The 72,089-nt window shown below is 34.2% G+C and overlaps 2 protein-coding genes and 2 long non-coding RNA genes across 24 annotated transcripts in view; 3 read left to right on the plus strand and 1 right to left on the minus strand.

Annotated features, from left to right (window-relative positions):
* LOC146929367 (uncharacterized) overlaps window positions 1-1,302 on the plus strand; it is a 2,327-nt gene extending 1,025 nt beyond the window's left edge. Inside the window, exon 2 of the long non-coding RNA XR_015008261.1 lies at window positions 1,000-1,302. This is a non-coding gene — a long non-coding RNA (uncharacterized LOC146929367). The remainder of the gene's footprint in view (window positions 1-999) is intronic.
* Window positions 1,303-15,202: 13,900 nt separating this feature from the next.
* LOC146929368 (uncharacterized) lies at window positions 15,203-19,984 on the minus strand. Its single transcript, XM_085707297.1, has 2 exons — window positions 15,893-19,984; window positions 15,203-15,292 (listed from the first exon to the last, which is right to left on the minus strand). Exons 1-2 carry the CDS (start codon window positions 18,899-18,901, stop codon window positions 15,203-15,205), a joined length of 3,099 nt encoding a protein of 1,032 aa, XP_085563423.1. The 5' UTR covers window positions 18,902-19,984.
* A 3,484-nt stretch (window positions 19,985-23,468) lies between these two features.
* Window positions 23,469-25,803, plus strand: LOC146929369 (uncharacterized). Its single transcript, XR_015008262.1, has 2 exons — window positions 23,469-23,622; window positions 25,523-25,803. It is a non-coding gene; the product is annotated as an uncharacterized LOC146929369 (long non-coding RNA).
* Window positions 25,804-31,065: 5,262 nt separating this feature from the next.
* LOC146929370 (uncharacterized) lies at window positions 31,066-55,697 on the plus strand. Of its 21 annotated transcripts, none has more exons than XR_015006019.1 (21): window positions 31,066-31,443; window positions 32,568-32,813; window positions 35,703-35,785; window positions 36,307-36,437; window positions 36,940-37,024; window positions 37,105-37,182; window positions 37,815-37,901; window positions 41,312-42,460; window positions 45,660-45,736; window positions 45,853-45,942; window positions 46,023-46,139; window positions 46,769-46,847; window positions 48,458-48,534; window positions 48,651-48,740; window positions 48,821-48,937; window positions 49,567-49,645; window positions 54,286-54,362; window positions 54,479-54,568; window positions 54,649-54,796; window positions 55,395-55,473; window positions 55,592-55,697. XR_015006019.1 is itself a non-coding variant. In XM_085701341.1 (20 exons), exons 3-7 carry the CDS (start codon window positions 36,435-36,437, stop codon window positions 41,366-41,368), a joined length of 306 nt encoding a protein of 101 aa, XP_085557467.1. In that variant the 5' UTR covers window positions 35,065-35,537; window positions 35,703-35,785; window positions 36,307-36,434; the 3' UTR covers window positions 41,369-42,460; window positions 45,660-45,736; window positions 45,853-45,946; window positions 46,023-46,139; window positions 46,769-46,847; window positions 48,458-48,534; window positions 48,651-48,740; window positions 48,821-48,937; window positions 49,567-49,645; window positions 54,286-54,362; window positions 54,479-54,568; window positions 54,649-54,765; window positions 55,395-55,473; window positions 55,592-55,697. The 21 variants fall into 21 exon arrangements, 8 of the variants coding, with proteins under 8 accessions (XP_085557467.1, XP_085557469.1, XP_085557472.1 ...); XR_015006027.1 differs by adding an exon at window positions 32,104-32,160 and having other exon boundaries at window positions 45,853-45,946; window positions 46,023-46,170; window positions 54,649-54,765; window positions 55,395-55,613; XR_015006022.1 differs by adding an exon at window positions 32,104-32,160 and having other exon boundaries at window positions 45,853-45,946; window positions 54,649-54,765; window positions 55,395-55,613.
* Window positions 55,698-72,089: the final 16,392 nt, after the last annotated feature.

Genomic DNA, 72,089 nt, shown 5'->3' on the forward strand with positions numbered 1-72,089 from the left:
CCTAGGCTCTTGCTTGTATGATTTTTAAAAAAAGTAGTTGTGATTGGTTCTACCAAGTCTTAACTTGTTTTGCTTGAAAATGAGAGTTTTTGTGAAAAATGATGAAGTGAGACGAACTTTGAGTTTTTATTGAATTTGTCATGTTTGGCCGATGAATTGCTTATGTAATCTCTATTACACGCATATGTGACTTGTGAGAATACATGGCATAGGCAATTGAGCTTGTTTACTTGGTTTTGACTCAAATGTTCAATTAACTTAATGTTGTGATTTTGAGAGACGGACTTAACTAGAAATGACTTTTGAGAATCGATTGATGGTGAATCCTCTATGGAGAGTTATTATATGTTATGTAAAGATGATTGGTGGTGTATTTATGTGACAACTACATGTTGTGAAATTTTTGAATATTATTGGTGATTGTATATATGAAATGTGGTGGTGAATTGTTAATGATTGCATATATACAAGTGTTGGTGATGGTGAGGTGATTATTGTTTGTGTGAACATATGCATTTGTAGTTGAGTCATATGTTCATGCATACATGACTGATGGTGGTGGATTTTATATCCAATAGAGGTGATTACGATGTTTTTGTTGCATCGAAGGTGACGACCTTGAGGTGTTTTGGTACCACATGCATCTAGATGAGTCTAGAGACATTGCATAAACTGTTGGTGGATTGAATTGCATTAAGATGTGTTTGATGGTTGATTATTGCTAATTGTACTTGCAGATTGAATTGTTAATTGTTGATTGATAAGGTGAGGTTGTAATATGTGTATGATACACTTGTGGATACAAACTTGATATAATGATATTGATTGATCTTGGATTGCTTATATGATGTGAATATTGAGGAACCATGTATGAATTGTCATTCTTTATCCTTGATTATATCTTTCATTGTCAAAGTTCTTATTAATCTTATATGGATTATGATGATGTAATGCTAACCCTCAGTGGTTTACCACCTACCTTTCCGTATGGACGGGTAGATGGAGTGCATGATGCTTAGTCTGTTTTGCTTGATGATGCCGAGGAGTGGAGTTCCTCTTTATTTGCAAGTGTCTAGATTAGGGCTCTGATCTAGGATAGTTCTTGCATGTTGCTTTATTGACTATGTATTTTGGAGTTGGGATATTGTTGTATTTGAGATATGGAGGATATATTTTTATTATATTGAGATTGGGAGTTGTTTATGGATTGTATGTATATATTCCGCTGCTATGTGATGTGACATGATCTTTATGCATGTATGTATTGTGGTTTATTCGAAGACGTAGCATCTATTTCTAGAATATGTTTGTATATTCGCGCGTTTTACCGCTTATTAGAAATAGGGTGTTACAAGTTGGTATCAGAGCTGTGGTCAGTCTTGTCCAGACTAGTAGACTAGTGTTTGTTGATTTACCCTGTTAGTATGCGAATGGTAATGAGTTGCCTTCGATACTTGTTCCTGTGTTATTGTGCTGTTGTTCTTATCTGTTGGTTGGTTTTGTGTAGAAGTGAGATGGCTGGTGGTAGAGATGATGCGGCGATTGCTCAGGCTTTGGCTTCGTTGGCTCAGGTGTTGGCTCAGGCTAATGATCAAGCGGCAGTGGGTCATCGTGATCCTGGTGAGGCTGAGGAGAGAAGGTTGGATCGTTTCTTGCGAAATAGTCCGCCGACGTTCAAGGGTAGATATGACCCAGATGGAGCTCAGAGTTGGGTGCAAGCCATGGAGAGGATCTTCCGTGCTATGGTGACTAGTGAGGACCAGAAGGTCAGGTTAGCTACTCATATGCTTGCAGAGGAGGCTGAGTATTGGTGGACCAATGCTAATGGAAGGCTTGAGGCTGGTGGAGCTGTGACTTGGGCTAGGTTCAAGACTGAGTTTTTGAGGAAGTACTTTCCTGAGGATTTGAGGACTAAGAAAGAAGTGGAGTTCTTGAACTTGAAGCAAGAGAACCGTTCAGTGGCTGAGTATGCGGCAAAGTTTGAAGAGCTTTCGAGGTTTTGTTCGTACATCAATGCGGAGGATGCTATGGTCTCTAAGTATGTAAAGTTTGAGAGTGGCTTGAGGCCCGACATCTACCAGTATATGTGTATTCAGGAGATCCAAGATTTTGATACTTTGGTGCATAAGTGTCGTATGTTTGATGATGCTGGAAGGGCTAAGGTTAATCACTACAAGGCTCAGAATGAGAAGAAAGGAAAGGGGCATGGATTTGGGTAGCCGTACAACAAAGACAAAGGCAAGAAGAGAGAATCTGGTGGAGGCTCTAAGGTGAATGTTGCTGAGGTGAGGTGCTACAAGTGTGGCACATTGGGTCATTTTGCTAATGATTGCAAGAGTGGTGAGAAGTGCTACAAGTGTGGAGAAGCAGGTCACAAGGCTGCTGAGTGCAAGAAGGAGATCACTTGCTACAATTGTGGTGAGAAGGGGCATATTAGTACTAAGTGTACCAAGCCGAAGAAGGCGGCGGGGAAGGTGTTTGCATTGAATGCGGAAGAGGTGGAGCATCCTGATAATCTCATCTGAGGTATGTGTTTTATCAATAGTACTCCTTTGATTGCAATTATTGATACTGGTGCTACTCATTCTTTTATCGCGGCGAGTTGTGTTGAGCGTTTGGGTTTGGTTGTGACTTCGTTGTCTCGAGGGATGGTTATCGATACCCCGGCTAGTGGTTCAGTGACTACTTCTTTAGTGTGTGCTAAGTGTCTTGTTAGTTTTGGTAATGTTGACTTTGAGTTGGATCTTGTGTGTCTTCCGTTGAAGCATATGGACGTAATTTTTGGTATGGATTGGATGTTGACTTTTGGTGTTAACATTAATTGTTTAACCAAGAGTATAACGTTTTCTAAACCGGTAGCTGAAGAAGGCGGAAGGTTCTTAACCGCGAAGCAAGTGAAGAAGTCTTTGGATGGCGAAGCTTGTGTGTTCATGATGTTTGCTTCCTTGAAGGAGAGTAGTGAGAAAGGAGTTGGTGATTTGCCGGTAGTGCAAGAATTTCCAGAAGTTTTTCCGAACGACATTACCGAGTTACCACCGGAGAGAGAGGTTGAGTTTGCAATTGATTTGGTGCGTGGAACGAGTCCTATTTCGATTGCGCTTTATCGGATGTCTGCATCAGAATTGGGTGAGTTGAAGAAACAGTTGGAAGAGTTGCTCCAGAAACAGTTTATCAGGCCGAGTGTTTCTCCGTGGGGAGCTCCTGTGTTGTTGGTAAAGAAGAAAGATGGAAGCATGAGGTTGTGTGGATTATCGGCAGTTGAACAAGGTGACAATCAAGAATCGGTATCCGCTTCTGAGGATTGATGATTTGATGGATCAGTTGGTTGGTGCGGAAGTGTTTAGCAAGATTGATTTGAGATCAGGATATCATCAGATTAGAGTGAAGGCGGAAGATATATCCAAAACTGCGTTCAGAACGAGGTATGGACACTATGAGTATTCTGTGATGCCATTTGGAGTGTCTAATGCGCCAGGTGTCTTCATGGAATACATGAATAGGATATTTCATCCTTTTCTGGACCGTTTTGTGGTGGTGTTTATAGATGATATTTTGGTGTATTCGAAGTCTGAAGAAGAGCATGCCGAGCATTTGAGGATTGTGTTGGGAGTCTTGAAGGAGAATAAGTTGTTTGCTAAGTTGTCGAAGTGTGAGTTTTGGTTGCGGAAAGTGAGTTTCCTTGGTCATGTGATTTCTAAAGGTGGTATTGTCGTGGATCCGTCGAAGGTTGATGCAGTGTTGCAGTGGGAATCACCTAAGTCTGTTTTTGAGGTTAGAAGCTTTCTTGGATTGGCAGGTTATTATCAGAGGTTCATTGAAGGATTCTCTAAGTTGGCGTTGCCATTGACGCAGTTGACTCGGAAAGGGCAAGCCTATGTTTGGGATGCTAAGTGTGAGAAGAGTTTCCAAGAGTTGAAGAAGAGGTTGACTTCAGCTCCAGTGTTGATTTTGCCGAATCCGAAGGAATCTTTTGTTGTGTATTGTGATGCTTCCAAGATGGGTCTTGGTGGTGTGCTTATGCAGAATCGTCAGGTTGTGGCTTATGCTTCGAGGTAGTTGAAAGTGCATGAGAAGAATTATCCGACTCATGACTTGGAATTAGCGGCTGTTGTGTATGTGTTGAAGATTTGGAGGCATTATCTGTATGGTTCTAAGTTTGAAGTGTTTAGTGACCATAAGAGTTTGAAGTACTTGTTTGACCAGAAAGAGTTGAATATGAGGCAGAGGAGATGGTTGGAGTATCTTAAGGATTTTGATTTCCAGTTGAGCTATCATCCTAGAAAGGCCAATGTTGTTGCTGATGCTTTGAGTAGGAAGATGTTGCATATGTCTGCTTTAATGGTGAAAGAGTTGGAGTTGATTGAGCAATTTTGAGACTTGAGTTTGGTTAGTGAGTTAACGCCGGATGGTATGAGGTTGGGAATGTTGAAGCTGACAAGTAATATTCTGGAGGAGATCAAGAATGGTCAGAAGGAAGATTTGGAACTTGTAGATCGAGTGGTGTTGGTTAATCAAGGCAAAGGTGGAGACTTTAGATTGGATGAGAACGGTGTTTTGATGTTTCGTGATCGTGTTTGTGTGCCAAGTGTTCTTGAGCTTAAGAGACAAATTTTGGAAGAAGGTCATAGAAGTAGTTTGAGTATTCATCCAGGAGCGACTAAGATGTATCAAGATTTGAAGAGGTTGTTTTGGTGGCCTGGAATGAAGAAAGAGATTGCAGAGTTTGTGTATGCTTGTCTGGTTTGTCAGAAGTCTAAGATTGAACATCAGAAGCCGTCAGGTTTGATGCAACCGTTGTTTGTGCCAGAGTGGAAGTGGGATAGTATCTCTATGGACTTTGTTGGAGCGTTACCGAAGACTGTTAAGGGTTTTGATTCTATTTGGGTGATTGTTGATCGGTTGTCGAAGTCGGCACATTTTGTTCCTATCAAGACCGGTATGTCTGTGGCGAAGTTGGCCGAGATCTACATTGAGCAGATTGTTAGATTGCATGGTATTCCTTCTAGTATTGTGTCGGATCGGGATCCGAGGTTTACTTCTAAGTTTTGGGAGAGTTTGCAAGTTGCTTTGGGAACTAAGTTGAGGTTGAGTTCTGCTTATCATCCCCAGACTGATGGTCAGACGAAGAGGACTATTCAGAGTTTGGAAGATTTGTTGAGGGCTTGTGTTTTGGAACAAGGTGTCAGTTGGGTTGAATGTTTACCGTTGATTGAGTTTACTTACAACAACAGTTTTCATTCTAGTATTGGAATGGCACCGTTTGAAGCTTTGTATGGTCGGAGGTGTAGGACGCCGTTGTGTTGGTATGAGTCAGGAGAGAGTGCTTTGTTAGGACCGGAAGTTGTGCAAGATACGACCGAGAAGGTTAAGATGATTCAAGAGAAGATGAAAGCGTCTCAGAGTAGACAGAAGAGTTATCATGATAAGAGGAGGAAGGATATTGAGTTTCAGGTTGGTGATCATGTATTTTTGAGAGTGAATCCTGTAACCGGTGTGTTTACGTTGGATTTTCGTAAACAACCGCTGGTTTACAAATGGTAACTTGCAAGATCAACCAGTAAATCTTAGGACATATTGTGTTTGTTCTTGTTGTTAGAAATTCTGCGTTTTTGATGCCAAAAATATAAGAAATATGATAAAAACAATCGAATTCAATCCACTTGAACTCAATCGAACTTAATAAAGTAAAGTGCAAGAACACTTAAAGAACAAAGGGTAAATTGCATTGATTAAACAAAGGTTGGTACACAGATTCATACATTGCAACTTGTGACTCGTTTCTCGCTTCCATACGGATACTTTGAGTATAAGTTTGTATGACGGAATTGTGACCTGTTTTTCCTATGAAAAACTACTATTTATACTAAGTCTAAAAATAACTACACTTCTTTGAAATTCAAACTACAACTGCCACAAGTCGACAGTTTTACTTATTTGAAAACAAACTTAAAATAAAAACTGACTTAAAGAATAACTGTTGATAACCACCTTCGAAAACTGCTTTATCGAAGTCTTCTAGCATCTTCGAACCCATATTTGCTTTCAACACAACACTCTGTTCGAATCTTCTTTAAATCTAGGTCAACTATACTTTGACCACATTTATTACAGCTAGTAAAATATATTGGCTAACAAATTGCCCCCCAGAAACGCCATTTTCGATTTCACCGAAGGAGAAAAAGACGTTTTTGAAAAAAAAACTAACATTCTCCATCGAAATGAATGATGTCAGTATTTAATTCAAAAACTAATTCAAATTTCCTTTAAATACTGACCCCACAATCTTAGTTAGTGGGCCACGTTCTCTATCATTGGAAAAGACAACACTTTAATGGTAAAACTGTTAAAATAAGATCTTGACATGTGTCATGATCAAAGGTCCATATAAAAGCAAACTCACCTTTACTCTTTTCACTTTTCACCATTTCATTTTCACTTTCACTGTTCCTCTTCTCCGCCAAAAGTTCTCTCGAAGAAAAAACTTTAAATTTTCTGCAACTCCTATCTTTACACACGAACTATTCATCAAATTCTCACAAAAATACTTAAACAATGACGAACGCAGCAGGAACTTCTCATGTGAATCGCGAAGAACCCATTGATTTTACTAAAGAAATCGCCAGTGCTGCTCCTGCTTTTATGAACGAACCAGAGATCAATGAAGCTGAAAAAGCTATCTGGAAAACCCAGGTAATCATCCCTTGTACTGATACTCCACATGCATTTTTAGGCCCCATTTCTCTAGAACCTGAAACTCCAGAGATTAATTCTCTTTTCCCATGCATTGAAACTCAACCTCCTTTAATTTTCACAAAAGGTCCTTTTGACCTAAGTTTTGTAAAATCCAAAATTAGGACTGAACCAAAAACTTATCCAGAATATATTGCTTGGTTAGACAAAGTTCAAAAACAAAAGGGACAGTTCTGGAAGGAGAAAGGGATTTTTGATCTCATCCAAATATCTCGATATGGTCCAAAATACCATAATGAATTGATATTTGCTGCTTTACATTTTTGGAACCCATCGAACAACAGCCTTCACTTGAAATGTGGAATGCTCACTCCTACCCTTTTAGATGTGGCTGGTCTTACTAGCTTAAAACCAACTGGATACACCTTTAATCCAGATGTTACCACTTCTCAATACTCAGTAAATTTCGATAGCCCTGCCTATGGTTTATTTATAGCTAACAACCATGATACCGAATGTGCTGAAGTATCTGCAGATGAACATGTAGCTTTTTTGACCTACTGGTTATCTATGCATGTTTTTTGCTCGAGGTCAGTACAAGTCCCTAAGAAATTCATGTGTCTAGCTAGTCAGTTGCATGAAGGAACAGATATCTGTTTAAGCAAACTGATTCTAGGTTCTTTATATGAAACCCTTAACCAAACAACTAATAATCTTAGAGATTATCCCCAAACTGGTGGAAATTTAGTTGTATCAGGACCCATATGGTTGTTTCAACTATGGCTTTTAGCCATTTTTGGATCAAAACTTGCTTCGATCCTACCTTCCTCTTACACATCAGCATACTCAGACAAGACCACTGAAGGTATAGGCTTAGCTATGTTTCACCCCGATGGGAACAAGTCTTCACAACAACTTTTTGAAAATGCTTATACAACCCTGCTTGATTGTCCCATTTTCACCCCTATGATGGCACCATTTACCACTAGGAAATATGGACCTAACTGGTTCAAAGAGGACTTTCCCACTACTTCGAAAAAAGCCAATAAAACAGAAATCAATGCTATATGGGAAGCTTATTTGACCCCTACCTATCTATCTAGCAGACTTACACCTGGTAGCCCTTATGGAGTATATGGTTATCAACCTAACCATGTAGCTAGACAGTTTGGTATGGTTCAATCAAAACCCAGCTCCTTGTTCAAAAGTATAAGTGAATGGAGAATTCCTCTGATCGAACCTGTGTGGAAATCCATAATTCAAGCCAAGAGAACAACTGTGTTCGAGCCTACATATTTCTCAACATCATTTGCATGCTCTGAAGCATTCTTTCGATGGTGGCAAAATTATTACATGCGCCAATCCAATCGAGGGAATCCCGATGAATTGCTGCCTCAACTGACCAGTACTTTTCACACTTTGCAGAACAAAGACAAGAAGACTAGAGGTACGCACATTAAAGAAATTCAGCAATTTCAAAGATATTATCAAACAACATATGACCCTTTACATCCAAAGAGGACAGTATATTATGCTGCTCAAACTCTGAGAGATAAAGTTCGAGAGAAAATTTCAGAAACAATTTTTCCCCCTGGAACACCCAATAAATATCTTTATGTTTTAGAAAAGAAAATGAGACTAGCAAGACTTCCATCTTGTAATCTTGCTTTGGCCTTCAGGCCACCATACCCAAAATGGTTACTTTATAATTTCAAATTCCCACAAAATAATTTAGTAACCTATGCTAAATGCAATTTATACCAATATAATGGTGAACTTGGCTATGAATTATCCCAAGTTCGAATCGAAACTCCCAGTATCATGGGTATGATTTTTTTCTTTCGCTAAAACACATTAATACTATTGTTAAAAGAAATAGTACTTATCTGTATAATCACATATTTCAGCTTTGCCTTTAACTCCAGGAGAAGCAAAGCTCGATGATGCCAGCGCCCAGAACACTTCGAAAAGCAAGTCTGACAAGAAGAAAAAGAAAGCTTCCCAAACTAAAGAAGTTGAATCGAAGAAATCTGAGGCTGCATCGAAGGAACCTCCTAAATCAAAGGAATCCAAAGTGAAAACAACTTCATCAAAAGGACATTCTAGATCGAAGAGCAAGAAAGAACAAGCAACTGTCGATCTCTCTGATGATGATAGTGAGGTGGAGATAACTAAAGAACAGATCGAAGCTTCCAAAGTAACACTTCCCAAAGTCCATACTGAAGGAAGAAGGAAAAGAAAACAAGAACAAATATCACTTGTCCAAGAAAAGGAAGTCGAAGTGGAAGCTTCTGAAAGTTCTCCCCCCATCTCACCATCTAAACCATTCAAACGTCGTCGAAAGACTTCTCATTCTAGTGCTCATTCACATGTTGGTGATAATGGTTCGAAGGTATTTTATCGAAACCATATTTTATACGAAATATCTCTAAATGTCTTGTTTTTTAAGCATCTATCTTATTCTTTTTAGGGTATCGAACAAGAACAAACTAATCCATCACAACATGGGCAAGTTCTTCCTTCTTCGAAGACCACTTCACCAATTGCTGAAGACAAAGAGGATGAGCATGATGATGCTAGCAGTCCAGAAGGTCTTAAAGTGGATCATCCTCAACAACAACAGGCAGAAACACCCACTGATGACTTGGTAAATGATGAATCACTTAACAATGACCAATCTCATTCTGCACCCACCCTTGGAGATAATGTATCGAACTTTGCTACTGAAGATACAAACATAACTACTCAACAAGATGCTCCTGGTGATGCAGAGATGATTGCTCAACAAGATGCCCCTATGATCGATCTGGAAGAAATCGATCGATTGGCCAAAGATGATCCTTTCAATGCCTTTGCCTTGATAGCTAAGAGTAATACTCTTTTCTCAACTAGCACTGGCCAAACTTCTGATTCATCCAAGGGAAATCCCTCTGAGACTTCAAAGAACAACCTGCTAGCAGAATTTCAAAAGAAGATCATCGAAGCCAACTTGCTAGAGTTGATTGAAAAAGATGCTGGAGCTCTTGCTGAAATCAAGAGTTTATTTGAAAAACTTGGTGCTCTCCCAACTGGTTGGAAGTTTCGAAACCTGTTTAATTATCTTGAACCAATGTTGGAGAGTGCTAATCAAAATTTCCAGAAGAGGAAAACTGGTCAAGCTCAAATGGCAGAGAAGAAAGCGCATCATGATCAAATTGTGATCGAACTGTCATCCTTCCAAGAGAAATTTAGAATTCTTCAACAAGAGAGAAACAATGCGAAGCAGCAAGTGGTTGACATCGATGCCAAGATTAAAGAACTGGAAGCTCAGAAAGCTGAAATTTTGGCTAAGGATGAAGCCAGAAATCGAGAAGCCAATGAAGCTGTTAACAAATTCAAGCTCTCCAAGGAACTAGAGTCTACCATTGCTCAACTTGCAAATGACAACCATGCTCTCGATACCCAATTGGCTGAATACAAAAGCCAAATTGAGAAACTCATCTCATCATTTGAGATTTAGTTCTGTTTCCATTTTATTCTCTAAGACTTTTATTTTATTTCAGCCTTATCGAATATCTTGGTCTATAATGTTTTTATAACAATTTGTGGACCATTTTCTATTTCGAACGACAATTTCTTTTCAATCATCGAAATTCCTTTCTTATTTTCTTGTATCGAATTTAAATTTTATTTAAATCCAAATAAGATTGGAACAATTTCCAAGACATTTTAATGATGAGGAAACAAAAAAGTAACTTTTTGTTTAACCCAACAAGTTAAACTTGCCTAGGAAGTTGAAAAGAAATAAAACAAATAAATGGCCTTTTAACACAAATTAATCCTTTTTAAAATAAAACCTTTAAAACTTCCCTCAGATTACGAAGTTAAGTAACCATTGGCCATCGGAATAACTGTTCCCACGTGTCATCATCTTCAAAGCAAGAAGAACCGTTTGATTGAGCCACTTCTTTCAACTTCCCTCCATTATAAATATGATTTTCCCTTTTATAAAAATCACTCTTTTTCTTTGTTTCGTCTTCGTCTGAAAAAATCCTTCTTACTCAAAGCTTTTCTTTCTTAAATCATCATGACCACCATTGATAATCTGAGTGATGATCTTTTAGTCAAGATTGCTGCAAAGATTGCTGCTCAAAGCAGGAAAGATCTTTTCGCTTTTCGCCATACCAATAGCAGGCATTGGCGCATCAGTGAGGATTCTGAAGTTTCTAGGGCTTTTGGAAATGATGTCCTCTACTTCCTCTACGACCCCAATGAATGGTACAACAATGCTATGGTGGCTCATTCTAAGTTTGCTTTTAAACTTAGACTCTGGAATCATGGCAACGCCATGTTCTGTATTCTTCGAAGCACTCAACACATGTTGGATGCTAATCCAAACGTTGAAGAAATGAAACGCCTCCTTACTACTGCTATCAATGCCACTGGCTCTCTGAGTGCAAGGTACTACCTTCTTCTCATCAATGCGCTCTCCATGCCTATGCCAGAAAACATCCTCGAAGACTTCAAAGATCTTGCATGGACACATCGATTGGCAGAATTTCGAAGCGACATTTTGGGAGGAACTTCGAGTTATCGATTTCGCTGTCCTTGGTGGAATAGGCCCATGCCTATTTGGCTTACTAGGCGTCGTTTTTGCAACAACTACCACAACTGTGCAGGAGATGGGAGAATTGGAGGCTGGTATTCACTTCTACCTGGGCCAGATCATGACTACTACCTGGTCAATGCTTGCTTCAGGTGTCGTCTCGATACAGAAATTCGCTGGTTTCTCGATCGCTTTGGGATTGTAACTGAATGGTGAAAACCATTTCTAAATGCTTTTTGTCTTTAAGTACTTTGTGTTTTCTTTTGTAATGGTTTTTCCGTTTTAAGCATTTCGATGTAACCTGCCCATCAGTTGGCATTTTTAAATTAATGCCAAGTTTTATTTCGAATCAAATTACTCTTGTGTAATTTTAATTTCTTGTAACATCGGTTTATATTTTTTCAAATATTTACCGTTTATGCGTAGAATTCTCTGATCTTCTTGTAGTTCCTCGATCTCATACGCATTATTCGAAAAAACTCTTAGAATTTTCCATGGTCCTTCCCAACTAGGAGACCATTTTCCTAAACATCGATCCTTTTTATCCATAGGCAAAATGACTTTCCAAACTAAGTCTCCTTGCAGGAATAATTTCGATTTAACTCTTTTGTTATAGGCTTTTGCTATTCTTTCTTTTTGCTTTGTAAGCACTTCTAAAGCCATCAATCTTTCTTCATCAATATCTACTAATTCATCCAACATCATATCCAAATATTGATTTGTTGGAATTTCGATTTGTCTTTGAATTCGAGTAGATTGAAGTAAGATTTCTGTTGGCAATACAGCATCATGGCCATATGTTAATCGAAAAGGAGTAGTATTTATAGATTCTTTAGGAGAAATTCGAACTGCCCATAAAGCTTCATAAAGAAACTCATGCCATTCTTTGGGTTTTTTCTTTTGGCTAGCTTTTCTTTTGATTATAGTAATCAAATTCTTATTTGCTGCTTCTACCTGACCATTTGCCTGAGCATAATATGGTGTTGAAGTCAACAATTTATATCCCATTTCTTCAGCAAATTTTACCATCTTTCGACCAGTGAATACAGATCCTTGATCTGTAGTAATAGTTTCTGGTATGCCAAATCTATAAACAATAAATTTTTGAATGAAGTTTATAACTTCATCTTGAGTAACATCTTTTAGTGGAACAGCTTCTATCCATTTAGTGAAATAATCTATTCCAACCAAAATATATTTGTAGCCTTTGGATGACTTAGGTTTAATTTCCCCAATTACATCTAAAGCCCATCCTCTGAATGGCCAAGGTTTTACTATTGAATGTAATTCACTAGCTGGTACTTTTTGAATTCCAGCATGTTCTTGACATTCTTTACAACCTTTAGCAAAGTTTATGCAATCTTTTAACATGGTTGGCCAATAAACACCTTGTCGAAACAAAAGCCATTTTATTTTATGGCCTGCTTGATGTGTACCACAAGCACCACTATGAGTATTCGATACAGCCAAATATGCTTCTGCTTCACTAAGGCATTTAAGTAAAACTCCTTCTGGAGTCTTTTTAAATAATTCATTGCCTATTATCACATAACTCAAGGCTCTATATTTGACTTTTCTACAAGTTGTGCCATCTGGATTTTCCAAAAAATTGACTATGGGTTTTCGCCAATCATCATCATCCAAATTGTTAATGACCAAAATTTCAGAAAATTTTGCACTCTGAAGGTATCCTTGAGATGTTTCCATGCCCCCAAGTTTTGGTCTTAACAATTTGTTAGGCACAATGTCCATCGAATTACGCTTTGTTTTAATTTCAATAACCTCTTGCTCTTGTTCCTTCGAAAGTTTGTACCCAGAAGCCAATTGAGCTAAATCATTAGCTTCTTGATTTTCTGCTCTAGGAACATGTTGAACTTCAATTTGAACAAAATGTTTAAGTAATGCATTAACTATAGTGTAATACATTATCAAAGTTTCTTTGAGGCATTTATACTCTTTTGTTATTTGCTTTATTACTAATTCAGAATCACCTCTAATAATTAAACATTTTGCCCCCAGTCCGAGCAAAATCTCTAAACCATTTATTAAGGCTTCATATTCTGCCTCATTATTCGAACAATATTGACTAATTCGAAATTTATATTTGGTTACTTCATTTGTTGGTGAAACAATAACTATACCTATTCCAGAACCATTTTTATGACTAGACCCATCGAAATACAATGTCCATGGAAATGTTTCGATGCCCCCAGTCACAGGTTCTTCAATGGAATGATTAGCAATAAAATCAGCCACTATTTGGCCTTTCACAGTTTTCAAAGATTGATAAGTTAAAGAATATTCTGTGAGTGCCAAAGCCCATTTACCAACTCTACTATGCAGAATAGGTTTAGATAACATGTGCTTAATAATATCGAAATGGGAATAAACATAAACATCAAAAGGCTTTATATAATGTTTAAGTTTCATACATGAGAAATATAAACAAAGACATAGTTTCTCACTAGGATGATATCTTGTTTCAACATCACTTAAAACTCTACTAAGATAATAAATGGCTCTTTCTATACCATTTTCATCCTCCTGTGCTAACATACTCCCTATAGTTCTTTCAGATGATGCTATATATAACTTCATCTTTTTGTTTTTCAACAAAGGTGAAAGAATAGGAGGATTAGATAAATATGACTTTATGTCTTCAAATGCCTTTTGATGTTCAGGCTCCCATCTAAAAGTTTCCTCTTTCTTTAATCGAAGTAATGACGAGAATGCTTGCGCTCTGCCACTGAGATTAGAGATAAATCTTCTGAGGAAATTTATTTTGCCTAATAAAGACTGCAACTCTTTTTTGGTAGAGGGTGCTTTAGCCTCCATTATAGCTTTAGTCTTATTTTGATTGATTTCGATGCCCTTTTTATGGACAACAAATCCTAAAAAATCACCTGCACAAACACCAAACGCACATTTTAATGGATTCATTTTTAATCCATATTGTCTCATCCTTTCGAATGATAACCGTAAATGTTCTAAGTGTTTGTTTTCAGAAGATGATTTCACAACAATATCATCAATGTAAATTTGCATAAAATCTTCAATAAAATCATGAAACATTGAATTCATTGCTCTTTGATATATAGCACCAGCATTTTTAAGACCAAATGGCATTACTATCCACTCATAACATCCTAATGCCCCTGGGCATCGAAATGCTGTTTTAGAAACATCTTCTTCAGCAATAAATATTTGATTATAACCTGAATAACCATCAAGCATACTCAAATATTCGAAACCTGCTGCAGAATCTACCAACATTTCTGCTACTGGCATAGGATATTCATCTTTGGGAGTAGCGAGATTTAAATCTCTAAAATCAATACAAACTCTTATACTACCATTTTTCTTTTTAACAGGAACTACATTAGCTAACCAATCAACATACCTTGCAGGCCTGATGAAGCCACATTTGAGGAGTCTTTCGATTTCTTCTTTTATTTTTGGTAGAATCTCTGGTGCAAACCTTCTTGGAATTTGCTTCACTGGTTTCTTGTCTGTCCTGATTGGCAATTGCAACTCTACTACCTTTCTACTCAAACCAGGCATCTCATGATAATCCCAAGCAAAGCAATCCTTGTAATTTTTCAAAAGCGCCACAATTCGATCTTTGAAGCTCTTAGGAATCTTTGAACTTATGTATGTTGGTCTTTTTACAGAACCATCTCCTATATCCACTTCTTCAAGAGGATCTTGGGCCTTCATTTTTATTGTAGATCCCATTGGATCTTCTTCAAAACCCAAAGGTTCATCATCATAAATACAATCTAATTTTTTATCATCAATGAGGTCATCAGAATTATTTTCCACTGAAGCATCGAAGACCTCTTCTTCTTTGGCTGTTTCAGCCAAATCGAAGTTTTTCTCGGCTACATAAGCCGTAATCTTTTCCCATATGCTGGGCTCAACCATTGATCACTTATTGATATCCCACCTAGTTGGTGAGATTCCATTTGCTGAACATCCTTGGTCATCAGTGACCCTCTTGTACGAAGTACTTCTTGTCTTCAGCAAATCTTTTTCCTTTACAGGTATCTTCTCATGGCAATCTTCGTTGTTCACCACTACGAAGTCATCGTCGAATGCAGTTTTCCAACGAAAACCCCATTCTGGTGCAAGTTTTACAAAGAATTTTTCTTCTTTAGTCATAGAACTTGATGCATCATTTTCCATGAATGGTGCAATAAATTGAAGCTGTTTGTCAAAGTTCTTTTTGTTGATATCTTGATTATCAACTTCAGCTTTAAAATAATAACTCTGATCAGCCTCAATATTCTCTACCAAACCATCTTTCCTCCAAATCACAATCCTTTGATGCATTGTAGAAGGAACTGCACCTACAGCATGGATCCATTCCCTTCCTAATAATGCATTGAAATTGGCTTTAGAAGGAACTACCAAAAACACAGTTGCTCTGGTTATGCTTCCTACTACCAATTCTAGTTCGATAGCACCAAGAGATTGTCCAGTAGATCCCTCATAATTAGTGAGCACTACATTATGTGGTTTCAAATCACATTCAGAAATACCAAGTTTCCTTAGAAAAGATTGTGGTAAGAGATTAACAGTAGCACCACCATCTACCAACACTTTGTTAATTCCAACACCATTTAATTTAGCTTGAATAAACAAAGGCTTTAAATGAAGTTTCATGCTATCATCAGGTTTCTCGAACACTGCATGTTGATCTTCGATGCAGCCATTATTCATAACATAATAACATAGAGGTCTATGACGAGCCATTTCCTCAGTGAAATCACATTCATCATCATGATTGGCCTTCGAAGATACATCATGTGCATATTCAATTGGTAGTACAGAAACCACACATATAATGTCAAGACTTGGTTCAGAATCTGAAAAAGTAGAAGTTAGAATATCATCATCCCCTTTAGGGATGTTTAAAGCAGAAGATAATGGAGGGAAAATTCTTTCAGTAGCTGGTTTTTTAACCATTTCGAAAACTATTGGTTGTTTTCCCTTACTTTTGTCACCATTAGTGACATCTTTTAAAACTCCTTCCTTTTTCTGGCGTTGAAAACGGCGCCATTGAGTTCTAGTCATAGGATTCTTACCTTTATAGTTATTTTTGTAAGCATACTTGTTAGGATTAGAACTCTCTGGTTGGTCTGGAACTTTGACAGCTCTTTTTACCCATTTTGTTGGTGGTGCTGGAGGCGCAGAATGACCAGTTTTCTTGCCTCCAGAGAAAACCCAAGTATCAACAGGAGACTTCGATGAAGGAACGAACGTCTTCTTATGGTTCTTCATTTGATACTTCTCTGAAGTTTTCATCTTGTAAGGAACACCTCTTTTGTTAAAGCCAAACTTAGAACGGTTCTCGAACCACCCTCCTTTACGTTTTGTTTGAGGTTGATATCCTTCAACTGATTTCGCAGCTTCTTTATCGAACACTGCACTACATCGAGGACAAAGCATAGCATGGGTGTTAGATATTTTACATCGGTTTAAAAAATCAACCAAATCTTCTTCAGCCTTTGGATATGCTTTCTCCATTTCCTTGGCCAATTGATCTTCAGTAACCACTGGCTCTTCAATTCGATGGTCCTCAGTAACCATTTCTACATCAATATTATCTGAAATTTCCACCATATTGATAGAAATACCAGCAAACATGGATTCTACCACATTGGTAGACACATCAGCAAACATGGACTCTGCCTTTTTCATAGGATCTCCATCCACTTGTTGTTTTGGTTTTTCTCCGAATTTTAGCCTCCCTTCATCAAGAGCTTTTTGTACAGAATCCCTGAAACGAGTACATCGAGATAGGTTATGACCTAAAAAACCATGGAATTTACAAAATCCTCTTTTCTTCCTTTGTTCCAAAGGAGGTAACTTCATATTAGGTGGCACCAATATTATGCCATCATTAACTAATAGATCAAAAATTTCTTCACTTTTAGTAATATCAAAGGTATAAGTTTTAGAAGGATATTTGTCACTCTTGGGATCTTCGGGATTTTTTCCATTGGATGGCCTCAACATTTTACAAGCATATGGAGGTCCATCTTTTAATTCTGCCAGGTTTATATCATTGTCTTCAACGATATCTAAACCCCAATCGAATTCGGGTTCACTATCTCCTATTTCTATATAGGCAATTTTTTCTTTTTTAGAAAATTTGTTATGAGTTCTAGTTTTTTCAGCTTTAAGTCTTTCAACTTGTCGAACTCTGTCTGCCAATTGGGCCATGTCTCTTAAGTACTGGGTATCTAATTTCTTTCGAACAGAATAATCGAGGCCACCAGCAGCCATTTCGACTAATTCATATTCTGGAACAGAAGTAAAACATCTAGCCTTAAGGAGACGAAACCTATTGAGATAATCATCGATTGACTCATGACTTTTACGTCGAACACTGGCCAATTCTTTCAAACTAATCTTAGATTGACCCATGTAAAATTGTTCATGAAAAGCTTTTTCTAATTGGTTCCAACTATAAATTGAATGAGGAGGTAAAGTTGTAAACCAAGTAAAAGCATTTTTTGTCAAAGAACTTGGGAAATATTTCATTCTCAAATTTTCATTTTCTGCAATATTTCCTGCTTCCATGAGAAACCTAGCAATGTGTTCGACAGTAGACTCATCAGTTTCTCCAGCAAATTTGGTAAACTTTGGAATTTTCCAATTTCTAGGCAATTCAGCATCTAAAACATACTCAGACAAAGGAGACACAAAATTTGGTCGACGTAAACCCATATTAAAACCACTTTGGGCTAACAAGGCCTCGACAATACCCGCTATATTATTCTGACCATCGAAATTGTTCCGACGGGCTTGTAAAACCACTTGATCGGCATCCTGGTTTCTATTAACCAAAATGGGTTGCCTTTCAGGTTCTGCCTGAATTTGTGGTTGTACTACTTGTGGTTGGACAATATTTTCATGATTTCGAACCACTGGTTCATCAGCAATTATTTCAATTGCCCTCACATTTCGATTTTGAGGCAATGGGTTATTTTGGATTGGTGGAGCGCCAAAGAAATTGGCAATTCTTTCCATTTGATCAGACAACCGTTGATAACTAGTGTTGGTGTCTCGAATTAAAGGATTTATGACAGTACCAATTTGTTGGGTCATCATATTAACCATATCATGATTAGTTTCTTCCATAGTTTGCCTAATGGCAGCCATAGAAGCGTTGGTTAAATTTTGTTGGGGACTTCTATATGTTGTAGATACCCCAGGACCAAAAAGTGGTGGTAATGAAACATTTAAATTCTCTGAAAACATATTACCACTAGTTTGTAAGCCTTGCATCAATGATGATGGCATACCATATGGCATTGATCTATGATCCCAAACTCCTTGAATAGAAGTATTATTTGGATAATCATGTGAAGTTTGGGTAACCATCGAAGGCATGGCTTGAGAAATTACTGTGGCCATCGAAGGCATGGCCTGAGACGATGTTTGAATGACTGTATTACTAGTTGGAATAGCCTGGGATGTTCTAACATTCCCTGGGGATGAAACATCATCTTCAACCGTCACTTGATCCACATCTTCATTTGAAGATGTTGGATTTGTTTTTTTTTGGTTGTTAGCGCGTGTCATATTAAGAAGCAATTTCTTGTTTCTTAATTGCATACACAACAAAACAAACCAGAATTAAAAGAAACTCTAACAAAAACTATAAACAAAAACACAAACGGTCCCACTGGGCGTGCCAATTTGTTTACGTCGATTTTTGGTAACGTAAACTTCATTTGCCATCGATGGCAACAAATGTATTTTTAAAGGGGGATCGTTCAAGCCTCGCAGTTTAAGACAATCAACACTTCATACATTCTTTTAAGAACATTAATGTCAGAATTGCTTCCAACATATTGTAATAACAAGTTGTCTCATGACAACATTATAGAAAATTGCTCAAGTGAGCATGTTAAAAAGAAAAGGAAATAGAATAAAGATGAAAAGAAATGCAAAAGAAAAAGGAAAGTAAAACAAGAACAATTACATTAAATTGCAGGAATGTAGAGGGTGGTTGGAATCTATCAATCCATACACTCCTGAACCCGTTTGCTCCCATGGCGTGGGTGTTGCAGAGTTTTAGAAATCAAGAAACCAACCCATTGTTATTATTACAAACTGATATATATAGACCTTGTAGAGAAAACTACCACTAAATCCTACGGTCTATATTAAAAGTAGAAATAACTTCCTATAACTTCCTAAGACACTAGGAAATAATTTCCATGCACTAAGACACTAGGAAATAATCTTCAAAGCACTTCAGTCTTATTTGTCACCGCATGTTCGACTTTGCCTTATTATTATTACTACACAGTGTCTATGTCCAAGCATTCCAAGTCCATAGTAATAAAATTGAGACATTGGATCTTGTATAAGAAAGTATCACGCTCCACATAGTACTATGCCAAAGATTTCTTTCTTTCACCAAATCTTTTCCCACAAAAATCAATCATTAACCACATGCATGAAATATACATTAAATCACTTTGTCGAAAACACGGCGTGTCGAAGTCTGTATGCTCTTGGTCGAAATCTCTTTGCACATTGCAGCATGTCGAAATAACCCATCTGCCTTGTCGAAAACATAATCATGAGTTCGACCAAATATTTCATTTTTGGTGTTAACACAGGCCCCCTAGAATGTTGTTTCTCGAAAGACATGAGAGGAATAACATTCTGAAACATAGTACCAAAAATGAACATTTTATGTGCATGGTCTTCTTCGACCATTTAATCACTTTTCTTTTATAGAAAAAATAAAATAAAATTGAGCATCCGGTTGTCAAAGGCTCAGGAGGAGGCACAATCATAAGTATATTGTCATTTCTATGAGCAATTCCCATTATGCCAACCGTGCTACCTTCTTTTATGTACCTTTCTATTAAATACATGATACGATCATCACAAGAAAAGTTTCTCTTCCCCAACCATCGAAGGAAATCAGGGGTGTGTTTAGGACATTGCTATTCATCCCAAAACAAAATGTCCTGATGTCATCCCGAATAAATTTAAGCCATTGAATTTATCATTTGCCTAAATACATGAGAAGTTGAAAGTGAGAGTAGTCCCCACTAACCATACATGTTTGGTGGTCATGATTCTCTCAAGATAAATTTCTTCAGGAGATATATCATTATCCATGTGTTTATTCTCCGGATTAACATCAATTACAATGGAATAATCAACATAAGGAGTCACCCTTGCCGAACAAATTGAACTCTGTTCATTATATATATATATATATATATATATATATATTTTTTTTTTACATGGTTCATATCTTCAAACCCAAACTCTTGGTTTTTTAAAACTTCCAAACCATTTAATATGATCATGGTTTCAAAACAAAACCATTTTAATTTACGGTTTCAAAAACCGTTTTTTATGGTTATAACCTGACATATTTATCCAGAAATTTTTCAGAACACTGTTAACCATAAAGATTGAATCACCATTTAAAAACGGTTGACCAATTTAGAGAAAACACTTGATGACCTCTTTTGAAAACTTAGCCAAATTTTTAGAGAAGATGGTTTAGGCTTCATCATCTTTGGTCAAAAATGCAGTTTACATCTTGATAAAATGCTTGGTCGAAAACAACATCATTCTTTTTTTTTTTTTTTTCAAAAACAACATCATTCTTAAAAATGAGGTAAACATATGAAAATTCGACCAGTTTTACAGCATCTCTTGAACCATGTTTGACCAATATTTTGATTGTCTTTATGTACTTGATAAGATCAACAAGATTCTGATCACTTTACCAATGTTCGCAACAACTTCAATCCTAACATCATGCATGGAAAAGTGTTTCAACACAATTTGATTTGAATCTTCTAGATATTGGCCTAACGTAACTAGCCAATTTTGATTCATGAAATCAAGTACATATACATTAATTTCAGTCTTAGCATCACTGGCACTATTAGAAAACAATTTTGATCGTTGTTTTCTTGCTTTTTGTCTTACGAAAAACTTCTCCATTTTCAAAAATACAATGAAAATTTCTTTCCAAGGTTTTGAAAAAGTTTTGTTTTTTTGAAATATGGCTAAAAAAATAACCATTTTTAAAACACATAAAGCATTAGAACTACAATGGTTTAAAAACAAAACCATTTTGATTTATGGTTTCAAAAACCATTTTTATGCATATAAAGTGTTGGGTCGCGCAAAACTTGAAATAGTCCCACCGGGTGTGCCAATTTGTTTACGTCGATTTTTGGTAACGTAAACTTCATTTGCCATCGATGGCAACAAATGTATTTTTAAAGGGGGATCGTTCAAGCCTCGCAGTTTAAGACAATCAACACTTCATACATTCTTTTAAGAACATTAATGTCAGAATTGCTTCCAACATATTGTAATAACAAGTTGTCTCATGACAACATTATAGAAAATTGCTCAAGTGAGCATGTTAAAAAGAAAAGGAAATAGAATAAAGATGAAAAGAAATGCAAAAGAAAAAGGAAAGTAAAACAAGAACAATTACATTAAATTGCAGGAATGTAGAGGGTGGTTGGAATCTATCAATCCATACACTCCTGAACCCGTTTGCTCCCATGGCGTGGGTGTTGCAGAGTTTTAGAAATCAAGAAACCAACCCTTTGTTATTATTACAAAATGAATGAATGACTTCTAATCAAGCGATTGTGGGTTCGAGTCCCACTGGGCGTGCCAATTTGTTTACGTTGGATTTTCGTAAACAACCGCTGGTTTACAAATGGTAACTTGCAAGATCAACCAGTAAATCTTAGGACATATTGTGTTTGTTCTTGTTGTTAGAAATTCTGCGTTTTTGATGCCAAAAATATAAGAAATATGATAAAAACAATCGAATTCAATCCACTTGAACTCAATCGAACTTAATAAAGTAAAGTGCAAGAACACTTAAAGAACAAAGGGTAAATTGCATTGATTAAACAAAGGTTGGTACACAGATTCATACATTGCAACTTGTGACTCGTTTCTCGCTTCCATACGGATACTTTGAGTATAAGTTTGTATGACGGAATTGTGACCTGTTTTTCCTATGAAAAACTACTATTTATACTAAGTCTAAAAATAACTACACTTCTTTGAAATTCAAACTACAACTGCCACAAGTCGACAGTTTTACTTATTTGAAAACAAACTTAAAATAAAAACTGACTTAAAGAATAACTGTTGATAACCACCTTCGAAAACTGCTTTATCGAAGTCTTCTAGCATCTTCGAACCCATATTTGCTTTCAACACAACACTCTGTTCGAATCTTCTTTAAATCTAGGTCAACTATACTTTGACCACATTTATTACAGCTAGTAAAATATATTGGCTAACACGGTGTTGGACGTGTTTTGAAGTGCCGGAAGTTAACTCCTCGTTTTGTTGGACCGTTCGAGATTGTTGAGAAGGTGGGGGTTGTAGCGTATCGGATTGCGTTACCGCCATCTTTGTCGAATCTTCATGATGTGTTTCATGTGTCTCAGTTGCGGAAGTATGTGTATGATGCCTCTCATGTGATTCGAGTGGATGATTTGGAAGTTAGAGATAATTTGACCGTTGAGACTTGGCCAGTTAGGATTGAGGATCGTGAAGTGAAGCGTTTGCGTGGCAAGGAGGTCGTTTTGGTTAAAGTGATTTGGGTTGGACCGACGGGTGAGAGTGCCACTTGGGAATCGGATAGTAGGATGAGGGTTGCGTATCCAGAGTTGTTTCCTTCAGGTAATTTTCGAGGGCGAAAATTCTTTTTAGTGGGGGAGAGTTGTAACAACCCGATTTTCACTAGTTTTATTTTATTTTTTATTTATGTGTGTTCTATGTGCTCTTATGTGATTGATTGCCTCTGTGTGTATTTTTGGTTGGGATTCGTAGAATTCGGTGTTAGAAGGGTATTTTAGTCATTTTGGACTTAGGGGTATTTTGGTCATTTTGAGGGCAGGGGTAATTTTGTAATTTTTGCTGAAAGTTATTTTTAGTGCTTAGTGAGGGTTTTATCTTACTAAGTGTTGGAGAGTGGGGTAATTATTTAGTTTACCGTTAAGTGACCGTTAGTGTTGTATTTTACCGTTAAGTGAGTAGTAACATTTTGGGTTAGAATAGAAATGGGTTAGGCCCATTAAAACATTGTGAGTTGAGCCCAATTGAGTAGAGATTATATAAACACTAGTTGGTAGTGAAATTGGGGTCTTACAAACATTTCATTTCATTTCATTTCAATTAGAGAGAGTTAGAGAGAAAACTCAAGAGGAGAAAAAGGGTTTTGAAGAGAAGGAACTAGAGAGAGCTAGAAGAGGCTAGAGAATCAAGGGTTGGAGCTAAAGTGAGGCACTAGCTAGTGATTGTGGAGAATTAAGGTAAGAGGGTTAGGCTTCACTCATAATTTCATAACTTTTCTCTTTTACCCATTTTCATGAAATTGATGAATTGGTTTTAATTGATGTAAATTCGTGCATAATTGTTGTTGTTATGTTTGAGAACATGATTAGTATGATAATTGTGTTGTTGTTGAATTTGTATGTCGAAATGAGTAGAAATGAGCATAGTATGTTTTTGGATGAAATCGATGAATTGTGAAGTTGTGGTTGATGAATTATGAATGGATTCATGTTCAATTGTTGTTGTTGATGATTTGAATCATGTTGTTGTTGGTTTGATACATTGGGTATCATTAATTGTGAATTGGTGATGGGAATTGTTATGTTGTTGTTGAAAATGGTTGTTGTGAAAATTGGTTTTGATTAGAGAAGAAAACTTGTTGTTTTGAGAAAATGAATTTTCTAAGGTTTGTATAACTTATTCAAATGCCACGAAACGTGTGAGTTTGATGTGTTGGAGCCTCGGGTTTTGCCTCGGATCACTTTTGACATTGAAAGGTTTTAAACATCCGATTTTGGGACGAAAACGGCATAAACCCGCGGCCAAAACGCGCGAAAACGCACGTTGCGGAGCGCTGCGCCTGAGCTAGGGCGCTAGGCGCCCACACTCAGAGAGCTAGCGCCCAGCGCTGCACTCCTGGCGCCAGGCGCCCTGCACAGGGCAACGTACCCGTTGTTCCGTGTTCGGGGGGTCGGGGGCAGTCGTGTAGGGGTCCGTAGCGACCGTTTGAAGGTGTTCTTGTACTGTTTTCACTTACTTTTCAACTGGAACATACTTGGCTTTGTTGAATGTTCGAATTTTCAAATGGTTTGAAACTTGTGATTTTTCTCAAACGACTTAGGCTAATTTTTGGAATTAAGGCTTGTTTGCTTATAATTGGCCTAGGCTCTTGCTTGTATGATTTTTAAAAAAGTAGTTGTGATTGGTTCCACCAAGTCTTAACTTGTTTTGCTTGAAAATGAGAGTTTTTGTGAAAAATGATGAAGTGAGACGAACTTTGAGTTTTTATTGAATTTGTCATGTTTGGCCGATGAATTGCTTATGTAATCTCTATTACACGCATATGTGACTTGTGAGAATACATGGCATAGGCAATTGAGCTTGTTTACTTGGTTTTGACTCAAATGTTCAATTAACTTAATGTTGTGATTTTGAGAGACGAACTTAACTAAAACTGACTTTTGAGAATCAATTGATTGTGAATCCTCTATGGAGAGTTATTATATGTTATGTAAAGATGATTGGTGGTGTATTTATGTGACAACTACATGTTGTGAAATTTTTGAATATTGTTGGTGATTGTATATATGAAATGTGGTGGTGAATTGTTAATGATTGCATATATACAAGTGTTGGTGATGGTGAGGTGATTATTGTTTGTGTGAACATATGCATTTGTAGTTGAGTCATATGTTCATGCATACATGACTGATGGTGGTGGATTTTATATCCAATAGAGGTGATTACGATGTTTTTGTTGCATCGAAGGTGACGACCTTGAGGTGTTTTGGTACCACATGCATCTAGATGAGTCTAGAGACATTGCATAAACTGTTGGTGGATTGAATTGCATTAAGATGTGTTTGATGGTTGATTATTGCTAATTGTACTTGCGGATTGAATTGTTAATTGTTAATTGATAAGGTGAGGTTGTAATATGTGTATGATACACTTGTGGATACGAACTTGATATAATGATATTGATTGATCTTGGATTGCTTATATGATGTGAATATTGAGGAACCATGTATGAATTGTCATTCTTTATCCTTGATTATATCTTTCATTGTCAAAGTTCTTATTAATCTTATATGGATTATGATGATGTAATGCTAACCCTCAGTGGTTTACGACCTACCTTTCCGTATGGACGGGTAGATGGAGTGCAGGATGCTTAGTCTATTTTGCTTGATGATGCCGAGGAGTGGAGTTCCTCTTTATTTGCAAGTGTCTAGATTAGGGCTCTGATCTAGGATAGTTCTTGCATGTTGCTTTATTGACTATGTATTTTGGAGTTGGGATATTGTTGTATTTGAGATATGGAGAATATATTTTTATTATATTGAGATTGGGAGTTGTTTATGGATTGTATGTATATGTTCCGCTGCTATGTGATGTGACATGATCTTTATGCATGTATGTATTGTGGTTTATTCGAAGACGTGGCATCTATTTCTAGAATATGTTTGTATATTCGCGCGTTTTACCGCTTATTAGAAATAGGGTGTTACAGAAGACGAAAGGTCACACCTTATGACCTTTCCTCTTCCATGATAAAAACTCTATTTCAGCAATATTTTAGTCAAGTTACTTGTTCATTGGTTATATATTCAAGTAACCTGACTAAAATAATGTTCAAATCGAATTATCATCCTGGAAGACGAAAGGTCACACCTTGTGACATTTCGTCTTCCAGGATAAAAACTCTATTTAAGCAATATTTTAGTCAAGTTACTTGTTCATTGGTTATATATTCAAGTAAACTGACTAAAATAATGTTTAAATCGAGTTATCATCCTAGAAGACGAAAGGTCACACCTTGTGACCTTTCCTCTTCCAGGATCAAAACTCTATTTAAAAAATATTTTAGTCTCGTTACTTGTTCATTGGTTATATATTCAAGTAACCTGACTAAAATAATGTTCAAATCGAGTTATCATCTTGGAAGATGAAAGGTCACACCTTGTGACATTTCGTCTTCCAGGATAAAAACTCTATTTAAGCAAAATTTTAGTCAAGTTACTTGTTCATTGGTTATATATTCAAGTAACCTGAGTAAAATAATGTTCAAAAAGAGTTATCATCCTGGAAGACGAAAGGTCACACCTTGTGACCTTTTGTCTTCCAGGATAAAAACTCTATTTCAACAATTTTTTAGTCATGTTACTTGTTCATTGGTTATATATTCAAGTAAACTGACTAAAATATGTTTAAATCGAGTTATCATCCTGGAAGACGAAAGGTCACACCTTATGACCTTTCATCTTCCAGAATCAAAATTCTATTTAAACAATATTTTAGTCTCGTTACTTGTTCATTGGTTATATATTCAAGTAACCTGACTAAAATAATGTTTAAATCGAGTTATCATCCTGGAAGACGAAAGGTCACACCTTGTGACCTTTCGTCTTCCAAGATAAAAACTTTATTTCAGCAATATTTTAGTCAACTTACTTGTTCATTGGTTATATATTCAAGTAATCTGACTAAAATAATGTTCAAATCGAGTTATCATCCTGGAAGACGAAAGGTCACACCTTGTGACCTTTCGTCTTCCAAGATAAAAACTTTATTTCAGCAATATTTTAGTCAACTTACTTGTTCATTGGTTATATATTCAAGTAACTTGACTAAAATAATGTTCAAATCGAGTTATCATCCTGGAAGACGAAAGGTCACACCTTGTGACCTTTTCTCTTCCATGATCAAAACTCTATTTCAGCAATATTTTAGTCAAGTTACTTGTTCTTTGGTTATATATTCAAGTAACCTGACTAAAATAATGTTCAAATCTAGTTATCATCCTGGAAGACGAAAGGTCACACCTTGTGACCTTTCGTGTTCCAAGATAAAAACTTTATTTCAGCAATATTTTAGTCAACTTACATGTTCATTGGTTATATATTCAAGTAACCTGACTAAAATAATGTTCAAATCGAGTTATCATCCTGGAAGACGAAAGGTCACACCTTGTGACCTTTCCTCTTCCATGATAAAAACTCTATTTCAGCAATATTTTAGTCAAGTTACTTGTTCATTGGTTATATATTCAAGTAACCTGACTAAAATAATGTTCAAATCGAATTATCATCCTGGAAGACGAGTGGTCACACCTTGTGACGTTTCGTCTTCCAGGATAAAAACTCTATTTAAGCAATATTTTAGTCAAGTTACTTGTTCATTGGTTATATATTCAAGTAACCTGACTAAAATAATGTTCAAATCGAGTTATCATCTTGGAAGATGAAAGGTCACACCTTGTGACATTTCGTCTTCCAGGATAAAAACTCTATTTAAGCAAAATTTTAGTCAAGTTACTTGTTCATTGGTTATATATTCAAGTAACCTGAGTAAAATAATGTTCAAAAAGAGTTATCATCCTGGAAGACGAAAGGTCACACCTTGTGACCTTTTGTCTTCCAGGATAAAAACTCTATTTCAACAATTTTTTAGTCATGTTACTTGTTCATTGGTTATATATTCAAGTAAACTGACTAAAATATGTTTAAATCGAGTTATCATCCTGGAAGACGAAAGGTCACACCTTATGACCTTTCATCTTCCAGAATCAAAATTCTATTTAAACAATATTTTAGTATCGTTACTTGTTCATTGGTTATATATTCAAGTAACCTGACTAAAATAATGTTTAAATCGAGTTATCATCCTGGAAGACGAAAGGTCACACCTTGTGACCTTTCGTCTTCCAAGATAAAAACTTTATTTCAGCAATATTTTAGTCAACTTACTTGTTCATTGGTTATATATTCAAGTAACCTGACTAAAATAATGTTCAAATCGAGTTATCATCCTGGAAGACGAAAGGTCACACCTTGTGACCTTTCGTCTTCCAAGATAAAAACTTTATTTCAGCAATATTTTAGTCAACTTACTTGTTCATTGGTTATATATTCAAGTAACTTGACTAAAATAATGTTCAAATCGAGTTATCATCCTGGAAGACGAAAGGTCACACCTTGTGACCTTTCCTCTTCCATGATCAAAACTCTATTTCAGCAATATTTTAGTCAAGTTACTTGTTCTTTGGTTATATATTCAAGTAACCTGACTAAAATAATGTTCAAATCTAGTTATCATCCTGGAAGACGAAAGGTCACACCTTGTGACCTTTCGTGTTCCAAGATAAAAACTTTATTTCAGCAATATTTTAGTCAACTTACATGTTCATTGGTTATATATTCAAGTAACCTGACTAAAATAATGTTCAAATCGAGTTATCATCCTGGAAGACGAAAGGTCACACCTTGTGACCTTTCCTCTTCCATGATAAAAACTCTATTTCAGCAATATTTTAGTCAAGTTACTTGTTCATTGGTTATATATTCAAGTAACCTGACTAAAATAATGTTCAAATCGAATTATCATCCTGGAAGACGAAAGGTCACACCTTGTGACGTTTCGTCTTCCAGGATAAAAACTCTATTTAAGCAATATTTTAGTCAAGTTACTTGTTCATTGGTTATATATTCAAGTAACCTGACTAAAATAATGTTCAAATAGAGTTATCATCCTGGAAGACGCACTACAAGAAATTTGTTATTTTGCGACACTAGATTTGCGACAGTTCAAATGGAACAGTCGCAATCTAACTTCTGCGATAGTTCTTGCAACCTTTTTTTACAACCGCCGCATCATTTTTCACTTATGACATTGCTTTTACATTAGATCAACTATGTGATGTTTGTTAGTTTATTTATGTACCGAAATTGCTAAATTATAAGCACAACTGTGGTGCAATATTTTGTTTAATATTTTGCTGAATTATTATGTAATGACTTGCTGAATTATATGCCTAAATATGATGCAATCTTTTGATTAATAGTTAAGTTTATGGAAACATCTGTTATTAAACTATGGAATCATTTTTATAAGTGTTATAATAATATTTTGGTATTTAGCACAGATACCTTAGTGTTGTCCGTAAGTAGCATGTTAAACTAACAACTTGTTAAGGATCTTAGTGAAATTTCGTGTTTACTGTCAGGGACCTAACTGACAGTAAGTATACATGATAGAAAATTAGCAAGTGTACTAACTTATACCGAAGTAATAAAATTTATAAGATTCGTATCCACAGGGACTGTTTCAACTTCTACTTGGTAGTAACGTTATTATTAAGGATGTTTGTAAAATGGGGGGTGCACTGAGGCAATTGGTTTGATTTGCAAGTTAAAATAAAATGGTTAAGGAAAAATTGGTTCGAGAAATAATAAGGAGAGATGACTAGGTCATTCGATTCATCTATACATCACTCATTAGTAACTGTTTCTTAACCCTACGAATGTCACAAAGTCAACGACGAATTAACAAATTAACTTAGGTCAATCCCTTGATCCTAAGTCCTCTCATCTAATCATAATTCCCTAATTTCTTAGGTGAACCTATAATCATCAAAGGCTATTGAGTCCGTTAATTCAATTATCACTATCTAACAACGCTCCATCCCTAGATTGTCCGTTAGATAGAACAACATAAATATTTCCGAGATACACGCTAGTGTCAATAGTCATATATTCTCTTAGAACAATTATATTGGGTCAGAATCATAAAAGCATTAAGAACAAAATATACTGAATAAACTAGATTGACATTCATAAACGTAAGAGTTTCAGGTTACATTGAGCTACTACAGAATCATCTCTTGACCTAATCAATAGAAAATTAGCTAGACATGATTAAATACATAAACAACATAGTAAAGAAAATAAACCGATAGAGTTCCGTCGTTGCCGGCTTTGCTCCGCAATTTCTTTTCAATAGGTGCTGATGTTGTTTTCCAATTCCATGCTCATGTCCGCCGTTTTCTTTCTCCCCAAAATTGTGATCCAACAAGCTCTCGGCGTGATGGCTCTTCTCCTCTGCCAAAACGTAATGCTCAAAACGTGAATTGGCCTTTTATAACAAAGCTGAAGTTCCAACCCTCGGGTCAACCAACAAGATGGGTCAAAGCCCACTTTATATTTCCACGTTTCCTTCAATGTATTATGTGTGGCTTGTTTTAATCTTTTGATGCCAATGTATATACCTCAAAAATATATGTCAGCATGATATATGCTTCCTTGGTCCACTCTTTCATCCAATATGTTCTTGTTATTTCCAATCCAGCCCTCCGTTGTATGTCACGCAATCTTTCACTCTTGTTTGATCAGTAGCTACTTAGCAACAATAATAGATAAAAATACACTACTTGACTCAATAAATAAAAAATTATAATATATTTAAAAACTATAAATTAAATAATAAACTAATAAAAATAGACTAAAAACTTAACCAAAAATACTCTAGAAATAGTGTATGAGTGACTGTCATCAATACACAGTCAGGGACCTAACAGTAAGTTGAGGATATTGATTTTCGAATCAGGGACCTAACTGACAGTCAGGGATCAAACAGTAAATTGAGGATATTGATTTTCGATTCAGGGACCAAAGTGACCATTTTTTACTTTCACTTTAGTCCATGTGACACGTCATACTCCTTGTCAGCGTGCCACATCATCACTTAACAGTTTTTTTAACGGCAGGGACTAAAGTGATAACGGAAGTGTAGAGTCAGTGACTTGTTTGTATTTAATCCTAAGTCAGAGACCTATGCGACAACGAGGTGCAAAGTAGGGACTAAAGTGACGGTTTAATCTTTACATTATCATATAGCTTTATCTCTCTCTTTTTTTTGTCTGCACACGCGCAAGCACAGATCTAAAATTTTCCTTCCCTCTCATTATCAAAAAACCCCCAAATCTCTAAAATAACAAAAAAGAGAGAGAAAACCCCAAAATTTCACTCATTTACGATACCCCAAATCGCCAATCTCACAAACCCTCTCACTTCTGTTTCCAGAAAATCTCCACACCCTCGATTCAACAAAATCCAAGCGCGAGTCCAGCACTTCACGACTGAATGTGAGATTGAGATTCAACCAACGATTCAGATCCGAACGAGTCTAGCGCTTCAAACATTTCACCGTACAAACAATTCAAGGTCAAATGTATCTTCTCTTGAAATCTCAGCGCGCAAGGTCCTAGGGTTTGCAAGAACTCGGCTACGGCGGGATTTTCAGTAAGATTTCGATATTATTTTTGATTTTATTCATTGATACAACGAATTTCAGAATTCGAATCTGATACCCATTCTATGATTTTGAATCTTCATTTTCAATTTTATGAATTTCTGAATCTGAATTTGAATCTCATATGGTAATTTTCAATCTCAAATGATTTTTTCGTTCCTTTTTATCAATTCTGATTTTGTTGGGTGTGTTTTTCTTAGGTTATCTGTAATTGTGTTTTTGGACTGTTGGCTAAATATATGTTTCTGCTGCAAGAAGTGTTAAATTTAGATCAGTGGTAGTCTGAACATCCTTTTGCTGTCAAATTAGCCTTTGATCCTGTTGCTTAAACATTATGATAAGTATTTATGCTATTAGCAATTAGTTAAGTTGTTTATCAAAAAAGAGCTTGAATGTCTTCTCATAATGTCAATGGTGCTGATTTACTTTCAGTGTAATTTTCAACACACTATTTGGCCTTTGCACAAGCTTTTGGGTGGCTGTGATTTGTTTTTGCAGGTTTAAATGGTTTGCTTGGACTAATGAATGTATCACTAAAAACACTCTATACTAAATGTTTGGCTTAGTATTCTTGAATATCTTAATTTATTTTTATAGTTTGTTTATCATAACCTTCTTCATTAATAGGCTTATTCTTCTGAAATCTGTAGAGAAGAATACCTGTGATATGTCTGATGCAGTATGCTTCAATTGAGTATCATTGAAAGGTGCATAGTTTATACGACGTATACACAGATGCATGGTTTCATGTATATGCCTTAAACTTTTGCTCGTTGTTTTGTTCTTCGTAAACACACTCATTTGATTATATTATTCAATTCAATTTACTCTAACATGTTACTCTCCTTGTGTTTTGGTTTCTAGTAACTCAAAAATTCATTCTTTTTATGATTAGTTGAATCATTATATAAGGCCTTTTTCAGACTTGAAATATGATCATTGCCTTTGGATTAGAAAGTTGTAATCAGTGTATACTATGATCTGATGCATTGTCTTGCATGGTCAATTCTTTGTCTGTGCTTCAATTTTATTTTTATTTGCTTTGTGTCTCTGAATGCATACAACTATTTTATGAGAAAAATGAAACTTGTTTCTTTTGTAATTGGCTTTTTAGGTAAATGCGTTATCTCATATTGCTGAAGTGAAATTGAACTCTGATGGCCTTGCTGCCATTAAGAAATTGATACAAAAGCACCTTGAGCAAGACAAGAGGGTGCTACATGGTGATAATCAGGATGGAGAGACCACTGTTGACATGCTTGATAATTCATCTTCCATAAATTCTTCAGACGAGAAAAATTAGTTATAAAGAAGCATTTCAGAAGAGTTCAGGCATGTCCACTGCTCTCCTTTAAAGCAGGTAAAATTTGTTTAGATAATTTTCTATTATCCGCTGAAATGCCCATTTTTAACTTGAGCCATTAATTTTTTTGTTTGGTTCTGCATTGACAAGAACTGATTGAGTGAATTGATTTTGACTAATGGTATGTGTTAGCTTCACAAACCTTTGTCTATCATTTATTTGAATCATAGGACTTGGGTCAGTTGTAGAATTACCTCACATCTGAAAAAAATATCACCTGCATATTAGAGGTTAGGAGGATGTCTTAACTTTGAAAGTAATGATAGAAACACTCAATTTAACACGCTTTTTTAAACTCACACTCAACATGAATCATTATAGGTCCAATAACCAATGAGAAGTTTGACATGCTTTCTCCGTTGTCTTCAGTCTTGAAGGGATCAAATTGGGAACCTTTATTGTTTATGCAAACTACTTATAAAGACTAAGGAATTGAACATTATACACAATTTACCAGACAGGGAAGTCCATATGTGTAGCTTGCATGTGACTAGGTGACTTGATAATTCCAAAAGACTAGGTGATAAGATAAGCTTAAATTTATAGTAAAAAAGAAAAAATAACAAAAAATAAGTTCAAAGAAGCTCTTCCAGGTGTAGCTTAAATGCAACACTTGATTCAAGACCATGCTTGGTTAAGATTTCAGGGAATGCAGATTACTACTTTGTCACATTCCTATGCACTTTCAATGAAAGGAGATCTATTGCTCCTTCAATACAAAATAGGCATGCATTTAATGAAATCTTATTCAAACAGCATAATTAATAAGAAAAATGAACCAGAACCTAACCTAGCTCTCACACTCTCTCTAAGATTCAGATTCTTCTCACTCCCAAAACCTAACCTAGCTTTGAATCGGTTCAATCGGTGCTACAATCGGTCCAATCGGAACTCAATACACTCAAACGGTGCTCAATGGAACTCAACTCACCCAATCAGAACTCAATATCAGAATCTCGGAATGGAACTCACTGACTCAATCTGAAACTCAAACGGTGCTCACCCAATCTGTTCTGGATAACTTTTTTTTTTTTTTTTTAAGAATGTTTAGGTTTTTTTGTTGATTTCAGTGATTATTTTTGTTAATATGTTTATTATTATTGTTTTTGAGTGATTTTTCATGCTATTGTTTATGAGATGTATTTCATTACGAGATGTATTTCAGCTTCATTACGAGATGTATTCTCATTGCTGAGATGTATTTCATGCTATTTTTATGAATTTGTCAATCTGAAAAGATGTGTTAACCACCTTAGAAGTAATGAAGTTATCAAACTCAGCCTCTTTTGGTAAGACTAGATTATTATAGTCTTTCTAAAACGCCCATATAAAAACTCCAAAATACGTAGGCTAATAAGTGTTAGTTACTCCAATGTTATTTTATCATTCAAGCCAAGCATGTAAGATGAGGTTAAAGAATTTAGCTTAATTGTCTTCAGTGATGAATTTGTTCAAGTAATGTTGAACATACTTACAATCTCGAAGCATATATATAATGTTAGATTTAGAAGATTGTGATAGTGTTGTCATTTTTGTGAAAGATAAATTATTAGCTTTTCCGTCTAGATAATATCTTACACATTCTATCAAGATTGAGTGTTTTTTTGGCGTTTTATGGTGTTTTTGGGGCTGTTACTGGCAGCTGAGTGCTGCTGCTGTTATGCAGCTGTTCTGTGCCCAGTTTTGGTGTTTTTAGGCAGTTTTTTTTTTTGTCTGTAATAGCCCCTGCTGGGCGCTGTTTTAGCTGGCCAGGGCAGTAGGTGTTTTTGGTGGTGTTGCCTACTATTCATGTATTTTTGGTATGCATTTTAATTACAATAAATATGGTTATGTTCTCGCTTGTGTAGCTCCTGCAACCAAGTCTTGGCTAGAAGATCACAAACATTCTATCACCTAGCAGTATGTCAACATAAAAATCTTAAATTAATTCCAACTATTTTATTTAATCTTTCTTTTTCACTTATTATACTCATTACCGGTCTATATAACTAGAATCATTATCAGAAAAGTATATTAATTTTTGGGAGGTTTTTTGTACATTTAAATTAACTCTTGGAGTGAAATACTACTTATGACAAAATACTACTTATGATTACCGTATTAAGATGAATGAATAGTAGCATTTAATTGTATGTTTAATTTAATTTTTCTTTCATAAAAAAGTTGCATATCTAATTTTATCTCCTTAAAAAAATGGTCTTGTCAACAAAATATATTCAATTTTAATAGAAAACTGCCATTTTTTCTCGTTTAATTTTATGAACTCAATTTTTTCTCATTTCTAATTTTTTTTCTCTCTCTTCACAAAGAAGCTTTGAGAAGCACTCTCCCCCTGTAACAAACCCTAGCCGCCGTACACTGTTCACGGCTACCTCATATGTTTCCGACCGCCTTTGGTTGTGCCATCATCACCGTCGTCATCCTCTCCTTTCCATCTGCTTTTATATCACGTTATTTTTTAGTTTAGAGAGATTTTTAAATATCACAACCATCATCTTCTCCCTTGGATCTCGGCCATCGTAGATCTCATTTTGAAAAATCATCACCTGAAAAAGACTCCCCTTCATCTCCTCTATAAAACCCTCAGAGAAAAATCACAATCGGAATTTTTTCCGGTGACCACCGTTCCGGAAATCACCATCGCCGTACCGGAAATGACACTTCCACCGTGACAGAATAACGTTATAAAACTGGGAAATGAACGATGTAGACTAATTTTTGGTATGTTCATTTTTTTGTAATTTTTAAATTCATGTATTTTTATAGATATATTTTTCATTTTTGTTTTAATTAAGGTGATCTATTCTGCTATTGTTCTTCATTTTACCATTCTTTAGATCCATTGTTTTTTTACAGCCTATTCTCTCTTCCTCTATTTTCTTTCAGATTCGCCTCCGCAAAAAGCTTCGCTTTCGGTCACTTTCAAGCTCAACCATGGAGTTTAGCGGCAGATCTACAACCTTCATCATGTAAGCTCACTTTTGACGTACTTCTAACACAATCTTTGTATCAAACTGTGCAACTTATTCACATCCACAAGGGTCCCACACATGCAACAACAACAACAACAAAATATCAAATAATAGATTTTGGATCTCAGCTTAATGGAACATTTGTCTTGTTTTTTTCTTCAAAATCTATTCATTGAAACTCTCCAATATTTGTTTATGATATGTATATCTTGAAGAATTTGTTTTGGATCTCATTGTATGTTTCTTTATGAAGAATTTTTTTTGATCTTTTTTTATCTTTCTGTATCTTTTTTCGCGGAAGAGTTTTTTAAATGTTTGTATTTGTTTTTATGTTTTATATTTCTTCTAATAAAAAAAATGAAAAAAAATAAAGCCTGATATGGTATAAAAAAAAATGAAAAGATTTCTCGTAGTATAGTAGAAGAAATTTAATTTTGAGAGTCTATTATTGAATATGTTGAGGAAGCAATAACAATCTATGACACCACACTAACATAATGTATTATGAACATTTTTAGGTGAGAGATGACTGTGACATCCTTATGACTTTCAAAGGCATCAACAGTGCCTGAAACTACAATGGTCTATGAAACTTGTTGTTGAATGGCTGTTCGCAGAGTAGATGCTCTATTTCTAACTGATTCGAATGGTAATTTATGGACTTCTGGAATATGGTTTACTTAATTATGATTTGGTGATTTAGTGATTATTGGAATGAAATAAAGAAAAACCAACTTTGCATGCTAATATCTTGGGTTTGAGTTAAAGTTTAAATTGTATGATTCAATGAAAAAAAATTCATCTTTACATGATATTTATAATTTATGAACAATTTCTGATATACAACTTACATTTTCAGCATCCAATAGATTCGTGTAGGTTTCTTGTGTTGTGCAACATTTGCATCAGATTTGCCTTCTTACTTCATTTCTTCATCTTTTTTTTTTTTTTTTGTATTCATAAAGAATATTGTCCATTCTTCACTAACCTTTAGAATAAACTTAAGAAAGACCAAATATTTATGCCAAGAGTTATTGATATTGGATTATAAAATCAAAGGTTATCTGTTTATAGTAATTTATTTACTCACATGGTCAATTGCAACCTATAACTTAAAATTCACTTTTAATAAACTGAATTATTGTGTGCAGGAATCTCAAAAGGGTGTAATAGGCACAACCTTAGTAGCTAATTAGCATCTTCCACTCTGCAGCTTGAATCAGATAACAAACCTTCGTAAGGAATATTGCAAAATAGAGAATAAAATTTGGTTGTTTTTGTCTTGTTTTCTCACTTTAATTGGTTTTACTTTCCAGGACAAACAGCACGAAGACAGAAAGAAAAATCACCTCCAGAATTTACTTATTTTGGAGATTACCACTTACAAAATCAAGGTAATCATACTTATCCAACATACCATATGTTTACCCTTTGTCCACTTCTACTGACTACTATTGCACTGTTTTCAATGCATAAGATAATGCGACAAAGAGGCTTCCAACTCTATCAATTTTGTTGAACTATATAACACGTTGGACACATTGCATTAAAATTGAAATATTCAACTTTTTCTCGTACTCTAATCGTATTCCATTAAGATGAAAACGGAAGTGTTTTTCATCTTAGCTCATGATTTGTATGTAAAATCTAATCATTGCAAGTAAACTTGAATTTGTTTTGATTTGAATAATTCTAATCGAAATAATGGTAAGGTGATACTCTAATTTTGGTCTGAATGAAGGTCCTAAACATGTATTTCAATTTTTTCTTGTAGTATTTAAAATAAGAGAGAATAAACATAAACACAAGTTCATGTTTTTTTCCTCTCTAAAATAGTTGGAAAGATTTTTCCATTATTGGCTATTCATTAAAAAAATAAGAACTACCTTCAATAAGTATTCAATGGTATATCTAATAAGCAACAAAGTACTACCTTCAATAAAATAAAATAAGGACACTTAATTTTTTTGATAATTGGATACAAGAGTAATCCAGAGTTTTAAAACAGTGAATTGTGCATTTTCAGAAACAATGGAAGGAACAAAGAAGAGTGTTTGCTTCAACAGTTTCACCAACAATGATGTTTTTGGTTCTTGGTTCTAAACTACTTGGGGTAAGGGCAAGAATTTCTATACCGGTGATTTAATTTTTAAGCTCTCTCTCTCTCTCTCTCTCTCTCTCTCTCTCTCTAAAGTTTGATTCTTTGCTTTCATAAATAGTTTCTTTTGTGCACTATCTTTAGACTGGATCTAAACTTTTGAGTATAGGTAATTTAAAAATGCTAACCTTTTTATAGTTTTGAGATGCAAATAATCATCTTGAATCATAGATTTGATTGCTAATCATTTTTTCATATTCAAACAAAGCAAGGCTATGAATCATATTCTTGCTTGTTAGCATCCTAAATTTACTACCAATATCAATTAAACAAATTAGATAAAAAAAAAAACAAATTTCTCTTTGTTGACTCTAAAATTAACGAACGCCTTTACATTTTGAAAATAATTAATGATGATTAATTAGATCAGTTTGCTAATATCTATTAAATGTTCTCTTCTTTGAAATTGCTACTCCAATATAAAGGAGTACTTATCGCTTTACTTTGATTTTGTGTTAGAAACTCCAAACTTGGAGACTGGTAATATTATTTGTCTCTAATTTCTGTTGGGAATTTTTCAAGCAAAGGTTCTATTATTTTCTTTTTTAAGCTTTGAAAATTATTTCCTTCTATTATTTGTTTTCAGAAATTCTATTATTTTCTTATATTGCAATGTTGCATAACCCAATCATACTCATAGACTAATTTGGTAGTTTAGCCTCTTAAAAGGAATGCTTACAGCATATGAATTGCAACTTAAATTTAAAACTTATGAATCAATTTAAATTTAAAACTAATAAATTTCTTATGAATTGAAAAAGTTAGGAAAGCCTACACTCGCCTCTTCATTAAGATGTTATAAATTAAACTTCTCAATTTAGAAAAAATATATCATTTGCTTTCTTAATGAGGGTTTCCAACTGCGAAAATGAAGAGGATGATAGACATTTAGTCTATACCATAAAATGATATGTTAAAAAGTGAATAGCAATTGTTGTTTTCAGCTATAGTTATGATTCAGTGAAAAAAAACCCCCAGTCCATAAAATGATATGTTAAAAAGTGAATAGCAATTGTTGTTTTCAGCTATAGTTATGATTCAGTGAAAAAAAACCCCCAGTTTTGCATGATAATTTCTTGAGTTTGAGTTCATGTATACTTATGTATGAGTTGTAGTTGTTGCGATGTTTGATCTCAATCCATATATGAAAGCACCAGTGTTGTGATGTTGTTGTAGCTGTAATATATTGTAGTTCTGTTTCTTATTCACTTTTTTTTTCCTGGCGTAAGATAAAGATTACAAACACTTTCTAAAAGCATAGAGAACCATTGACCCTATTGATAATAGAATTTAAACGCAGCTTTGCAATGGGAATGTTACATTATCAGAAAAAGTGTTGGTTTTATTTTCAAATTTCCTTGAACTCTTAATATCCATGGCTTTCTAATACAGAGACACAAATCTAAATTGATATAGGTCTGAAGTTGTGTACAAACACGTACAGTACATACCAGCCTGAAATAAATCAATTGCCTCTTGGACTCATTTTCCTTTCATTTAATATCAAAGTTCGCTTTTCATTTACTTAGACGCTTTTCATTTACTTAGACGGGACAGTCATTGAAAGTAGGGACTGAATAAAGAATAATTTGGTAATGAGTTATGTAAAATGCGAGGTTATCATCCACAATGAGCAAATATGGATCGTTACATAGTATTTGTTTTGGGGATATGTGGGGGATAGGATGGGGGAGAGAGTGGATGAAAGGAATTATTTTAAATTTTGTTCTTTGGTTTATTGTTTTGGAAGGATAGGAAGATGAAGGGATTGGAGGGGAGTTAACTTCATTCTCACTTAAGTGAGACTCTCCTCCAATATTGGGAAGATTTGTAGGGTTCAGAAGATTAAGTAATTCAATATAAAGTTTAACTAGATCAACCTAAATATCCTTATAATGCCAAGGAGAAATGTGTGTTGTGTCTGATCTTCCTTTCATCGAGGTTCTCTCCCTATCTATATTTCAATATCCATGGTGTAGTTAGTGAAGTTGCATGGCTGTCAATCAATGCTTGATTTGTGCAGGGTAAATGGGAAAATGGTGCGTGTAAATTGAACAGAAAGAAAATAGAGATTAATGAGTTGGCCTGCTTTGTGTATGTTTGGGTGAGTGTTTGGCAAATGTGTTTCAGAATAAACTTGATTTTGTAAAATTGCTTTGGTCTGTATTGAATTTGAACTGGTGTTATTTTTGTTATGTAGTCTAAATTTTGCAGCTTAATACAAAAGCTTTTAATCACTTCTGGCTAATATGTGATTTAGATGTTAGATTTGATCACTTTTTGCTAACAACAATTAAACGTCTATGCTTTACTAAAAGTTAAATCAGTGTTGTTACTTTTTTCCGTGACAGAAAATACACACTTTGTTGGTAGTTGAGTGTCATGTCTAAAGTTTTCTAATAAGTAATTCTCTCAGAGAGACTCAGGCCTTGTTTCCATAATTAGCTTATTTGCTGCTTATACCATATAATCAGTTATGTATAATGCAGCGAACAGGTCAAGACCCATGAAGTACAAACACCGGACATGACACTAATATGGAAACAAACAGTTAATAATTTAAGTGATTGAATATATCTGTTGGTGTCATGTCGGTGTTGAACACTGAGATGTGTCAGACATGAGCCACACCTTTAATATCGACATAGAGATGCATGGTCCCTTGAAGATCTATCCTTCGTTCGTTTATTCATAATCTTACAGACCTAATTGAAAGCGCCCTATATATTTGGGTGCTGTCATAAAAATGCTAATCATTTTGACAAAATGTGGTCAGTTGATAGTAAATGGTTAAATATAGTTACAAACTTGACAATTTAATAGAGTCAGTGACCTTTTTGAAATATTCATAGGGACCTGATTGATATTAAAGGTTAAATATAGGGACCAACTTCATTGTTTTAGAGGTAGGGACCGTTTTGAAATATTCATAATTTCAACGACTAATTTGGTGGTTTACTCGTTTTTAACCAGTGAAAGTTACTAATTTTATTGTTATTTTGGGGACCAACCTGTGGAATTTTTCTCATATGAGGAATTTGAAGAATCTTTCTCTTTTTGTCTATTTTATTTGTAACTTCTTGTTTTGAATGAATTTTGTTTAAAAAATGCTTCTGAATGATATTAAGTTTAATGTTTTTTGAGTGATATAGTCGGTTTCTGAATGGTATATATAATTATTCTAATGGTTTAGAGTTTGAACCTTATTGCAAGAGAGTAGAGGTAGTTGTTTCTGAATAATGCCGCAATATCTATCCATGCACTATGTCATAAATTAATTGTTTCAAACGCTGAAGTTGTTAAGTGAAAGACATGATTGGTTTTATATCTAACATACTACTTCATATTTGAATGCTTATTTGCAGAAAGGAGATTTTCAAAACAATTATAGAGGTGGTTGGAATGATAATGCCGTTGAATGATGATAGGCCATTCGATGATTTTAGTCGGGAACCATTGAACTACAAGGAAAATGTGTGTCGTGAAGCTCCCCGATTCAGCAACAAGGAAGTTCCAGCTGTAGGTTCTAAATTTGAAATTTGGAGATTATGCTGGTGCTAAGGATCGCGGTTTCAAGGTGGAAAATGTGTGTCCTAGTTTCAAGCAGAAGAATGTTCTGGCTGAAAGTTCTACAAGGCAACTTGGGGATAACACTGGTCAAAAGGAAACTTATGTATAACAATCGTGCACAGGATGATGGTTCCAAGCGTGACATTAGGGGAGCCACATGAGATAAATACATGACGATGGATAATGGGGTAAGAAGACCCTTGAAATCATGAAAACATGAGGCCAATGCAAAGTCAAGTTCAATTAAATCTAGTCCAAAGACCTGGATTAAAACAACCATCAAGGTGTGTGGCTTCACCTAAAATGGCATCAATCCCTGTTGAAGGATCTAGTTTTGAAATACAGTCTCGACAAGTTTTAAAATATTGTGGAAAAGAATAATCAGCCACAATTGGTGAATGCTTCAACAGGCTCTAATATGACAGACCCTGCTGGTTCTAATATGACTAACAACCAAACAAAAGTTGTGAATTCTGATTATGTAGCAATTGAAGTTGTTACAGAACCACTTGCATCCGCACCGCCAGATGCATCAGTGTCAAGTTTTGAACTCCTAACTGAACATGATCTACATATTGAAGTTGAACCTCAAGTATCGGAAGCTCCAATGGAGATTGATGCTCTTGCAGAGGTTAGTACTGAAACTGACGCTGCAGAGATAAGTTGTCAATCGGAAGTGGAGATGGATGTTCTCGTCACCGAGTCAGAGACAGCTAAGTTGCCTCAGATTTTTCTCATTTTCTGACTTCCCTGGGAAGTTTCAAATAATACTGTTTTTTTTTCTTCTTGAAATATGTGTTTTTTGAGCTATATACCTTTTATGAATCACTGAATTAAAACTATGTCTACTTGTTGCAGATACCTGTCTATCTTACATGTGGCGATGTAGGCTTTGAAGAGACGTTGGTGTATTGTAACAAATGTAAAGCTTGTGCACTGCATAGGTACTTGCGACTTACTCTTTCCATCTAATATTTTGCATTCATCTACTTGCAGCTTATTTTAATCATTGTACTTTGCAACCACTTCTGTTTATATCCGGAAATGTGACTCCAAAGAATATTAAAATGATACACATTGCTTCGCATCATTACCCTGAAACTTTTTTGGACTAGCCCCATCTTAATTTGTTCTAAAAAGCTGAAATAAGATCTTATATATTAGTTAAGATGGATGCTAAGTTATGGTTTTAGCAGGTTTTCATCATCACTAAAGTAGCAAATGCATCTATTTTCTTCGCCATATGTACATGCTTTTAAATTTCTATTGGTTTTGAAGTAGAATTCTGAAGACATATAAGGGTAATATGGATCTAAAACATGATGTAGATGCATGTGACTATTGTTTGATATTGTTAGATATTGTTCTCCTGTGTTTCCGATGCATCTACTCTATAAGATAATATCATAGTGTGAATACCATTGTTCTCTTCTTTTGATTTAGTGAACAACACATTTGTATTAATATACCATGAAATATGATATGTGAACCTGTTTGATTTTGTATTCGGTAAAATGAAAGTATTGGAATGACCCTTGTCTCGAAAATGAGATTTTGGCCTAGGCTACAAGTTTGATAATTAGGAAATTTGAACTTGTCCCTTGATGTCCCTTAATGCGAAACATGATATGTGACCCTATTTGGTTTTGTATTCGGTAAAATGAAAGTATTAGAATGAACCTTGTCGCGAAAATGAGATTTTAGTCAATATGCCTATAAGTTTGATGAATGGGAAGTTTGAACTTGTCCCTTGATGAGAAACATGATATGTGAACCTATTTGGTTTTATATTCGGGAAAATGAAAGTATTGGAATGACTTTGTCGCGAAAATGAGATTTTAGCCTATATGGTTAGAAGTTTGATAAACAGTGAACTTGTCCCTCGATGTCCCTTGATGCGAAACATGATTTGTGAACCTATTTGGTTTTATATTCGGAAAAATGAAAGTATTGGAATGACTTTGTCGCAAAATTGAGATTTTAGCCTATATGGTTAGAAGTTTGATAAAGGTTGAACTTGTCCCTCGATCTCCCTTGATACGAAACATGATATGTGAACCTATTTGGTTTTGTATTCGGCAAAATGAAATTATTTGAATGACCATTGTCCCAAAAATGAGATTTTAGTGTTGAATTTGTCCCTCGATGTCCTTTATTGCGTAACATAATATTTGAACCAATTTCGTTTTAAATTTGGTAAATAGAAAGTAATGAGATGACCCTTATCGCGAAAACGAGATTTTAGCTTATATTGTTACATGTTTGTTAAATATGAAGGCTGAACATGTCCCTCGATGTCCCTTGATGCGAAAAATGATATGTGAACCTATTTGGTTTGAAATTCGGTAAAATGAAAGTATTGAAATTACCCTTGTCGCGAAAATGAAATTTTAGCCTATGTGGTTAGAAGTTTGATAAACAGTGAACTTGTCCCTCGATGTCCCTTGATGCGAAACATGATATGTGAACTTATTTGGTTTTATATTCGGAAAAATGAAAGTATTGGAATGACTTTGTCGCGAAAATGAGATTTTAGCCTATATGGTTAGAAGTTTGATAAAGGTTTGAAATTAGGTAAAATGAAAGTATTGAAATGACCCTTGTCGCGAAAATGAAAAGTTAGCCTATGTGGTTAGAAGTTTGATAAACAGTGAACTTGTCCCTCGATGTCCCTTGATGCGAAACATGATATGTGAACCTATTTGGTTTTATATTCGGAAAAATGAAAGTATTGGAGTGACTGTCGCGAAAATGAGATTTTAGCCTATATGGTTAGAAGTTTGAAAAACAGTGAACTTGTCCCTCGATGTCCCTTGATGCGAAACATGATTTGTGAATCTATTTGGTTTTATATTCGGAAAAATGAAAGTATTGGAATGACTTTGTCGCAAAAATGAGATTTTAGCCTATATGGTTAGAAGTTTGATAAAGGTTGAACTTGTCCCTCGATCTCCCTTGATACGATACATGATATGTGAACCTATTTGGTTTTGTATTCGGCAAAATGAAATTATTTTAATGACCATTGTCCCAAAAATGAGATTTTAGCCTATGTGGTTAAAAGTTTGATAAATATTAATGTTGAATTTGTCCCTCGATGTCCTTTATTGCGTAACATAATATTTGAACCAATTTCTTTTAAATTTGGTAAATAGAAAGTAATGAGATGACCCTTATCGCGAAAACGAGATTTTAGCTTATATTGTTACATGTTTGTTAAATATGAAGGTTGAACATGTCCCTTGATGCAAAACTTGATATGTGAACCTATTTGGTTTGAAATTCAGTAAAATGAAAGTATTGAAATGACTCTTGTCGCTAAACTGAAATTTTAGCCTATGTGGTTGCAAGTTTGATAAATGGGAAGTTTGAACTTGTCCCTCAGGTCCCTTTATGTGAAACATGATATTTGAACTTATTTTGTTTTAAATTTGGTAAATTGAACACATGCGTTTTCTCTACTATCATATTGTGTCTTGATGACTCTTGTCCCGAAAATGAAATTTTAGCATTTATGGTTACAAAAATGATAAATGAGAAGGATGAACTTGTACCTCGATATCCCTTGATGCGAAACATGATTTTTAAGCCAAGTTTGTTTGGATTTCGGTAAACTGGAGTCAAGAGATTGTGGCTCAATGATCCTCAACCCAAAAATGATTTGAACCTAGTTTATTATAAAATTGATAAATAGGAAAGTTAATATTTTGTTCCGATCACAGTTGTCGCGAAAATGTGATATTTGAGCATAGACGTTTTAAACTATTAATTGGAAGTATGAGTTTTGTCTTCTATTATGTTTTTTTATGACCCTTGACGCGAAAATTGGATTTTAGTGTTGATAGTTAGAAATTTGATAAATGGGAAAGTTGAACTTGTCCCCCGATGTCACTTGATGTGAGACATGATTTTTAAGCATAGTTAATTCTAAATTCGGTAAATTGGAAGTATGACAATGTGCCTTTATGACCCTCGTTTAGAAGTTTGAGAACGAAGGTTGAGCTTGTCAATTGATACGAAACTTGATATTTAAGACTAGTTGGTTTTAAATTCGGTAAATTGAAAGTATAAGAATGTGCGCCTTAATGACCCTTATTTGGAAAATGGATCGATAGTGGTTAAATATTTCACGCTTGCCTGTAGGCTGTTGTATTTGATAGCCAAGAGTTAGAGTTGGATCTTTCAAGTTTGGATGCTACAATGATTGCTGAAGTTTTTAGGTAAGAATGCTTCTCTTCCCATTTGCATCTTTACCCTTTTTTCTTTTTGACTGCGTAGTATAGAATTTCTGATCTTTTTCTTCACATACGACAACAAACATGGTGTACCGATTAAGAAAACTTTATCTGCGACTGTTTTGGAAGAGACACTCAATGGTTCAGTTACAATTCGCCAACTTTCATTGGGACACCTTGTATCTAAAAGGGTAGGTACTTTTTTCCAATTTATTGATCTCTTTACGGTCATAAATATGTTAATTTATGCTTTGCTGCTTTCATGTCACAGGTTGAGAATAAATGTGCACATTCCTATTTAGTTACACTCACGGTTATAGTTACATAAGAGGAAGCAAGAGCTGGATTTTTTTGCCGAGTGCAATCATCATACAAAAGCAAATTCAAGGTTCAATTTTAATTTTCTGCCATTGATTAAGGTTTGATGCAAGTTGTGCTCAACTTACCGATCTCAAGATTTTTGTTTTTGCTATATGTAGAGTGACTTTTTTGCAATTATTTTTGAAATATATGATCTAACTGAATCCCAAATTTAAAAGTACTTTGAATTTACTAGAGTTTCAGTCATGTTATTTATCTACTTTGGGATATCATTATTTCATTACAATAACTCCCCAACTTTGAGCAATTTCATATGTCCTGAATACGTTTAAAATTTTGAATAAGTAGGAAGACCATGTCCTGCTAATATAAGTATGTTAGATTTATGAATGATATTTTTTAATGGTGTTGAATAATCATCTTTCCAGGTATACATCATTTTGTCCTCTATGTGAACATAATGTGTTTTTCTTTCAACTAAGGAAATATGTCTAATGTAACTTGTAGTCCTTGAATTTTAGTGACTCTCTTGTTACTATTTAATACATACATTAATTTTGCCTTTTTTGAAATTTGAACATCATCTGTAGTTAATAATTACTAATGTAGTAAGGTTGTGTAAAAAATGGGAAGGATGCCTCTGCAACAAAGTATTTTCTTTGCTTTCCTATTTATCATCTGAATCCAACAATGTAGGAAGACAATGCATCAAATGGGAAGAAATACAAAGCTTCTTTATTGACGGATCAATCATTCAATATGCAGTCTTATCAAGGTTAGTTGTGTAACTCTTGTAAATTAAATTTCTTTTTATTTTATTGAGTTATGTCTTCTATTTGCCGAGAAAATGAGATTTTAGCTTATCTCGGGTTACATGTTTGATAAATTGGAAGTTTGAACTGGTCCGTCGATGTCCCTTGATGCATAACATAATATTTGAACCTATTTGGTTTTAAATTCGGTAATTATAAAGTATTAGGATGACCATTGTCGCGAAAATGCAATTTTAGCTTATATGGTTACAAGTTTTATAAATGGAAAGGTTGAACGTGTCCCTTGATTTAAAACATGATGTGAACCTATTTAGTTTTGTATTCGGTTAAATAAAAGTATTGAAGTATTCAAATGACCTTTGTTGCGAAAATGAGATTTTGGCATATATGGTTACAAGCTTGATAAATTTGAAAGTTGAACTTGTCCTTCGATGTCCTTTGATGCGAAGCATGATATTTGTGCCTATCTGATTTCTTATTCGGTAAAATGAAAGTATTGGATTGACCCATGTCGCGAAGTTTGATAAATGGGAAAACTTGTCCGTTGATGTCCCTTGATGCAAACATGATATGTAAACCTATTTGGTTTTGTATTCGGTAAAATGAAAGTATTGGAATGACCCTTGTCGCGAAAATGAGATTTTGGTCTATATGCCTACAAGTTTGATAAATGGGATATCTGAACTTGTTCCTTGATGCGAAACATGATATGTGAAGCTATTTGGTTTTGTATTCGGTAAAATGGAAGTATTGGAATGACTTTGTCGCGAAAGTATTTGGTTTTGTATTCGGTATAATGAAAGTATTGGAATGACTTTGTCGCGAAAATTAGATTTTGGTCTATATGCCTACAAGATTGATAAATGGGTAGTTTGAACTTGTTTCTTGATGCGAGACATGATATGTAAACCTATTTGGTTTTAACTTTGGTAAATAGAAAGTAATGAGATGACCCTTGTTGCGAAAATGAGGTTTTAGCTGACATGGTTACAAGTTTGATAAATATGAAGGTTTAACATGTCCCTCGATATCCCTTGATGCGAAACATGATTTTTAAGCCAAGTTTGTTTGGATTTCGGTAAACTGGAGTCAAGAGATTGTGGCTCAATGATCCTCAACCCAAAAATGATTTGAACCTAGTTTATTATAAAATTGATAAATAGGAAAGTTAATATTTTGTTCCGATCACAGTTGTCGCGAAAATGTGATATTTGAGCATAGACGTTTTAAACTATTAATTGGAAGTATGAGTTTTGTCTTCTATTATGTTTTTTTATGACCCTTGACGCGAAAATTGGATTTTAGTGTTGATAGTTAGAAATTTGATAAATGGGAAAGTTGAACTTGTCCCCCGATGTCACTTGATGTGAGACATGATTTTTAAGCATAGTTAATTCTAAATTCGGTAAATTGGAAGTATGACAATGTGCCTTTATGACCCTCGTTTAGAAGTTTGAGAACGAAGGTTGAGCTTGTCAATTGATACGAAACTTGATATTTAAGACTAGTTGGTTTTAAATTCGGTAAATTGAAAGTATAAGAATGTGCGCCTTAATGACCCTTATTTGGAAAATGGATCGATAGTGGTTAAATATTTCACGCTTGCCTGTAGGCTGTTGTATTTGATAGCCAAGAGTTAGAGTTGGATCTTTCAAGTTTGGATGCTACAATGATTGCTGAAGTTTTTAGGTAAGAATGCTTCTCTTCCCATTTGCATCTTTACCCTTTTTTCTTTTTGACTGCGTAGTATAGAATTTCTGATCTTTTTCTTCACATACGACAACAAACATGGTGTACCGATTAAGAAAACTTTATCTGCGACTGTTTTGGAAGAGACACTCAATGGTTCAGTTACAATTCGCCAACTTTCATTGGGACACCTTGTATCTAAAAGGGTAGGTACTTTTTTCCAATTTATTGATCTCTTTACGGTCATAAATATGTTAATTTATGCTTTGCTGCTTTCATGTCACAGGTTGAGAATAAATGTGCACATTCCTATTTAGTTACACTCACGGTTATAGTTACATAAGAGGAAGCAAGAGCTGGATTTTTTTGCCGAGTGCAATCATCATACAAAAGCAAATTCAAGGTTCAATTTTAATTTTCTGCCATTGATTAAGGTTTGATGCAAGTTGTGCTCAACTTACCGATCTCAAGATTTTTGTTTTTGCTATATGTAGAGTGACTTTTTTGCAATTATTTTTGAAATATATGATCTAACTGAATCCCAAATTTAAAAGTACTTTGAATTTACTAGAGTTTCAGTCATGTTATTTATCTACTTTGGGATATCATTATTTCATTACAATAACTCCCCAACTTTGAGCAATTTCATATGTCCTGAATACGTTTAAAATTTTGAATAAGTAGGAAGACCATGTCCTGCTAATATAAGTATGTTAGATTTATGAATGATATTTTTTAATGGTGTTGAATAATCATCTTTCCAGGTATACATCATTTTGTCCTCTATGTGAACATAATGTGTTTTTCTTTCAACTAAGGAAATATGTCTAATGTAACTTGTAGTCCTTGAATTTTAGTGACTCTCTTGTTACTATTTAATACATACATTAATTTTGCCTTTTTTGAAATTTGAACATCATCTGTAGTTAATAATTACTAATGTAGTAAGGTTGTGTAAAAAATGGGAAGGATGCCTCTGCAACAAAGTATTTTCTTTGCTTTCCTATTTATCATCTGAATCCAACAATGTAGGAAGACAATGCATCAAATGGGAAGAAATACAAAGCTTCTTTATTGACGGATCAATCATTCAATATGCAGTCTTATCAAGGTTAGTTGTGTAACTCTTGTAAATTAAATTTCTTTTTATTTTATTGAGTTATGTCTTCTATTTGCCGAGAAAATGAGATTTTAGCTTATCTCGGGTTACATGTTTGATAAATTGGAAGTTTGAACTGGTCCGTCGATGTCCCTTGATGCATAACATAATATTTGAACCTATTTGGTTTTAAATTCGGTAATTATAAAGTATTAGGATGACCATTGTCGCGAAAATGCAATTTTAGCTTATATGGTTACAAGTTTTATAAATGGAAAGGTTGAACGTGTCCCTTGATTTAAAACATGATGTGAACCTATTTAGTTTTGTATTCGGTTAAATAAAAGTATTGAAGTATTCAAATGACCTTTGTTGCGAAAATGAGATTTTGGCATATATGGTTACAAGCTTGATAAATTTGAAAGTTGAACTTGTCCTTCGATGTCCTTTGATGCGAAGCATGATATTTGTGCCTATCTGATTTCTTATTCGGTAAAATGAAAGTATTGGATTGACCCATGTCGCGAAGTTTGATAAATGGGAAAACTTGTCCGTTGATGTCCCTTGATGCAAACATGATATGTAAACCTATTTGGTTTTGTATTCGGTAAAATGAAAGTATTGGAATGACCCTTGTCGCGAAAATGAGATTTTGGTCTATATGCCTACAAGTTTGATAAATGGGATATCTGAACTTGTTCCTTGATGCGAAACATGATATGTGAAGCTATTTGGTTTTGTATTCGGTAAAATGGAAGTATTGGAATGACTTTGTCGCGAAAGTATTTGGTTTTGTATTCGGTATAATGAAAGTATTGGAATGACTTTGTCGCGAAAATTAGATTTTGGTCTATATGCCTACAAGATTGATAAATGGGTAGTTTGAACTTGTTTCTTGATGCGAGACATGATATGTAAACCTATTTGGTTTTAACTTTGGTAAATAGAAAGTAATGAGATGACCCTTGTTGCGAAAATGAGGTTTTAGCTGACATGGTTACAAGTTTGATAAATATGAAGGTTTAACATGTCCCTCGATGTCCCTTGATGCGAAACATGATATATGAACCTATTTGGTTTAAAATTCGGTAAAATGAAAGTATTGAAATGACCCTTGTCGCGAAAATGAAATGTTAGCCTATGTGGTTAGAAGTTTGATAAACAGTGAACTTGTCCCTCAATGTCCCTTGATGCGAAACATGTATTGTGAACCTATTTGGTTTTATATTCGGAAAAATGAAAGTATTGGAATGACTTTGTCGCAAAAATGAGATTTTAGCCGGTTAGAAGTTTGATAAAGGTTATTTTAAAGTTTCATAAATATTAATGTTGAATTTGTCGCTCGATGTCTTTTATTGCGTAACATAATATTTGAACCAATTTCGTTTTAAATTTGGTAAATATAAAGTAATGAGATGACCCTTATCGCGAAAACGAGAATAGCTTATATTATTACATGTTTGTTAAATATGAAGGTTAAACATGTCCCTCGATGTCCTTTGATGCGAAATATGATATGTGAACCTATTTTGTTTGAAATTCGGTAAAATGAAAGTATTGAAATGACACTTGTCGCGAAAATGAAATGTTAGCCTATGTGGTTAGAAGTTTGATAAAAGTGAACTTGTCCCTCGATGCCCCTTGATGCGAAACATGTATTGTGAACCTATTTGGTTTTATATTCGGAAAAATGAAAGTATTGGCATGACTTTGTCGCGAAAATGAGATTTTAGCCTATATGGTTAGAAGTTTGATAAAGGTTGAACTTGTCCCTCGATCTCGCTTGATACGAAACATGATATGCAAACCTATTTGGTTTTGTATTCGGCAAAATGAAATTATTTGAATGTCCATTGTCCCAAAAATGAGATTTTAGTCTATATGGTTAAAAGTTTGATAAATATTAATGTTGAATTTGTCTCTCGATGTCCTTTATTGCGTAACATAATATTTGAACCAATTTCGTTTTAAATTTGGTAAATAGAAAGTAATGAGATGACCCTTATCGCGAAAACGAGATTTTAGCTTATATTGTTACATGTTTGTTAAATATGAAGGTTGAACATGTCCCTCGATGTCCCTTGATGCGAAACATGATATGTGAACCTATTTGGTTTTATATTTGAAAAAATGAAAATATTGGAATGACTTTGTCGCGAAAATGAGATTTTAGCCTATATGGTTAGAAGTTTGATAAAGGTTGAACTTGTCCCTCGATCTCCCTTTATACGAAACATGATATGTGAACCTATTTGGTTTTGTATTCGGCAAAATGAAATTATTTGAATGATTATTGTCCCAAAAATGAGATTTTAGCCTATATGGTCAAAAGTTTGATAAATATTAATGTTGAATTTGTCCATCGATGTCCTTTATTGCGTAACATAATATTTGAACCAATTTTGTTTTAAATTTGGTTAATAGAAAGTAATGAGATGACCCTTATCGCGAATACGAGATTTTAGCTTATATTGTTACATGTTTGTTAAATATGAAGGTTGAACATGTCCCTCGATGTCCCTTGATGCGAAACATGATATGTGAACCTATTTGGTTTGAAATTCGGTAAAATGAAATATTGAAATGACCCTTGTTGCGAAAATGAAATGTTAGCCTATGTGGTTAGAAGTTTGATAAACAGTGAACTTGTCCCTCGATGTCACTTGATGTGAAACATGATATGTGAACCTATTTGGTTTTATATTCGGAAAAATGAAAGTATTGGAATGACTTTGTCGCGAAAATGAGATTTTAGCTTATATGGTTAGAAGTTTGATAAAGGTTTGAAATTAGGTAAAATGAAAGTATTGAAATGACCCTTGTCGCGAAAATGAAAAGTTAGCCTATGTGGTTAGAAGTTTGATAAACAGTGAACTTGTCCCTCGATGTCCCTTGATGCGAAACATGATATGTGAACCTATTTGGTTTTATATTCGGAAAAATGAAAGTATTGGAATGACTGTCGCGAAAATGAGATTTTAGCCTATATGGTTAGAAGTTTGGTAAACAGTGAACTTGTCCCTCAATGTCCCTTGATGCGAAACATGATATGTGAACCTATTTGGTTTTATATTCGGAAAAATGAAAGTATTGGAATGACTGTCGCGAAAATGAGATTTTAGCCTATATGGTTAGAAGTTTGATAAACAGTGAACTTGTCCCTCGATGTCCCAAGATGCGAAACATGATATGTGAACCTATTTGGTTTTATATTCGGAAAAATGAAAGTATTGGAATGACTGTCGCGAAAATGAGATTTTAGCCTATATGGTTAGCAGTTTGATAAACAGTGAACTTGTCCCTCGATGTCCCTTGATGCGAAACATGATTTGTGAATCTATTTGGTTTCATATTCGGAAAAATGAAAGTATTGGAATGACTTTGTCGCAAAAATGAGATTTTAGCCTATATGGTTAGAAGTTTGATAAAGGTTGAACTTGTCCCTCGATCTCCCTTGATACGAAACATGATATGTGAACCTATTTGGTTTTGTATTCGGCAAAATGAAATTATTTTAATGACCATTGTCCCAAAAATGAGATTGTAGCCTATATGGTTAAAAGTTTGATAAATATTAATGTTGAATTTGTCCCTCGATGTCCTTTATTGCGTAACATAATATTTGAACCAATTTCTTTTAAATTTGGTAAATAGAAAGTAATGAGATGACCCTTATCGCGAAAACGAGATTTTCGCTTATATTGTTACATGTTTGTTAAATATGAAGGTTGAACATGTCCCTCGATATCCCTTGATGCGAAACATGATATGTGAACCTATTTGGTTTGAAATTCAGTGAAATGAAAGTATTGAAATGACTCTTGTCGCTAAACTGAAATTTTAGCCTATGTGGTTGCAAGTTTGATAAATGGGAAGTTTGAACTTGTCCCTCAGGTCCCTTTATGTGAAACATGATATTTGAACCTATTTTGTTTTAAATTTGGTAAATTGAACACATGCGTTTTCTCTACTATCATATTGTGTCTTGATGACTCTTGTCCCGAAAATGAAATTTTAGCATTTATGGTTACAAAAATGATAAATGAGAAGGATGAACTTGTACCTCGATATCCCTTGATGCGAAACATGATTTTTAAGCCAAGTTTGTTTGGATTTCGGTAAACTGGAGTCAAGAGATTGTGGCTCAATGATCCTTAACCCAAAAATGATTTGAACCTAGTTTATTATAAAATTGATAAATAGGAAAGTTAATATTTTGTTCCGATCACAGTTGTCGCGAAAATGTGATATTTGAGCATAGACGTTTTAAACTATTAATTGGAAGTATGAGTTTTGTCTTCTATTATGTTTTTTTATGACCCTTGACGCGAAAATTGGATTTTAGTGTTGATAGTTAGAAATTTGATAAATGGGAAAGTTGAACTTGTCCCCCGATGTCACTTGATGTGAGACATGATTTTTAAGCATAGTTAATTCTAAATTCGGTAAATTGGAAGTATGACAATGTGCCTTTATGACCCTCGTTTAGAAGTTTGAGAACGAAGGTTGAGCTTGTCAATTGATACGAAACTTGATATTTAAGACTAGTTGGTTTTAAATTCGGTAAATTGAAAGTATAAGAATGTGCGCCTTAATGACCCTTATTTGGAAAATGGATCGATAGTGGTTAAATATTTCACGCTTGCCTGTAGGCTGTTGTATTTGATAGCCAAGAGTTAGAGTTGGATCTTTCAAGTTTGGATGCTACAATGATTGCTGAAGTTTTTAGGTAAGAATGCTTCTCTTCCCATTTGCATCTTTACCCTATTTTCTTTTTGACTGCGTAGTATAGAATTTCTGATCTTTTTCTTCACATACGACAACAAACATGGTGTACCGATTAAGAAAACTTTATCTGCGACTGTTTTGGAAGAGACACTCAATGGTTCAGTTACAATTCGCCAACTTTCATTGGGACACCTTGTATCTAAAAGGGTAGGTACTTTTTTCCAATTTATTGATCTCTTTACGGTCATAAATATGTTAATTTATGCTTTGCTGCTTTCATGTCACAGGTTGAGAATAAATGTGCACATTCCTATTTAGTTACACTCACGGTTATAGTTACATAAGAGGAAGCAAGAGCTGGATTTTTTTGCCGAGTGCAATCATCATACAAAAGCAAATTCAAGGTTCAATTTTAATTTTCTGCCATTGATTAAGGTTTGATGCAAGTTGTGCTCAACTTACCGATCTCAAGATTTTTGTTTTTGCTATATGTAGAGTGACTTTTTTGCAATTATTTTTGAAATATATGATCTAACTGAATCCCAAATTTAAAAGTACTTTGAATTTACTAGAGTTTCAGTCATGTTATTTATCTACTTTGGGATATCATTATTTCATTACAATAACTCCCCAACTTTGAGCAATTTCATATGTCCTGAATACGTTTAAAATTTTGAATAAGTAGGAAGACCATGTCCTGCTAATATAAGTATGTTAGATTTATGAATGATATTTTTTAATGGTGTTGAATAATCATCTTTCCAGGTATACATCATTTTGTCCTCTATGTGAACATAATGTGTTTTTCTTTCAACTAAGGAAATATGTCTAATGTAACTTGTAGTCCTTGAATTTTAGTGACTCTCTTGTTACTATTTAATACATACATTAATTTTGCCTTTTTTGAAATTTGAACATCATCTGTAGTTAATAATTACTAATGTAGTAAGGTTGTGTAAAAAATGGGAAGGATGCCTCTGCAACAAAGTATTTTCTTTGCTTTCCTATTTATCATCTGAATCCAACAATGTAGGAAGACAATGCATCAAATGGGAAGAAATACAAAGCTTCTTTATTGACGGATCAATCATTCAATATGCAGTCTTATCAAGGTTAGTTGTGTAACTCTTGTAAATTAAATTTCTTTTTATTTTATTAAGTTATGTCTTCTATTTGCCGAGAAAATGAGATTTTAGCTTATCTCGGGTTACATGTTTGATAAATTGGAAGTTTGAACTGGTCCGTCGATGTCCCTTGATGCATAACATAATATTTGAACCTATTTGGTTTTAAATTCGGTAATTATAAAGTATTAGGATGACCATTGTCGCGAAAATGCAATTTTAGCCTATATGGTTACAAGTTTTATAAATGGAAAGGTTGAACGTGTCCCTTGATTTAAAACATGATGTGAACCTATTTAGTTTTGTATTCGGTTAAATAAAAGTATTGAAGTATTCAAATGACCTTTGTTGCGAAAATGAGATTTTGGCATATATGGTTACAAGCTTGATAAATTTGAAAGTTGAACTTGTCCTTCGATGTCCTTTGATGCGAAGCATGATATTTGTGCCTATCTGATTTCTTATTCGGTAAAATGAAAGTATTGGATTGACCCATGTCGCGAAGTTTGATAAATGGGAAAACTTGTCCGTTGATGTCCCTTGATGCAAACATGATATGTAAACCTATTTGGTTTTGTATTCGGTAAAATGAAAGTATTGGAATGACCCTTGTCGCGAAAATGAGATTTTGGTCTATATGCCTACAAGTTTGATAAATGGGATATCTGAACTTGTTCCTTGATGCGAAACATGATATGTGAAGCTATTTGGTTTTGAATTCGGTAAAATGGAAGTATTGGAATGACTTTGTCGCGAAAGTATTTGGTTTTGTATTCGGTATAATGAAAGTATTGGAATGACTTTGTCGCGAAAATTAGATTTTGGTCTATATGCCTACAAGATTGATAAATGGGTAGTTTGAACTTGTTTCTTGATGCGAGACATGATATGTAAACCTATTTGGTTTTAACTTTGGTAAATAGAAAGTAATGAGATGACCCTTCTTGCGAAAATGAGGTTTTAGCTGACATGGTTACAAGTTTGATAAATATGAAGGTTTAACATGTCCCTCGATGTCCCTTGATGCGAAACATGATATGTGAACCTATTTGGTTTGAAATTCGGTAAAATGAAAGTATTGAAATGACCCTTGTCGCGAAAATGAAATGTTAGCCTATGTGGTTAGAAGTTTGATAAACAGTGAACTTGTCCCTCAATGTCCCTTGATGCGAAACATGTATTGTGAACCTATTTGGTTTTATATTCGAAAAAATGAAAGTATTGGAATGACTTTGTCGCAAAAATGAGATTTTAGCCTATATGGTTAGAAGTTTGATAAATGTTATTTTAAAGTTTGATAAATATTAATGTTGAATTTGTCCCTCGATGTCTTTTATTGCGTAACATAATATTTGAACCAATTTCGTTTTAAATTTGGTAAATATAAAGTAATGAGATGACCCTTATCGCGAAAACGAGAATTTAGCTTATATTGTTACATGTTTGTTAAATATGAAGGTTAAACATGTCCCTCGATGTCCTTTGATGCGAAATATGATATGTGAACCTATTTTGTTTAAAATTCGGTAAAATGAAAGTATTGAAATGACACTTGTCGCGAAAATGAAATGTTAGCCTATGTGGTTTGAAGTTTGATAAAAGTGAACTTGTCCCTCGATGCCCCTTGATGCGAAACATGTATTGTGAACCTATTTGGTTTTATATTCGGAAAAATGAAAGTATTGGAATGACTTTGTCGCGAAAATGAGATTTTAGCCTATATGGTTAGAAGTTTGATAAAGGTTGAACTTGTCCCTCGATCTCGCTTGATACGAAACATGATATGCGAACCTATTTGGTTTTGTATTCTGCAAAATGAAATTATTTGAATGTTCATTGTCCCAAAAATGAGATTTTAGTCTATATGGTTAAAAGTTTGATAAATATTAATGTTGAATTTGTCTCTCGATGTCCTTTATTGCGTAACATAATATTTGAACCAATTTCGTTTTAAATTTGGTAAATAGAAAGTAATGAGATGACCCTTATCGCGAAAACGAGATTTTAGCTTATATTGTTACATGTTTGTTAAATATGAAGGTTGAACATGTCCCTCGATGTCCCTTTATGCGAAACATGATATGTGAACCTATTTGGTTTTATATTTGAAAAAATGAAAATATTGGAATGACTTTGTCGCGAAAATGAGATTTTAGCCTATATGGTTAGAAGTTTGATAAAGGTTGAACTTGTCCCTCGATCTCCCTTTATACGAAACATGATATGTGAACCTATTTGGTTTTGTATTCGGCAAAATGAAATTATTTGAATGATTATTGTCCCAAAAATGAGATTTTAGCCTATATGGTCAAAAGTTTGATAAATATTAATGTTGAATTTGTCCATCGATGTCCTTTATTGCGTAACATAATATTTGAACCAATTTCATTTTAAATTTGGTAAATAGAAAGTAATGAGCTGACCCTTATCGCGAAAATGAGATTTTAGCTTATATTGTTACATGTTTGTTAAATATAAAGGTTGAACATTTCCCTCGATGTCCCTTGATGCGAAACATGATATGTGAACCTATTTGGTATGAAATTCGGTAAAATAAAAGTATTGAAATGACCCTTGTCGCGAAAATGAAATGTTAGCCTTTGTGGTTAGAAGTTTGATAAACAGCGAACTTGTCCCTCGATGTCCCCTTGATGCGAAACATGATATGTGAACCTATTTGGTTTTATATTCGGAAAAATGAAAGTATTGGAATGACTTTGTCGCAAAAATGAGATTTTGGCCTATATGGTTAGAAGTTTGATAAAGGTTGTACTTGTCCCTCGATCTCGCTTGATACGAAAAATGATATGCGAACCTATTTGGTTTTGTATTTGGCAAAATGAAATTATTTGAATGTCCATTGTCCCAAAAATGAGATTTTAGCCTATATGGTTAAAAGTTTGATAAATATTAATGTTGAATTTGTCCCTCGATGTCCTTTATTGCGTAACATAATATTTGAACCAATTTCGTTTTAAATTTGGTAAATAGAAAGTAATACGAAGACCCTTATCGCGAAAACGAGATTTTAGCTTATATTGTTACATGTTTGTTAAATATGAAGGTTGAACATGTCCCTCGATGTCCCTTGATGCGAAACATGATATGTGAACATATTTGGTTTAAAATTCGGTAAAATGAAAGTATTGAAATGACCCTTGTCGCGAAAATGAAATGTTATCCTATGTGGTTAGAAGTTTGATAAACAGTGAACTTGTCCCTCGATGTCACTTGATGTGAAACATGATATGTGAACCTATTTGGTTTTATATTCGGAAAAATGAATGTATTGGAATGACTTTGTCGCGAAAATGAGATTTTAGCCTATATGGTTAGAAGTTTGATAGAGGTTGAACTTATCCCTCGATCTCGCTTGATACGAAACATGATATGCGAACCTATTTGGTTTTGTATTCGGCAAAATGAAATTATTTGAATGTCCATTGTCCCAAAAATGAGATTTTAGCCTATATGGTTAAAAGTTTGATAAATATTAATGTTGAATTTGTCTCCCGATGTCCTTTATTGCGTAACATAATATTTGAACCAATTTCGTTTTAAATTTGGTAAATAGAAAGTAATGAGATGACCCTTATCGCGAAAACAAGATTTTAGCTTATATTGTTACATGTTTGTTAAATATAAAGGTTGAACATGTCCCTCGATGTCCCTTGATGCGAAACATGATATGTGAACCTATTTGGTATGAAATTCGGTAAAATGAAAGTATTGAAATGACCCTTGTCGCGAAAATGAAATGTTAGCCTTTGTGGTTAGAAGTTTGATAAACAGCGAACTTGTCCCTCGATGTCCCTTGATGCGAAACATGATATGTGAACCTATTTGGTTTTATATTCGGAAAAATGAAAGTATTGGAATGACTTTGCGCAAAAATGAGATTTTGGCCTATATGGTTAGAAGTTTGATAAAGGTTGTACTTGTCCCTCGATCTCGCTTGATACGAAACATGATATGCGAACCTATTTGGTTTTGTATTTGGCAAAATGAAATTATTTGAATGTCCATTGTCCCAAAAATGAGATTTTAGCCTATATCGTTAAAAGTTTGATAAATATTAATGTTGAATTTATCCCTCGATGTCCTTTATTGCGTAACATAATATTTGAACCAATTTCGTTTTAAATTTGGTAAATAGAAAGTAATGAGATGACCCTTATCGCGAAAACAAGATTTTAGCTTATATTGTTACATGTTTGTTAAATATAAAGGTTGAACATGTCCCTCGATGTCCCTTGATGCGAAACATGATATGTGAACCTATTTGGTTTGAAATTCGGTAAAATGAAAGTATTGAAATAACCCTTGTTGCGAAAATGAAATGTTAGCCTATGTGGTTAGAAGTTTGATAAACAGTGAACTTGTCCCTCGATGTCACTTGATGTGAAACATGATATGTGAACCTATTTGGTTTTATATTCGGAAAAATGAAAGTATTGGAATGACTTTGTCGCGAAAATGAGATTTTAGCCTATATGGTTAGAAGTTTGATAAAGGTTGAACTTGTCCCTCGATCTCGCTTGATACGAAACATGATATGCGAACCTATTTGATTTTGTATTCGGCAAAATGAAATTATTTGAATGTCCATTGTCCCAAAAATGAGATTTTAGCCTATATGGTTAAAAGTTTGATAAATATTAATGTTGAATTTGTCCATCGATGTCCTTTATTGCGTAACATAATATTTGAACCAATTTTGTTTTAAATTTGGTTAATAGAAAGTAATGAGATGGCCCTTATCGCGAAAACGAGATGTTAGCTTATATTGTTACATGTTTGTTAAATATAAAGGTTGAACATGTCCCTCGATGTCCCTTGATGCGAAACATGATATGTGAACATATTTGGTTTGAAATTCGGTAAAATGAAAGTATTGAAATGACCCTTGTCGCGAAAATGAAATGTTAGCCTATGTGGTTAGAAGTTTGATAAACAGTGAACTTGTCCTTCGATGTCCCTTGATGCGAAACATGATATGTGAACCTATTTGGTTTCATATTCGGAAAAATGAAAGTATTGGAATGCTTTGTCGCGAAAATGAGATTTTAGCCTATATGGTTAGAAGTTTGATAAAGGTTGAACTTGTCCCTCGATCTCCCTTGATACGAAACATGATATGCGAACCTATTTGGTTTTGTATTTGGCAAAATGAAATTATTTGAATGTCCATTGTCCCAAAAATGAGATTTTAGCCTATATGGTTAAAAGTTTGATAAATATTAATGTTGAATTTGTCCCTCGATGTCCTTTATTGCGTAACATAATATTTGAACCAATTTCGTTTTAAATTTGGTAAATAGAAAGTAATACGATGACCCTTATCGCGAAAACGAGATTTTAGCTTATATTGTTACATGTTTGTTAAATATGAAGGTTGAACATGTCCCTCGATGTCCCTTGATGCGAAACATGATATGTGAACATATTTGGTTTAAAATTCGGTAAAATGAAAGTATTGAAATGACCCTTGTCGCGAAAATGAAATGTTATCCTATGTGGTTAGAAGTTTGATAAACAGTGAACTTGTCCCTCGATGTCACTTGATGTGAAACATGATATGTGAACCTATTTGGTTTTATATTCGGAAAAATGAATGTATTGGAATGACTTTGTCGCGAAAATGAGATTTTAGCCTATATGGTTAGAAGTTTGATAAAGGTTGAACTTATCCCTCGATCTCGCTTGATACGAAACATGATATGCGAACCTATTTGGTTTTGTATTCGGCAAAATGAAATTATTTGAATGTCCATTGTCCCAAAAATGAGATTTTAGCCTATATGGTTAAAAGTTTGATAAATATTAATGTTGAATTTGTCTCCCGATGTCCTTTATTGCGTAACATAATATTTGAACCAATTTCGTTTTAAATTTGGTAAATAGAAAGTAATGAGATGACCCTTATCGCGAAAACAAGATTTTAGCTTATATTGTTACATGTTTGTTAAATATAAAGGTTGAACATGTCCCTCGATGTCCCTTGATGCGAAACATGATATGTGAACCTATTTGGTATGAAATTCGGTAAAATGAAAGTATTGAAATGACCCTTGTCGCGAAAATGAAATGTTAGCCTTTGTGGTTAGAAGTTTGATAAACAGCGAACTTGTCCCTCGATGTCCCTTGATGCGAAACATGATATGTGAACCTATTTGGTTTCATATTCGGAAAAATGAAAGTATTGGAATGACTTTGTCGCGAAAATGAGATTTTAGCCTATATGGTTCGAAGTTTGATAAAGGTTGAACTTGTCCCTCGATCTCGCTTGATACGAAACATGATATGCGAACCTATTTGGTTTTGTATTCTGCAAAATGAAATTATTTGAATGTTCATTGTCCCAAAAATGAGATTTTAGTCTATATGGTTAAAAGTTTGATAAATATTAATGTTGAATTTGTCTCTCGATGTCCTTTATTGCGTAACATAATATTTGAACCAATTTCGTTTTAAATTTGGTAAATAGAAAGTAATGAGATGACCCTTATCGCGAAAACGAGATTTTAGCTTATATTGTTACATGTTTGTTAAATATGAAGGTTGAACATGTCCCTCGATGTCCCTTTATGCGAAACATGATATGTGAACCTATTTGGTTTTATATTTGAAAAAATGAAAATATTGGAATGACTTTGTCGCGAAAATGAGATTTTAGCCTATATGGTTAGAAGTTTGATAAAGGTTGAACTTGTCCCTCGATCTCCCTTTATACGAAACATGATATGTGAACCTATTTGGTTTTGTATTCGGCAAAATGAAATTATTTGAATGATTATTGTCCCAAAAATGAGATTTTAGCCTATATGGTCAAAAGTTTGATAAATATTAATGTTGAATTTGTCCATCGATGTCCTTTATTGCGTAACATAATATTTGAACCAATTTCATTTTAAATTTGGTAAATAGAAAGTAATGAGCTGACCCTTATCGCGAAAATGAGATTTTAGCTTATATTGTTACATGTTTGTTAAATATAAAGGTTGAACATGTCCCTCGATGTCCCTTGATGCGAAACATGATATGTGAACCTATTTGGTATGAAATTCGGTAAAATAAAAGTATTGAAATGACCCTTGTCGCGAAAATGAAATGTTAGCCTTTGTGGTTAGAAGTTTGATAAACAGCGAACTTGTCCCTCGATGTCCCCTTGATGCGAAACATGATATGTGAACCTATTTGGTTTTATATTCGGAAAAATGAAAGTATTGGAATGACTTTGTCGCAAAAATGAGATTTTGGCCTATATGGTTAGAAGTTTGATAAAGGTTGTACTTGTCCCTCGATCTCGCTTGATACGAAACATGATATGCGAACCTATTTGGTTTTGTATTTGGCAAAATGAAATTATTTGAATGTCCATTGTCCCAAAAATGAGATTTTAGCCTATATGGTTAAAAGTTTGATAAATATTAATGTTGAATTTGTCCCTCGATGTCCTTTATTGCGTAACATAATATTTGAACCAATTTCGTTTTAAATTTGGTAAATAGAAAGTAATACGATGACCCTTATCGCGAAAACGAGATTTTAGCTTATATTGTTACATGTTTGTTAAATATGAAGGTTGAACATGTCCCTCGATGTCCCTTGATGCGAAACATGATATGTGAACATATTTGGTTTAAAATTCGGTAAAATGAAAGTATTGAAATGACCCTTGTCGCGAAAATGAAATGTTATCCTATGTGGTTAGAAGTTTGATAAACAGTGAACTTGTCCCTCGATGTCACTTGATGTGAAACATGATATGTGAACCTATTTGGTTTTATATTCGGAAAAATGAATGTATTGGAATGACTTTGTCGCGAAAATGAGATTTTAGCCTATATGGTTAGAAGTTTGATAGAGGTTGAACTTATCCCTCGATCTCGCTTGATACGAAACATGATATGCGAACCTATTTGGTTTTGTATTCGGCAAAATGAAATTATTTGAATGTCCATTGTCCCAAAAATGAGATTTTAGCCTATATGGTTAAAAGTTTGATAAATATTAATGTTGAATTTGTCTCCCGATGTCCTTTATTGCGTAACATAATATTTGAACCAATTTCGTTTTAAATTTGGTAAATAGAAAGTAATGAGATGACCCTTATCGCGAAAACAAGATTTTAGCTTATATTGTTACATGTTTGTTAAATATAAAGGTTGAACATGTCCCTCGATGTCCCTTGATGCGAAACATGATATGTGAACCTATTTGGTATGAAATTCGGTAAAATGAAAGTATTGAAATGACCCTTGTCGCGAAAATGAAATGTTATCCTATGTGGTTAGAAGTTTGATAAACAGTGAACTTGTCCCTCGATGTCACTTGATGTGAAACATGATATGTGAACCTATTTGGTTTTATATTCGGAAAAATGAATGTATTGGAATGACTTTGTCGCGAAAATGAGATTTTAGCCTATATGGTTAGAAGTTTGATAGAGGTTGAACTTATCCCTCGATCTCGCTTGATACGAAACATGATATGCGAACCTATTTGGTTTTGTATTCGGCAAAATGAAATTATTTGAATGTCCATTGTCCCAAAAATGAGATTTTAGCCTATATGGTTAAAAGTTTGATAAATATTAATGTTGAATTTGTCTCCCGATGTCCTTTATTGCGTAACATAATATTTGAACCAATTTCGTTTTAAATTTGGTAAATAGAAAGTAATGAGATGACCCTTATCGCGAAAACAAGATTTTAGCTTATATTGTTACATGTTTGTTAAATATAAAGGTTGAACATGTCCCTCGATGTCCCTTGATGCGAAACATGATATGTGAACCTATTTGGTATGAAATTCGGTAAAATGAAAGTATTGAAATGACCCTTGTCGCGAAAATGAAATGTTAGCCTTTGTGGTTAGAAGTTTGATAAACAGCGAACTTGTCCCTCGATGTCCCTTGATGCGAAACATGATATGTGAACCTATTTGGTTTCATATTCGGAAAAATGAAAGTATTGGAATGACTTTGTCGCGAAAATGAGATTTTAGCCTATATGGTTCGAAGTTTGATAAAGGTTGAACTTGTCCCTCGATCTCGCTTGATACGAAACATGATATGCGAACCTATTTGGTTTTGTATTCTGCAAAATGAAATTATTTGAATGTTCATTGTCCCAAAAATGAGATTTTAGTCTATATGGTTAAAAGTTTGATAAATATTAATGTTGAATTTGTCTCTCGATGTCCTTTATTGCGTAACATAATATTTGAACCAATTTCGTTTTAAATTTGGTAAATAGAAAGTAATGAGATGACCCTTATCGCGAAAACGAGATTTTAGCTTATATTGTTACATGTTTGTTAAATATGAAGGTTGAACATGTCCCTCGATGTCCCTTTATGCGAAACATGATATGTGAACCTATTTGGTTTTATATTTGAAAAAATGAAAATATTGGAATGACTTTGTCGCGAAAATGAGATTTTAGCCTATATGGTTAGAAGTTTGATAAAGGTTGAACTTGTCCCTCGATCTCCCTTTATACGAAACATGATATGTGAACCTATTTGGTTTTGTATTCGGCAAAATGAAATTATTTGAATGATTATTGTCCCAAAAATGAGATTTTAGCCTATATGGTCAAAAGTTTGATAAATATTAATGTTGAATTTGTCCATCGATGTCCTTTATTGCGTAACATAATATTTGAACCAATTTCATTTTAAATTTGGTAAATAGAAAGTAATGAGCTGACCCTTATCGCGAAAATGAGATTTTAGCTTATATTGTTACATGTTTGTTAAATATAAAGGTTGAACATGTCCCTCGATGTCCCTTGATGCGAAACATGATATGTGAACCTATTTGGTATGAAATTCGGTAAAATAAAAGTATTGAAATGACCCTTGTCGCGAAAATGAAATGTTAGCCTTTGTGGTTAGAAGTTTGATAAACAGCGAACTTGTCCCTCGATGTCCCCTTGATGCGAAACATCATATGTGAACCTATTTGGTTTTATATTCGGAAAAATGAAAGTATTGGAATGACTTTGTCGCGAAAATGAGATTTTAGCCTATATGGTTAGAAGTTTGATAAAGGTTGAACTTGTCCCTCGATCTCGCTTGATACGAAACATGATATGCGAACCTATTTGATTTTGTATTCGGCAAAATGAAATTATTTGAATGTCCATTGTCCCAAAAATGAGATTTTAGCCTATATGGTTAAAAGTTTGATAAATATTAATGTTGAATTTGTCCATCGATGTCCTTTATTGCGTAACATAATATTTGAACCAATTTTGTTTTAAATTTGGTTAATAGAAAGTAATGAGATGGCCCTTATCGCGAAAACGAGATTTTAGCTTATATTGTTACATGTTTGTTAAATATAAAGGTTGAACATGTCCCTCGATGTCCCTTGATGCGAAATATGATATGTGAACATATTTGGTTTGAAATTCGGTAAAATGAAAGTATTGAAATGACCCTTGTCGCGAAAATGAAATGTTAGCCTATGTGGTTAGAAGTTTGATAAACAGTGAACTTGTCCTTCGATGTCCCTTGATGTGAAACATGATATGTGAACCTATTTGGTTTCATATTCGGAAAAATGAAAGTATTGGAATGCTTTGTCGCGAAAATGAGATTTTAGCCTATATGGTTAGAAGTTTGATAAAGGTTGAACTTGTCCCTCGATCTCCCTTGATACGAAACATGATATGCGAACCTATTTGGTTTTGTATTTGGCAAAATGAAATTATTTGAATGTCCATTGTCCCAAAAATGAGATTTTAGCCTATATGGTTAAAAGTTTGATAAATATTAATGTTGAATTTGTCCCTCGATGTCCTTTATTGCGTAACATAATATTTGAACCAATTTCGTTTTAAATTTGGTAAATAGAAAGTAATACGATGACCCTTATCGCGAAAACGAGATTTTAGCTTATATTGTTACATGTTTGTTAAATATGAAGGTTGAACATGTCCCTCGATGTCCCTTTATGCGAAACATGATATGTGAACATATTTGGTTTAAAATTCGGTAAAATGAAAGTATTGAAATGACCCTTGTCGCGAAAATGAAATGTTATCCTATGTGGTTAGAAGTTTGATAAACAGTGAACTTGTCCCTCGATGTCACTTGATGTGAAACATGATATGTGAACCTATTTGGTTTTATATTCGGAAAAATGAATGTATTGGAATGACTTTGTCGCGAAAATGAGATTTTAGCCTATATGGTTAGAAGTTTGATAAAGGTTGAACTTATCCCTCGATCTCGCTTGATACGAAACATGATATGCGAACCTATTTGGTTTTGTATTCGGCAAAATGAAATTATTTGAATGTCCATTGTCCCAAAAATGAGATTTTAGCCTATATGGTTAAAAGTTTGATAAATATTAATGTTGAATTTGTCTCCCGATGTCCTTTATTGCGTAACATAATATTTGAACCAATTTCGTTTTAAATTTGGTAAATAGAAAGTAATGAGATGACCCTTATCGCGAAAACAAGATTTTAGCTTATATTGTTACATGTTTGTTAAATATAAAGGTTGAACATGTCCCTCGATGTCCCTTGATGCGAAACATGATATGTGAACCTATTTGGTATGAAATTCGGTAAAATGAAAGTATTGAAATGACCCTTGTCGCGAAAATGAAATGTTAGCCTTTGTGGTTAGAAGTTTGATAAACAGCGAACTTGTCCCTCGATGTCCCTTGATGCGAAACATGATATGTGAACCTATTTGGTTTCATATTCGGAAAAATGAAAGTATTGGAATGACTTTGTCGCGAAAATGAGATTTTAGCCTATATGGTTCGAAGTTTGATAAAGGTTGAACTTGTCCCTCGATCTCGCTTGATACGAAACATGATATGCGAACCTATTTGGTTTTGTATTCTGCAAAATGAAATTATTTGAATGTTCATTGTCCCAAAAATGAGATTTTAGTCTATATGGTTAAAAGTTTGATAAATATTAATGTTGAATTTGTCTCTCGATGTCCTTTATTGCGTAACATAATATTTGAACCAATTTCGTTTTAAATTTGGTAAATAGAAAGTAATGAGATGACCCTTATCGCGAAAACGAGATTTTAGCTTATATTGTTACATGTTTGTTAAATATGAAGGTTGAACATGTCCCTCGATGTCCCTTTATGCGAAACATGATATGTGAACCTATTTGGTTTTATATTTGAAAAAATGAAAATATTGGAATGACTTTGTCGCGAAAATGAGATTTTAGCCTATATGGTTAGAAGTTTGATAAAGGTTGAACTTGTCCCTCGATCTCCCTTTATACGAAACATGATATGTGAACCTATTTGGTTTTGTATTCGGCAAAATGAAATTATTTGAATGATTATTGTCCCAAAAATGAGATTTTAGCCTATATGGTCAAAAGTTTGATAAATATTAATGTTGAATTTGTCCATCGATGTCCTTTATTGCGTAACATAATATTTGAACCAATTTCATTTTAAATTTGGTAAATAGAAAGTAATGAGCTGACCCTTATCGCGAAAATGAGATTTTAGCTTATATTGTTACATGTTTGTTAAATATAAAGGTTGAACATGTCCCTCGATGTCCCTTGATGCGAAACATGATACGTGAACCTATTTGGTATGAAATTCGGTAAAATAAAAGTATTGAAATGACCCTTGTCGCGAAAATGAAATGTTAGCCTTTGTGGTTAGAAGTTTGATAAACAGCGAACTTGTCCCTCGATGTCCCCTTGATGCGAAACATGATATGTGAACCTATTTGGTTTTATATTCGGAAAAATGAAAGTATTGGAATGACTTTGTCGCAAAAATGAGATTTTGGCCTATATGGTTAGAAGTTTGATAAAGGTTGTACTTGTCCCTCGATCTCGCTTGATACGAAACATGATATGCGAACCTATTTGGTTTTGTATTTGGCAAAATGAAATTATTTGAATGTCCATTGTCCCAAAAATGAGATTTTAGCCTATATGGTTAAAAGTTTGATAAATATTAATGTTGAATTTGTCCCTCGATGTCCTTTATTGCGTAACATAATATTTGAACCAATTTCGTTTTAAATTTGGTAAATAGAAAGTAATACGATGACCCTTATCGCGAAAACGAGATTTTAGCTTATATTGTTACATGTTTGTTAAATATGAAGGTTGAACATGTCCCTCGATGTCCCTTGATGCGAAACATGATATGTGAACATATTTGGTTTAAAATTCGGTAAAATGAAAGTATTGAAATGACCCTTGTCGCGAAAATGAAATGTTATCCTATGTGGTTAGAAGTTTGATAAACAGTGAACTTGTCCCTCGATGTCACTTGATGTGAAACATGATATGTGAACCTATTTGGTTTTATATTCGGAAAAATGAATGTATTGGAATGACTTTGTCGCGAAAATGAGATTTTAGCCTATATGGTTAGAAGTTTGATAGAGGTTGAACTTATCCCTCGATCTCGCTTGATACGAAACATGATATGCGAACCTATTTGGTTTTGTATTCGGCAAAATGAAATTATTTGAATGTCCATTGTCCCAAAAATGAGATTTTAGCCTATATGGTTAAAAGTTTGATAAATATTAATGTTGAATTTGTCTCCCGATGTCCTTTATTGCGTAACATAATATTTGAACCAATTTCGTTTTAAATTTGGTAAATAGAAAGTAATGAGATGACCCTTATCGCGAAAACAAGATTTTAGCTTATATTGTTACATGTTTGTTAAATATAAAGGTTGAACATGTCCCTCGATGTCCCTTGATGCGAAACATGATATGTGAACCTATTTGGTATGAAATTCGGTAAAATGAAAGTATTGAAATGACCCTTGTCGCGAAAATGAAATGTTAGCCTTTGTGGTTAGAAGTTTGATAAACAGCGAACTTGTCCCTCGATGTCCCTTGATGCGAAACATGATATGTGAACCTATTTGGTTTTATATTCGGAAAAATGAAAGTATTGGAATGACTTTGCGCAAAAATGAGATTTTGGCCTATATGGTTAGAAGTTTGATAAAGGTTGTACTTGTCCCTCGATCTCGCTTGATACGAAACATGATATGCGAACCTATTTGGTTTTGTATTTGGCAAAATGAAATTATTTGAATGTCCATTGTCCCAAAAATGAGATTTTAGCCTATATGGTTAAAAGTTTGATAAATATTAATGTTGAATTTGTCCCTCGATGTCCTTTATTGCGTAACATAATATTTGAACCAATTTCGTTTTAAATTTGGTAAATAGAAAGTAATGAGATGACCCTTATCGCGAAAACAAGATTTTAGCTTATATTGTTACATGTTTGTTAAATATAAAGGTTGAACATGTCCCTCGATGTCCCTTGATGCGAAACATGATATGTGAACCTATTTGGTTTGAAATTCGGTAAAATGAAAGTATTGAAATAACCCTTGTTGCGAAAATGAAATGTTAGCCTATGTGGTTAGAAGTTTGATAAACAGTGAACTTGTCCCTCGATGTCACTTGATGTGAAACATGATATGTGAACCTATTTGGTTTTATATTCGGAAAAATGAAAGTATTGGAATGACTTTGTCGCGAAAATGAGATTTTAGCCTATATGGTTAGAAGTTTGATAAAGGTTGAACTTGTCCCTCGATCTCGCTTGATACGAAACATGATATGCGAACCTATTTGGTTTTGTATTCGGCAAAATGAAATTATTTGAATGTCCATTGTCCCAAAAATGAGATTTTAGCCTATATGGTTAAAAGTTTGATAAATATTAATGTTGAATTTGTCCATCGATGTCCTTTATTGCGTAACATAATATTTGAACCAATTTTGTTTTAAATTTGGTTAATAGAAAGTAATGAGATGGCCCTTATCGCGAAAACGAGATTTTAGCTTATATTGTTACATGTTTGTTAAATATAAAGGTTGAACATGTCCCTCGATGTCCCTTGATGCGAAACATGATATGTGAACATATTTGGTTTGAAATTCGCTAAAATGAAAGTATTGAAATGACCCTTGTCGCGAAAATGAAATGTTAGCCTATGTGGTTAGAAGTTTGATAAACAGTGAACTTGTCCTTCGATGTCCCTTGATGCGAAACATGATATGTGAACCTATTTGGTTTCATATTCGGAAAAATGAAAGTATTGGAATGCTTTGTCGCGAAAATGAGATTTTAGCCTATATGGTTAGAAGTTTGATAAAGGTTGAACTTGTCCCTCGATCTCCCTTGATACGAAACATGATATGCGAACCTATTTGGTTTTGTATTTGGCAAAATGAAATTATTTGAATGTCCATTGTCCCAAAAATGAGATTTTAGCCTATATGGTTAAAAGTTTGATAAATATTAATGTTGAATTTGTCCCTCGATGTCCTTTATTGCGTAACATAATATTTGAACCAATTTCGTTTTAAATTTGGTAAATAGAAAGTAATACGATGACCCTTATCGCGAAAACGAGATTTTAGCTTATATTGTTACATGTTTGTTAAATATGAAGGTTGAACATGTCCCTCGATGTCCCTTGATGCGAAACATGATATGTGAACATATTTGGTTTAAAATTCGGTAAAATGAAAGTATTGAAATGACCCTTGTCGCGAAAATGAAATGTTATCCTATGTGGTTAGAAGTTTGATAAACAGTGAACTTGTCCCTCGATGTCACTTGATGTGAAACATGATATGTGAACCTATTTGGTTTTATATTCGGAAAAATGAATGTATTGGAATGACTTTGTCGCGAAAATGAGATTTTAGCCTATATGGTTAGAAGTTTGATAAAGGTTGAACTTATCCCTCGATCTCGCTTGATACGAAACATGATATGCGAACCTATTTGGTTTTGTATTCGGCAAAATGAAATTATTTGAATGTCCATTGTCCCAAAAATGAGATTTTAGCCTATATGGTTAAAAGTTTGATAAATATTAATGTTGAATTTGTCTCCCGATGTCCTTTATTGCGTAACATAATATTTGAACCAATTTCGTTTTAAATTTGGTAAATAGAAAGTAATGAGATGACCCTTATCGCGAAAACAAGATTTTAGCTTATATTGTTACATGTTTGTTAAATATAAAGGTTGAACATGTCCCTCGATGTCCCTTGATGCGAAACATGATATGTGAACCTATTTGGTATGAAATTCGGTAAAATGAAAGTATTGAAATGACCCTTGTCGCGAAAATGAAATGTTAGCCTTTGTGGTTAGAAGTTTGATAAACAGCGAACTTGTCCGTCGATGTCCCTTGATGCGAAACATGATATGTGAACCTATTTGGTTTTATATTCGGAAAAATGAAAGTATTGGAATGACTTTGCGCAAAAATGAGATTTTGGCCTATATGGTTAGAAGTTTGATAAAGGTTGTACTTGTCCCTCGATCTCGCTTGATACGAAACAAGATATGCGAACCTATTTGGTTTTGTATTTGGCAAAATGAAATTATTTGAATGTCCATTGTCCCAAAAATGAGATTTTAGCCTATATGGTTAAAAGTTTGATAAATATTAATGTTGAATTTGTCCCTCGATGTCCTTTATTGCGTAACATAATATTTGAACCAATTTCGTTTTAAATTTGGTAAATAGAAAGTAATGAGATGACCCTTATCGCGAAAACAAGATTTTAGCTTATATTGTTA

The sequence above is a fragment of the Medicago sativa genome, chromosome 4 (assembly GCF_051527215.1).
Source record: "Medicago sativa cultivar Bolivia chromosome 4, Bolivia_mono, whole genome shotgun sequence".
Classification (NCBI taxonomy): Eukaryota; Viridiplantae; Streptophyta; class Magnoliopsida; order Fabales; family Fabaceae; genus Medicago; species Medicago sativa.

Bases quoted from the DNA above. Each gene is read 5' to 3' on its own strand.
- LOC146929370 (XM_085701341.1), top strand. The intron at 37,902-39,969 runs GTAAGGGCAAGA...TGATTTGTGCAG, and splicing joins TTGGTTCTAAACTACTTGGG to GGTAAATGGGAAAATGGTGC. The intron at 40,051-41,311 runs GTGAGTGTTTGG...GCTTATTTGCAG, and splicing joins CCTGCTTTGTGTATGTTTGG to AAAGGAGATTTTCAAAACAA.
- LOC146929368 (XM_085707297.1), bottom strand. From the start codon at position 18,901: ATGCAATTAAGAAACAAGAAATTGCTTCTTAATATGACACGCGCTAAC. The intron at 15,293-15,892 runs GTTGGAATTAAC...GATTTGCTGAAG, and splicing joins TTCAAGCTAAATTAAATGGT to ACAAGAAGTACTTCGTACAA.